Genomic DNA, 72,089 nt, shown 5'->3' on the forward strand with positions numbered 1-72,089 from the left:
TGTTTTCGTACGATATTTACATTGTAGCTTACATTTACGTCTTGAATCTGTTTATAACTGCGAACTATCTTCTGCGCTTTTACGAACGAGTTTCTTTGCAGTTTACATTTACATTTTGATTCTATTTATAACTGCAAACTGTCTTCTGCAATTTTACGAACGAGTTTCAACATTTAGACGTAAAACTGCATTTAGATGTAAATCGACTTTCCTCGCACAATCATCAGATTTCAATTTACGTTTACGTCTTGATTTCAACTGCATACTGCCTTCTGCGAGTATACAAACGAGTTTCAAAGTTCAGACGTAAATCTGCATTTAAGACGTAAATCTGCGTTTAGACGTAAATATGCTTTTTGCAGATTACTTTTTGAGCTGTACAATAGCAGCACATTATCTTTATACTTCTGCTCAAACTGCGCTTAGACACAATCTGAGTTTAGACGCAAACTGCGTTTAGGCGCAAACTGTGTTTAGACGCAAACTACGTTTTGACGTAAATTTAGTTTAGACTTAAAACTGCGTTTAGACGCAAACTGCGTTTAGACGCAAACTGCGTTTCGACACAAACTGCATTTAGACGCAAACTGAGTTTAGACGCAAACTACGTAAACTGCGCTTAATCTTAAGATCGGCTTTTACATCGAAATCGCTTTTATTGAACAAACGCAGCTTTCGTTTTTAATCGCTGAAAGATTTCCGCTGCACTAATTCACCCCCCCCCCCCCCCCCCCCCCTCTTAGTGCTCTCAATCCTAACAATTGTTATCAGAGTGGGGTATTTCTCATTTCGGATTTACACCCGAGAGAAATGGCTCTTCAAGAGGGCTTTTCGGTCTTTCGTCCACCGTTGTTTAACGGATTGGACTACACTTATTGGAAAACTTGAATGAGAGTTTTCTTGATTTCTACGAATTTAGACTTATGGAGTATCATTGAAAACGGTTTTCAACTTCCCTCCAAACCGATGAACGAATGGTCGGATCTGGAGAAGAAGTATTTTTCTTTAAACGCAAAGGCTATGAATGCCTTATTTTGCGCATTGGACAAAAATGAGTTCAATCGGATTTCTACGTGTGAAACGGCTTTTGACATTTAGCGAATTCTTGAAATCACGCACGAGGGAACTAGTAGAGTCAAAAACTCGAAAGTTAACTTTTTATTGCATGATTTTGAGTTTTTTCAAATGCAACCAAGCGAGACTATAGGCGACATGTACACCTGTTTCACGGTTGTCGTTAATAGTTTAAGAGCTCTTGGAAAATATTTTTCGAATTTTGAACTCGTAAACAAGATTTTGCGTTCTCTTTCTAAGAAGTGGGATTCAAAAGTAACTGCAATACAAGAAGCTAAAAACCTAAACAACTTACCACTTGAAGAACTAATTGGTTCATTGATGACATATGGAATGGTGCACAATGCACATGATGAACATGTCGAACACAATCACCTTCCAAAGAATAGGAAGGATTTGGAACTCTGGACAAATGAATGCCACTTGAGCGATGACTCAAGTGATGAGGACAATGATGAACAAACCAACCTTCCAAAGAACAGGAAGGATTTGGGACATAGAACATTTGAAGACCACTCGAGCATAAGCTCAAGTGATGGTGAACTTAAACTACAAATGAAACGAAAATTAAAAAGCAAAAAGAATGGAACTACTTACTTTAAACGCAAGAAGAAGAATGAAAATTGGGATGAATCGAGCTCCTCCGAAGATAACAAAAGCGAGGCGGACTATGCCTTACTAGCCTACGACGTTGAGGTAATTAAAATGCCTTTGGTTTATTTTGAAATTACTTGATGCTTTCATGATATATCTTCTTTTTTAGTTCAGAATTAATTTTCTTGAAAATTACATGTTTAAAAATAAAAATACAAAAATTATGATCATGCTGATAATTTCAAAAATGATGATATTGCATATTTTATGATAAACAAACAAAATGATTTTGATCATGGTTAAGAAGTAATAATGTGTATCATGTTTGATTAACATTGTTGAATGAAATCACGTTTGATTTAAAGTAATGCATAAAGATGTAATATTAAATGGTTATTAACAATTCTATGCATGAGACTTTAAGTTATCCATGATCATGAGCTTGTTTGATCTTCTTGATTTAATTTCAAGATCTATAACAAAAATCATGTCTGAATATATGAAAGTGTTAATTTCATTTTCGGATTCACTTAACAATTGGTATCCTAACAATCGGATTTTCTCATACACTTATGAAAAATATTTTTCTAAAATAGATTTGATGAAATGATTCCTGCTTATAAATTTCATCTTGAAATATGAATGATAGTGTTTTTGCTTGCAAAGATTTGTTTCACATTCATATCTCCTATGATTCATGTGCAGAAAAATAATTTATAAATCATAATACAATGAGATTTCTTATGCAAAAATAAAGTGCTTTTGTGATTCTTTGCTCAAGAGAATAATTATTAAAATCATGATCTTGGTAATTATAACATGAAGCTCTTTATAAATCAAGATCGTTCATTATGCTCCCTATATTTATCAAAAAGGAGTTCTTCAAATGAAATGCAATTCAATGAAGTGTCATATTGATATCTTGAAACTTGGAATATTTTAAAATGTGATCTTGATAAGAATGTTTCAAGTTGCTCTTTGTACTATATCTTTTCGAATGAATCATGAGCCTTGATATCATATATTTCATAATACAAGATTTATTTGCCTTATGTCTTGAACTTTCATGCTTATCTTAATTTGGCATATAAAGACTAAGGCATGCTTAGATGAAAAAGAATCTCTTAAAAAATGCTTTTCCCATCTAATCGAGATTAATGATTTCATGATATTTTATGAATCTCGAAATTAATTTTAATGACTTGATTATGAATTTCAAGTTAATGATTTGATTTGAATAAGTTTTATCTAAATCATAATCTTGATCTTGCAAAATTGAAGTCACAAATAATATCTTGTGGTATTCATGAATTGATACTCACAATATGAAAGCATTGATATTCATGACTTGAATTGGATTGAAACATTGTATGCTTAAATTAATCAGTCTCCTATGTTTCAAAAATTCCTTAAATGCCTTATGTGATGATTGAAAACTAACTTGCTTTATGATGAATCACGAATCATGACTTGATCTATGATGTAAATGCCTTGAAATGATTGAAATATTTAACACTTTTATGCTCTTCCCCCTACCTTCTTCTTGTTTTCAATGATAAAATGGGGAGAAGTTTTGATCATGCATGGTAGGATATAATTTGACAAAATTGATACCATCATGATATGAAACATTTATGATGTGCAATTATGCATGCAATACTTGTGCTTTCCAATTATGATGTGATGTATTGCATATAATGTAAATCATGATTTAAAATGCTATGAGTGCCGAGTTACACATTTTGAGAAGAAATTATTATATTGAAACATTAATGTAATTATGAATGGTGATATGATATCATGCATGTAATACTTCAATTTATGATAATGATGCATGCAATGATAAAATATTCATGATGAAAAATTGTCTTGACATTCATAACTTGATTATTCATCATTTGTCATGATTTTGAAATCGTTGTAAAAGGAAAAGAGAACTACAAAACTGTATTCTCTCTTTCTTTTTTACAATGACAAAGGGGGAGATAGCTAGCTTGTACAAGTCAAGAAGATGCAAAAACTTGATTGCTAGCTTGCCTATTTTAAGTAGCAAAGATTGCTAACTTGCTTATTTCAAGAAGAAAAATTGTCTTCTTGAACATCACTATCTTGAATATCTCAAGAAGCAAAACTTGCAATTTGCACATTGCAATAGGAAGCAAGAATCATGAGCTTACACAAGAAAGCTATCTTGCATTTGCTTTCGAAATTTTTGCTAGCTTATATATTGTGAAACTTGTATATCGTAAAAATTGCTAGCTTGTTGGTCTAAAGAGAAGCAAAAAGTTGCTATCTCAAAAGAAGCAAATGTGCTATCTTGCCTATCTCAAGAGGCAAAAATGCTAAATTGCGCATTTAGCAAAGTGAGCAAAATTTTCAAGAAGCAAGAGTTGCCTTCTTGAACATCTCTAATTTGCTAGCTTGCGTGATGTAGAACTTGCTATCTTGAACATTACCAAAAGTGCTATCTTATATGCTATAAAACTTGCATATCTAAAACTTGATAGCATGAATGTTCTAAGCATGATGTAACACTTGCTAAATCTTCTAGCTACAAGATTGCATGATGATAAAACTTGATATTATGATTTTCATGCAATGAGTTGAACCAATATCACACACAAACGATTAATTGTGATACTTCTCCTTTTTGTTGATGACAAAGGGGGAGAAGTATGTTGATGACATGACATGTGATGCATAAGTTTATGCATATGTTCATGTTGACGTGTTGCAAGTATTCATGATGAATATTGCAATGACTTGAATTCAGTTTGAATTCAAGGTTCTATCAATATGGCATATTGATAGGGGGAGTTTATTTAAACTCTGGGAGTTAAGTTTAACTCCATCATCAAGTGGTTGTCATCATCAAAAAGGGGGAGATTGTTGAATCTCGTATTTTGATGATGAAACTACTTGATATATGTTTATGATTTAATTTACGTTTTGAGTGACGCATGATGCTTCGATCAGGATGAGATAATTAAAGCAGGAAAATCATGTTGTGCCGAAGGAACATGTCAGAAGATTGGACGTCGGGCCGGTGGATCGGTCGACGTATCGACAGAAAGCTTCGGGCCGTGGACTCGGGCATCGGGCCAAGAAGAGTGGGTATTGTGCCAAGGATATCGGAGTTGCGGAGTCAACTGGCCGATTGGGCAATAGGCTGCAGAAGAGGACGATGCGCCGAAGAATCGGACGAAGCGTCGAGGGACCAATGACATGTCGGACAACTTGGTTAATTGCTTAGGATTAATTGTCTCGATCGAAGTTTTGTTTTGTTGTGCAGGATTAACTATGATAACAATGAAGACATAAAGCAAAACAAAGTATCGGAGTCAAGCATGAAGGATTTGTTGCGAGTTCGAGAGTTCGACGGAAGTTCGAAGGTTCGTCGGGAATGCTACCGGAACTAGCCGAGAATGAGTTGGGAGCTTGCCGAAGGGTTTTTCGGAAGCTCGCCGGAAGGTTCGTTGGAAGTTCACGGAGCTCGCCGAGAAAGATCGGAGCTCGCCGAGAAAGATCGGAGCTTGCCGACGAAGCTCGTTGAAACTCGCTAAGATCAAATCGTGAAGTCTAGGAGCTTGCCGGGAGTCCGCAGAATGGTTTCCGAGAGTTCATCGGAAGACCGCCGGAAGTTTGTCGGAAGCTCGCCAGAAGAAGTCTTGACTTGCGGACTTTGTAATAGCTTAGAAAATGTCTTTAAATTCATAGTTAGCACGTTAATTAGGGTTAGGATTAGGTGTTAATCCTATAACCCAAGTAGGGGCCAATTAGGCCCAAGTTCGGACTTGTTTGGACCAAGTTTGGAGCCAAACCAAGTGAGCTGGAATAGTGAAAGAGGTGGCACCGCCAGGGTTGGAGGTAGCACGGCCCAGGCTAAGCCTCCCAGCGAGACTGGGCGGTGCAACCGCCCCAGCCAGGAGGTGGCACCGCCTGAGCTCAGTCTTCGAGCTAGACTGGGCGGTGCAACCTCCTTGACAGAGAGGTGGCACCGCTTGAGCTCGGTCTTCGAGCTCTTGTAGAGAGGTGCAACCGCCTCAGTCAAGAGGTGGCACCGCCTGGGGCTCAGTCTCCGAGCCAGACTCAGGCGGTGCAACCGCCCCTGACAGAGAGGTGCAACCGCCTGGGCTCAGTCTTCGAGCTCTGCTAGGCGGTGCAACCTCTCCAGTCAAGATGTGCAACCGCCTGATCCCGAAATTCCGGGATTTGATCGTTTTGAGCTCCAAATTTGAATTGGGTTGGGGCCTATAAATACCCCACCCATTCAGCACTGAAGAGATACAGATCCACACCGAATTCTTGATCTTTTCAGTGATTCTAAGAGCTCAAATTTGTGTAAAGTCCAAAAGTTCTCCTCTTTTCTGTTCTTCAAGTCTTGAGTTGTAAAGAGAGGAGAGAAAGGATCTGTAAGGGTTGTCTCCTGAGCCCGTCAAAAGGAGAGAAACTATAAAAGGGCAGTTGGCCTTCGCCTATTGAAGAAAGGCCCATAGTTGACGTCGGTGACCTCGCCGATGGAGGAAGCCAAAAGTGGAGTAGGCCAAGACTGACCGAACCACTCTAAATCTCTGGTTTGCGTTTATTTTGAGCACTTTATCATTACTACAAACCTCCTACATAGTTACTGCTCTCTGCGCTTTTACGAACAAGTTTCAAAGTTCTAATCTTTCCGAATCTGCATTCAGACGTCAAAAGGTGTTTTCGTACGATCTTTACATTGCAGCTTACATTTACGTCTTGAATCTGTTTATAACTGCGAACTATCTTCTGCGCTTTTACGAACGAGTTTCTTTGCAGTTTACATTTACATTTTGATTCTATTTATAACTGCAAACTGTCTTCTGCAAGTTTACGAACGAGTTTCAACATTTAGACGTAAAACTGCATTTAGACGTAAATCGGCTTTCCTCGCACAATCATCAGATTTCAGTTTACGTTTACGTCTTGATTTCAACTGCATACTGCCTTCTGCGAGTATACAAACGAGTTTCAAAGTTCAGATGTAAATCTACGTTTAAGACGTAAATCTGCGTTTAGACGTAAATCTGCTTTTTGCAGATTACTTTTTTAGCTATACAATAGCAGCACATTATCTTTATACTTCTGCTCAAACTGCGCTTAGACGCAATCTGAGTTTAGACGCAAACTGCCTTTAGGCGCAAATTGTGTTTAGACGCAAACTGCGTTTAGACATAAACTAAGTTTAGATGTAAAACTACGTTTAGATGCAAACTACGTTTAGAAGCAAACTACGTTTCGACACAAACTGCGTTTAGACGCAAACTGAGTTTAGACGCAAACTGCGTTTATATGCAAACTGCGTAAACTGCGTAAACTGTGCTTAATCTTAAGATCGGCTTTTACATCGAAATCTCTTTTATTGAACAAACGCAGCTTTCGTTTTTAATCGCTGAAAGATTTCCGCTGCACTAATTCACCCCCCCCCCCCCTCTTAGTGCTCTCGATCCTAACACTATACACGTCATTTCATAGGTCATCAAGGACCTAATAAGTTCTTCAAGTAGTAACTTATTAAGATATTTTGCTTCTTGTATTGCCATTACTTTAGGATTCCAATTTTTTAGAAGGGATTTTAATATCTTGTTAACAAGTTTAAAATTAGAAAAGCTTTTACCAAGTGCTTTTAGACAATTGATGACATCCGTAAAATGAGTGTACATATCTCCCATAGTCTCGTTTGGTTTCATATGAAATGACTCATATCCATGAACCAAAAGATTAATTTTTGACTATTTAACCCTATTTGTGCCTTCGCGTGTAACTTCAAATGTGTGCCAAATCTCTTGTGTAGTTTCGCATATAGAAACTCGATTAAATTCGTTCTTATCAAGAGCACAAAATAAAGCGTTCATCGTTTTAGCATTCAAAGAGAGTTTTCTTTTCTAAATCATTCCATTCATTAATTGGTTTCAAAGACTTCTCAAAATCACTTTCAACAATATTCCATAAATCGAAATCCATAGAAAGTAAGAATATTTTCATTCTGTTATGTTAGTGCTTTCGTTAAAAATGTCGATTTAAAAATCTTTTGTTCGATAAAAAACTATATCGGAAAGATGTTAACTTAAAAGTGTACAGAAGCATAGTGAATAAGTAAGTAAAGCTGTTTGCAATGAAAGTAAAGAGCTTAAAGTAAATGCAAACCGAGTTTTATAGTGGTTCGGTTGTCATGACCTATATCCACTCCTGATTCTTCTTCACTCAAGGCCACCGACTTCCACTATTGGTCTTCCTTCAATGGGCAAAGACCAACTATCCTCTTACAACATTTTCTCCTTTTAACGAGTTTAGAAGATAACCCTTATAAGCTTCACACCTCTCTTAGACTAAGCCCGAAACTTAAAGAGGAGGACACTTAGCACTTTTTTAAACTCAATATAACAACCCCTTTCTGCTCAAATTCTTGCTACTCTATATAGGAATAATTGGGATATTTATAGACTCCAAATGACTTCAAAATTGGATCCAAAAAAGGTCTCATCCCAGGTTTCCCGAGTCCTAGTGGTACCACTACCTACAACATTGACACTGGGCGATACCACCACTCAATCTAGTGGTACCACCACCTAAACTAATGGTACCATCACCTAGTCTGGCAATACTACCGCAAGACAGAGTCTTGGAGATTATATCTCAGAGATTGAGCCACTAGTGGTGCCACCGCCTGGACCGACAGTACCACTGCCTGACTAAACTTTTGGGTCATTGAATGAGCCTTTCTCTTAGCCCAAAACAACCCCACTTTGGGCCTAGTTGGCCCCTAATTGAGTTGACTTAATTATATTCTAAACCAACCTAATTATGATCTAAACTAACTCGATCTAGATAAATTATTACAAAGCACGAATCATTTGTTGTCCAGCATGTCATTGGTTCTTCCGATGCTTTATACGATCCTTCGGCGCATTATCCTCTCCTTCAGCATATTGCCCAATCGGCATGTTGACACCCGTAACTTTCGATCTTTTTGGCGTAATGTTCAATCAGCCCGATGCCCGTATTCATGGCATGAAGCCTTCTACTGTCACGTAGATCAATCCTCCGGCCCGACGTCCAATCTTCTGACATATTCAACTCTGGCCCAACATCTGATTCCTCTTGCTTTAATCAATTTACCTCTCCTGATCGAAGCTAGTCCTATGTCACTCAAAACACAGATTAGATTATAACATTATTAATTAGTTTTATCATCAAAATCCGAGATTCAATAATCCCTCCTTTTTTTTTATGATGATAACCAACTGTGACGGAGTTAACCTTAACTACCTCTATTAATATGCCATATTGATAGAACATTTAAATTTAAAAAATCATGCAACGTATCAAAATATAAAAATATTGAATATCGAATTTTAATGATGAAACCAATTGATAGTGTTTATCTTATCTATGTTTTGACTGACATAGGAAGCTACGATGAAGGAGAGACAATTAAAAGCAAGAAGAATCATGTTGGGCCGGAGTGGAATATATTAGAAGATTGGACGTCGCACCGAAGGGTCGGTCGAAGTATCGATAGAAGGCTTCGAGCCATGGGTTCGGGCATCGGGCCAAGAAGAGCAAAAATTACAGTAAGGAAATTAGAGTTACGGAGGTCAATTAGCCGATTAGGCAATAGGCCACAAGAGAGGATGATACGTCGAAGAATCGGACGAAGCGTCGATAAACCAATGACATGCTAGACAACATTTGATTCAAGCTTTGTAATAATTATCTAGATCAAAGTAGGTTTTAAGTGTGTAGGATTAACTATGATAGCGATTAAGGTATTAAGCAAAATGAAGTCCCGGAGTCAAGAACCAGATTTCATTGGGAGTTCGAGAGTTCGTCGGAAGTCCAAACATTCATCAGAAGTTCTATTGGAATTGACCGAGAAGTCTAGGAGATTGCCAAAGAAGCTCGTCGGAACTCGCCAAGAAGATCATCGTGAAGTCCATGAGCTTGTTGGAAGTCCATTGGAACATTATCGAGAGATCGTCGGAAGTTCGCCGGAAGATCGTCGGAAGCTCACCAGAATAAACCTAGACTTACTGGACTTATTTAGCTTAGTGTACACTTTGAAATTCTTAGTTAGCACATAATTGGGTTGAAATTTTGGCAACTCAATTAGAGATCAATTGGGCCTAAGTTTAGGCTGTGTTGGGTCAAGTGAAAAAGCCCAAATAGTGACCCAACAGGTGAAACTATCGTGACACAGTCTCCGAGATTGTGTCAGGAAGTGATACCCCCCAAACTCAGTCTCTAAGACTGTCAAGTGGTAGTACCACTAGTCTAGACAGTGGTACCGCTAGTATGAGCGGTGGTACTGCCCAGACATAGTCTTCTAGGCGATGGTACTACCCAGTATCAGTGCTGCAGGCGATGGTACCGCTAGGATCCGGGAAACTTGGGATAAGACCTTTTTAGGCTCTAAGTTTAAATCAACTTGAGGCCTATAAATACCTCTCTCATCCCTAGTTAATATACACACAACTGAGAGCAAAAAGAAAAGAAAACGTTGTTATAATCTTGTGTGAACTCCTCAAACTGTACAGTGTTAGTTTACTTAAGAGAGGAGTGAAGGCGGGTTGTAAAGGTTTTTTCTTGAACTTATTAAAAGGAGAATCGAGTTATAAGGGTAGTTGATTTTTACCCATTGAAAGAAGATCGTTAATGGAAGCCGGTGGCCTTGACGAAAGAGGAATCGACGAAGTGGATGTAGGTCAGACCACTATAAAATCTAGTTTGCATTTATGCTTTGCTATTTACATTTATTGTAAACTGTCTTACTTGCTTAACTTTCACATTACATTCTTCCATTCGCTTTCAAGTTAAACTCACTTTGTCAAAATCGGTTTTTATCCTAACAAGATTTTCAAACGGACGTATTTTTATCCATTGCACTAATTCATCCCCCCTCTCGTTCCTAACAATATATATATATATATATATATGTATATATAACTCATAAACCCTTTAGTTGCCAATAGTTTAGAGTACATCAAAGACCTGCCGAGGACAGTTTGAGAGCTCAAGATACTGGTCAGGAAAGAAGCGGCGTAGAAGGGAGAGGGTGAAACATAACTGCTGTAGGCCGGAGACCAAGCAGCTTTGGAGATGAAGAGCTCCTTCCTAATAATTCTCATGGCGGGTGTTGACCGTCCCTCCAAGGGAACGCTACGAAACTCGTGGCTCCAAAGGAGAACCAAAGGCACATACGTGGACGTCCACATCGTGGACGATGAGCTGAACTTTGGTCAAGCTCACTCGACATAAGAGGCTGAACTACTTGTTTTTTGTCGCGAAGGCCTTCAACGAACTCCACCTTGAGCTGCTGCATTTATCAGGAGAAAACGTAGGAGACTCCCACGTCTTCATTCTTCAACATCAAGGTTGACATCACGTACTCTCAATTACTTTTCGTTCTTCCAAATATTAGTAAAACCCCCTTAGGAAGATTTGCTAGAGCTAAAAAGAGACATTTTTTTTTCATAAATTACGAAATGATTATACTATATAATTAATTCATAGTAGTTATATCTGTTCAGAATTATTATTGACAACACACAACCCACATGGCATAAATCATATTTGCATCAGAATATCTATTTTGATTCATAGTAATTATCTAGATAATTATCATGTTCTTATAAACATATTCTAAATAATGATCCATGATCTAAAAGTTATGGAATTAGTGCCTACATTAAACTTTGAGTGATATGATGAGATGTAATTATTATTAGGTCTTATAAATAGAATCATAGTTCATGAGCAAATGAGAGTATGCATTTAAGAATATCTTATAAATAATACTATATTAATTTTTTTAATTAAAAGTATTATCTTTTAATTGCATCACAATATTCTATTTTATCGTTTCCTTGCTCTCTGTCCTCAATAATATCTCCTCCAAAATATTATTGAGTTCCGGCATCGACAGCGCCTTGCAGATGTGTTGTTGGCTCTTGCAGACACCCAAATCTCCTGACAGCCTCGTGCACAACTGCAATCACCAGAGGAAGAATCAAATTGCTTGGTTTAGAACTGTGAAGCTACTTCATCAGCTACAAACCGGAGGTTTCTTTGAGCTGCAGCTTCTAAGCTTGTAATGACGAGTTCAACTTCATACCTGTCTATATAATGAAGAATCTCCATGAGATTTTCTTAGCTCCACAATATACAGAGATGGACTGAGCTCAAACACCTGATATCACCATTGTAGAGAATTGGGATCAACAGAGGATTAATAGGATACTGTGTAAGTGGAAGTGTGAGCAAGAAGATGATCAAGATTTACCTCTGCAGCAACTGAGAGTGATGAAGAGATCCTTGGGAACTTCGAACTCTTGATTTGGTGGCTAAATTTCAGCTGCCAAAGAATGGATTTAGAAACAACTAGTTGTAATTTCTGAATGCTTTTATTATTGGACTGGCCTCAGATGGAATTATCAGACGAAGTACCAAGCACTTACTTTGCCATGTCCTCTATGGATTTGAAACCCCATTTCAGTAACAATATGCTCAATCTTCTCAAACAGGTGTTTGGGTGAATGATTGGATGTGAACCTTATTTTCCTCTCTGAGACATCCTACAAAAGTCAGTCAGCAGAGGCGTTTTTGTCGGGTCTACTTTCTTATACGTTAGTCAATTCAGTAATCAGCAGACAACAAGTTACCTCTTTCTCAAAAAAACCAGAGAGATCAAGAGAGGAAGACATGCCAATGAGTTGAAATGCATTGATTTGGGTTGGAGTAGTTCCCTTTTCATCTGACTCATTATGCTTGCAAAACATAAGGGGAATTAAGTCAGTATCACAGCCCTCAAAAGTGGCATGAAGGATCAAACTAGTACTTCCATGTAGTATCAGAAAATTCATTCATTGCTTACCATTTTAGTGGAAGATGGTTCACTATATGGAACTAAATCATCATCATCATCATCATCATCATCATCATCAATGGGGATGACTGGGGTGTAGTCTTGCTTGAACCAGTCATGTGCTTTGATCCCAGCTACATCTATCCTTGTGATGGGATTTGGATCAAGCATTCTTCTCAACAGGTCTTGAGCATCAGGGGAGAGCCACCTAGGGATCTTTGTGTCCCCCCTAAAGATCTGAACAAATGGAGAAACATTGCCATTATTTTCCGTCATCTTCTCCTCACAAAACATAAATCATCCACCAATCCACTACATACCTTCTGACAAAGCACAGCAAGGTTTCTGTCATCAAATGGAAGAGACCCTGTAAGAATCACATATAGGATGACACCACAAGACCATATGTCTGATCTCGCACCATCATATCCTCTATTTTTAAGAACCTAGAAATAATTTCATAAAAAGAAATTGTCAAATGAAATGTTTATGAAGCACAAGTATCCAAAATGTTCATCCTTTAAATCAGGGTGTGTTACCTCAGGTGCAACATAGTTGGGGCTTCCACAGGTTGTATGCAGCAACCCATCATTCTGAGACAATAAGGCAGGAAGGAAGTTGAAACATGAGCTCTCGTCATTTTGGTTTTGGCCAACGCAAACAAGAACAAGAAGAACATACCCCAACATGTTGTGGTAAGGCGCTGAGGCCGAAATCTGAAACCTTTATGTTGCCCTTTTCATGCACAAGAACATTTTCTGGCTGCATCATGTGAAGAGAAAAGGTGTCATACATAAAGCACACAGAGAAGAACAAGCCGTTTAAGTGCTCAAGCAAATCTACACTGATTACCTTCAAATCTCTGTGGTAGACTCCCTTGTCATGACAGTAGCTTACAGCATCAATCAGCTGCTGGAAAAGCTTCCGACCCTCGCGTTCTGAGAGCCTTCCCTTCAGTGCCTTTGTAATCGATCATGCCAGTATAAGAATGATGAATCAACAACTGATTCACTCAAGAACTGATAGAATAATAGAGACAATATATCCAACATGAAGCAGTAAACTACCAAACAGTTAATAGGGGCCAGAATTCTTACAATTTTGTCGAACAATTCGCCACCATTTACGTATTCAAGCACCATGTAAATCTTAGTTTTGCTTGCTGACACCTGCATTAAAAAGAGGTTGTGTATAAGAAAAAACAAGTACAATAACAAAAGAACCAATTGGTGATATGTCCATCAATTAGTTAAGACAGCAAGTAAAAGTGACGAATGACATCTCATTCAAGGTCTGTAGGTACTGTCGTGGTTCAAAGAATCACATGCATGATATGATGCTTCCTTTTTCTTTTAAGAAAAATGGATGCATCAATCGTAGAAAGGCATGATGCTGAATGTGTTGCTGAGACACGCATGCAATATAGTTGCAATTCTGACACCAATGAATTATACTACGTGACCTGTGGGCCTGTCCCAAATGGGCCACACGGCGGCTAGTCCGGTTCACCGGTTCACCCACCCAGCAGGATATAATTAGAGGACGAAGACAACAGGTGGAAGTGGAATCTCCATTTCCTAAATGTTCCTAAGTGGAATCCTGATGATGGTTCTCCTGAATCATAGAGGAAAGGGAGGAAGATGGAGATCAGACCTCGTGTAACCTGACTACACTCGGATGCTTCAGCAGCTTCAACGTGCCGATCTCCCTCTTAATCTGACAGCAACGCAGAACAGTCAGCTCCTCCTCCTCTTCCTCCTCCTCAGAAAGAGGACGACAACAACACACGAGCTTACCTGATCGCTGAAGTTGAGGGACTGCACGCGGCTGCGGTCGAGGATCTTGACGGCGAAGGCCTGCCCGGTTTCGACGTGCTTAGCGTACTTCACCTTGCCGAAGTTGCCCTCGCCAAGCGTCCGCCCCAGCACGTACTTCCCCAGCACTCGCAATCCCTCCCCTCCTCCTTCCTTCACCATGTATAATATATATCTTCACGCCTTCTCTTCCTCTTCTGCTTTCCTATGCGGTGGGGGACGGAATAGAGGGAGGAGGAGCGGGAGGGCCCTTTATAGACGGCTGCTGCATCTCTCACCAATCAAAGCAACTGCTGCGTGCCACGTGATAGTATGCCGCGTCTCGTGGTGCGCTGGTGAGGGGATGTAACGTAGTTTCTTTGAATGCGGTCAACAAACGTGATGTCCGTGGACAGTCAACGTCACCTCATCTCCTTGTGGTCTCAATCCAGCGTTCATATGTATATTTAACTCGGAAGAGTACGTGTCCATATAATAAAACTTTGAACGGAACGAGTAAAAAATTTGAATATATATATATATATATATATATATATATATATATATATATATATATATATATATATATATATATATATATATGAATGATAAAAATTTATAGACGTAAGAACATTGATAATTTCTTTTGATGTGCTTTGAAAGATAGGATAATAAGAACCACTACCTCCAAAAGTTTAGGTAGATTGTAATAGATTTGGATGTTGATTCATCTATATATTGAACTGAAAGTAAAAAAGAATCAATTAATGAAAGAAATTATGGTGCTAAATCTTGGAAGATTTGTCGATTGGCGAAAGCTTAGCCTAATCAAAACGTAATATAAGTTCATTTTTACTGTAAGGCGAATTTTGACTTTGACCTTACTAGTAATAGACAAAAATCATGTTGATTTGTATGCATACCATGTCCAACCTATAATACCCCACCTTGATGCCTAAAGATGCAAAAGCAAGGAAGGTAATGTACTCATGTTGTGTTCTCTCTCTCTCTCTCTCTCTCTCTCATATTGTAACGTATCCACCCACAAGGTTCACATTCTCCTACCCCAATAAATAAATATTCACTAAAATACCTCGGTATTTTATCTAATGCGTGTGCAAAGCATGCATGTTTGCCCAAATCCGTTACATGTACAGTGAATGAATGATTTCATGAAGTGATCTTCTATTTGACCAACAACAAAAGAAAAAACATACGCGGGATGACTTTTTATTATGAATGAGTCCTTTCTCATTATCCACTTCTACTTTTGGTTGAATTGATGGTAATCTATAATTTAATATGATTTTACTAGTGATAGATGTACGAAAATAAAAAATGTATCGAGTCGTACGATCTTAAATAATGCAGATTAACTTCAGCCAAACAAGCCAAAACATCATATGTGATAATAAAAAATATTATAATATAAAATACATATAAAAGAAAAAAGGATGAATTTATGAAAAAAAATTCTTTTTGTTGAATTTTTCCCCAGAAACAATCTCCCATATTCAGAATTTTCTAACGTGATTTTATTTTTACCTAATACATGGAATACTAGTGATCTTACACTCAATCATCTCCCACTTTTTCCTCCACCTTTTCCTCCACCTTCCTACAAATCGGTTCGGTAAATCGGTCCAGCTATAGTGTTTTTACATCATGTTATAGTATTTTTAACAATACTATATATATATATATATATATATATATATATATATATATATATATATATATATATATCAAGGTCTGTCGTACCGGACCGTACCGCCCGGTACGGGCGGTACGTACCGATCCGACAGAGCAGCGGTACGTACCGATCCGACAGGGCAGCGGTACGTACCGATCCGACAGGGCAGCGGTACGCGGACCGTCCTGTACCGTACCGAGCACTGTAGCAATGTAGCAGTGCTACAGTGCTCGGTACACCTGGGTGTACCGAGCGGTATACTGTACCGTACCGGTACCGAGCCCGGGTCGAAACGCCGGTACAGTACGGTACGACAGACCTTGATATATATATAGTATTATAATATTTTCATAGTTTTACTAAAAATATTATAAATTAATATAAAAAATAAAGTAGATCAGCCCTTTGAAAAAGGGAGTTAGTGGCTCAGACTATTCTAGATATTGTGGAAATGGATCAATCTATTACACTTACAAACTAGATTACATTTCGGACATGAAATAAGCCAATTAGATAGAAGGAGATTGCATAAATATTAAATAAACATAAAATGTGTTGGGCTAGCAGCTCACATATTCAGCTCATAGTTGGCTTGGGCAGCCCATAGCTCACCTCCTCTTAACCTAACCCTAATTAACATTAGGAGGTGTGGTGGCTGCGTTTTGGAGACAGAAAAAGGCATAAATAGGGCAACAACGTGGGAGAAGGGAACAACCACGGGATTCCAAAGAAAAAGAGGAAAACAAGGCAGAAAAGGAAGAGAAAGAAAGGGAAGAAGGCAAGGACAACGCAGAGAGGTTGTTCTCAATCATCTAGTAATGTTCTCATCTTAAGTTAGATCAAATCTACAGTAGACTCTTGCTGTGATTACTTGGGGAGGTTTTAGATATTGTAAGCAGTGACGTGATCCTTGTATCCCAGTTATTCTCTTGTGATTGTTGCTAGGGTTTAGGGCAAGAGATTGAGATTTGTATATTCATTATTCTCATAGTGGATTATCTCTAGTTTATCCCGTGGTTTTTACCCTTCACATTGAAGGAGTTTTCCACGTATATCTTGGTGTTCTATTTGATTGTGGTTCAATTTAATTCCGCTGCGTATTATGTTCTTCTAGTATTTGTTCATATACAAAGGTTATTCCTGTTTATATCCCCATCAACTGGTATCAGAGCAAAGGGGTTTTGGTGATTTAAATTTTGTATTTGAACATGGAGGCCAGTAATGTTTCTTACATGATTAATTTAAATGGAAACAATTGGATGATATGGAAACCAAGAATGAAAGATCTCTTGTATTGTAAAGATTTGTATGGACCTTTGTAGGGGATAATGTAAAACTCATAACTATAACAGATGATGAGTGGAAGAGGTTAGATCAAAAAACAATTGGATTTATTCGACAATGGCTTGATGATAGTGTCTTTCACCATGTTTCTACTGAAATTTCTGTATATTCTCTTTAGAAAAAGTTGGAAAGTCTCTATGAAAGAAAAACAACTAGCAACAAAGTTTTTTTGATCAGAAAACTTGTGAACCTAAAATATAGAGAGGGTGCTTCTATTGCTGAACATTTGAATAAAATGCAAAGTATTACTAACCAGTTATCATCTATGAAAATGTCTCTTGATGATGAGTTGCATGCATTGTTACTTCTCAATTCATTACTAGAAAGCTGGGAGACACTAGTAGTTTCCCTTAGTAATTCTACGTCAGATGGTGTTGTCATTATGAGTTAAGTAACAAGCAGTTTGTTGAATGAGGAGTTGAGAAGAAAGAGTTCGACAACATCTCAGAATGATTTACAAGCACTTATCTCAGAGAACATAGGAAGGTCAAAGTCTAGAAGCAGTTCACGCATGGGTAGAAGCAAGTCAAGATCAAGAAAATATATTATTTGCTATAATTGTGGGGAGAAAGGACATTACAAGAACCAATGTAAGTAACCTTAGAAGAGCAAGAAAAAGAGAAAATAAGTGGAGTCTATAGAGTCAAAAGATAATATCACAACTACAATGCAGGGTGGTGATTATTTGATTTTATCTCCTTCTGATGATATTTTTTCTTGTGTGTGTCAGGATCTTGAGTGGGTGATTGACACAGGTGCTTCTTATCATGCTACACCACAGAGGGAGTTTTTTGCTACATACAGGTCTGAAAATTTTGGTGTTGTCAAGATGGGCAACTATGGCACAACAGACATCATAGGCATGGGTGATATCCATTTAAAGACCAACCTGTTGAATCTCGTATTTTGATGATGAAACTACTTGATATATGTTTATGATTTAATCTGCGGTTTGAGTGACGCAGGATGCTTCGATCAGGATGAGACAATTAAAGCAGGAAAATCATGTTGTGCCGAAGGAACATGTCAGAAGATTGGACGTCGGGCCGGTGGATCGGTCGACGTATCGATAGAAGGGTTCGGGCCGTGGAATCGGGCATCGAGCCAAGAAGAGCGGGTATTGTGCCAAGGATATCGGAGTTGCGGAGTCAACTGGCCGATTGGGCAATAGGCTGCAGGAGAGGACGATGCACCGAAGAATCGGATGAAGCGTCGAGGGACCAATGACATGTCGGACAACTTGGTTAATTGCTTAGGATTAATTGTCTCAATCGAAGTTTTGTTTTGTTGTGCAGGATTAACTATGATAACGATGAAGACATAAAGCGAAACAAAGTGTCGGAGTCAAGCGCGAAGGATTTGTTGCGAGTTCGAGAGTTCGACGGAAGTCCGAAGGTTCATCGGGAATGCTACCGGAACTAGCCGAGAATGAGTTGGGAGCTTGCCGAAGGGTTTTTCGGAAGCTCACTGGAAGGCTCATTGGAAGTTCGCGGAGCTCGCCGAGAAAGATCGGAGCTTGCCGAAGAAGCTCGTTCGAACTCGTTAAGATCAAATCGTGAAGTCTAAAGGCTTGCCGGGAGTCCGCAGAATGGTTTCCGAGAGTTCATCGGAAGACCGCCGGAAGTTTGCCGGAAGCTCGCCAGAAGGAGTCTTGACTTGCGGACTTTGTAATAGCTTAGAAAATGTCTTTAAATTCATAGTTAGCACGTTAATTAGGGTTAGGATTAGGTGTTAATCCTATAACCCAAGTAGGGGCCAATTTAGCCCAAGTTCAGACTAGTTTGGACCAAGTTTGGAGCCAAACCAAGTGAGCTGAAATAGTGAAAGAGGTGCAACCGCCCAGGCAGGGAGGTAGCACCGCCCAGGCTAAGTCTCCCAGCGAGACTGGGCGGTGCAATCGCCCCAGCCAAGAGGTGCAACTGCCCAGAGCTCAGTCTTCAAGCTAGACTGGGCGGTGCAACCTCCCTGACAGAGAGGTAGCACCGCCTGAGCTCGGTCTTCGAGCTCTGGCAGAGAGGTGCAACCGCCTTAGTCAAGAGGTGGCACCGCCTGGGGCTCAGTCACCGAGCCAGACTCAGGCGGTGCAACCTCCCTGACAGAGAGGTGCAACCGCCTGGGCTCAGTCTCCGAGCTCTGCCAAGCGGTGCAACCTCTCCAGTCAAGAGGTGCAACCGCCTGATCCCGAAATTCCAGGATTTGATCGTTTTGAGCTCCAAATTTGAATTGGGTTGGGGCCTATAAATACCCCACCCATTCAGCACTGAAGGGATACAGACCCATAACGAATTCTTGATCTTTTCTGTGATTCTAAGAGCTCAAATTTGTGTAAAGTCCAAAAGTTCTCCTCTTTCTGTTCTTCAAGTCTTGAGTTGTAAAGAGAGGAGAGAAAGGATCTGTAAAGGTTGTCTCCTGAGCCTGTCAAAAGGAGAGAAACTGTAAAAGGGCAGTTGGCCTTCGCCTATTGAAGGAAGGCCTCTAGTTGATGTCGGCAACCTCATCGGTGGAGGAAGCCAAAAGTGGAGTAGGTCAAGACTGACCGAACCACTCTAAATCTCTGGTTTGCATTTATTTTTGAGCACTTTATCATTACCACAAACCTCCTACATAGCTACTGCCCTCTGCGCTTTTACGAATGATTCTCTAAGTTCAGATCTTTCCGAATCTGCATTGAGACGTAAATCGGTGTTTTCGTACGATCTTTACATCGCAGTTTACGCTTACGCTTTGATTCCATTCATAACTGCGAACTGCTTTCTGCACATTCACAAAAAGATTTTCAAAGTTCAGTTTCTGCGTTTAGACGTAAAACTGCGTTTAGACGCAAAACTGTGTTTAGACGTAAAACCACGTTTAGACGCAAAACTGTGTTCAGACGCAAAACTGCGTTTAGACGTAAAACTGCGTTCAGACGTAAAACTGCGTTCAAACGCAAAACTGCGTTTAGACGTAAAACTGCGTTTAGACGTAAAACTGCGTTTAAACGTAAAACAGAGTTTAGACGTAAAACTGCGTTTAGACGCAAACTGCGTTTAGACGTAAACTGCTCTTAGACGCAATCTGCGCTTAGACGCAAACTGCGCTTAAATACAAACTGTGAATCGACTTTTGCATCATAATAGATTTTATTGAATGAACCACTCTAAATCTCTGGTTTGCATTTATTTTTGAGCACTTTATCATTACCGCAAACCTCCTACATAGCTACTGCCCTCTGCGCTTTTACGAACGATTCTCTAAGTTCAGATCTTTCCGAATCTGCATTGAGACGTAAATTGGTGTTTTTGTACGATCTTTACATCGCAGTTTACGCTTACGCTTTGATTCCATTCATAACTGCGAACTGCTTTCTGCACATTCACCAAAAGATTTTCAAAGTTCAGTTTCTGCGTTTAGACGTAAAACTGCGTTTAGACGCAAAACTGTGTTTAGACGTAAAACCACGTTTAGACGCAAAACTGCGTTCAGACGCAAAACTGCGTTTAGACGTAAAACTGCGTTCAGACGTAAAACTGCGTTCAAACGCAAAACTGCGTTTAGACGTAAAACTGCGTTTAGACGTAAAACTGCGTTTAGACGTAAAACTGCGTTTAGACGTAAAACAGAGTTTAGACGTAAAACTGCGTTTAGACGCAAACTGCGTTTAGACGTAAACTGCTCTTAGACGCAATCTGCGCTTAGACGCAAACTGCGCTTAAATACAAACTGTGAATCGGCTTTTGCATCATAATAGATTTTATTGAACGAACGCACCTTTCGGTTTTAAATTGCTGTAAGATTTCCGCTGCACTAATTCACCCCCCCCCCCCCTCTTAGTGCTCTCGATTCTAACACAACCTAGGTTGTAAGTTGGTGCTTAAGGATGTGAGGCATGTAGTTAACTTGAGGCTGAATCTAATTTCAGTTGGAAGGCTAGATGATGAAGACTATGATAGTAGATTTCACAAAGGGCAATGAAAGCTCAGTAAGGGTTCTCTTGTTATAGCTAATGGAAAGAAATGTCATACTTTGTATAGGTTGCAGGCTAAAGCTTATGGTGAGCAGTTAAATGCCACAGAAAAAGACTTCAGCATGGAGTTGTGGCATAGGCGATAGGGACACATGAGCGAGAAGGGGCTGCAAGCTCTTTCTAAGAGAGAGGTATTACTAGACCTTAGAGGTATACATCTGAACCCTTGTATTGATTGTTTGGCAAGTAAACAACATAGAGTTTCATTTGCTAGTTCTGCTTTGTCTAGAAAAATGCATGTCTTAGACCGTGTTTATACAGATGTATGTGGTCCTTTAAGGACAAAAACTCATGATGGATCTATTGATGTTCTTAGTATAAGTGGTGTACTTTATTTTGTCACTTTTATAGATGATTTTTCTAGGAAAGTTTGGGCCTATGCTTTGAAGACTAAAGATCAGGTGATTAATGTCTTCAATGAGTTTCATGCCATGGTTGAAAGGGAGACAAAAAGGAAATTGAAATGCATAAGATCAGATAATGGTGGTGAGTATACAGGATTGTTTAATGACTATTGTAGGTCAAATGAGATCCAACATGAGATGACAGTTCCTAGTACACCTTAGCATAGTGCAATTACAGAGAGGATGAACCGCACCATCATGGAAAAGATCAGATGTATGCTTTCATAGGCCAAGCTACCCAAAACGTTTTGGGATGAGGCTTTGAGGACTGTAGTTGATGTAATCAACTTATCACTATGTACAACCCTAGATGGTGATGTTGTAGAGCATGTATGGTCAGGGAAAGATGTTTCCTACAAGCATTTGAGAGTTTTTGGTTATCGTGCATTTGCACATGTTCCAAATAATGAGAGGTCCAAGCTGGATGATAAGACTAAAGAATGTATTTTCTTGGTTACTCACATGATCATTTTGGTTACAGGCTTTGGGATCTAGAAAAGCAGAAAGTGTTTAGGAGCAGAGATATAGTCTTCTTTAAGGATTAAACTTTTGAAGATTTGAAGAAGAAGGCACCAGCCAATACTTCTACAGAAGGATTAGCAGATTGTGACTCAGTTATTCCTTCAATATATCAGGGTGATGGGGGAGATGTGTAGGAAGATAGTGTAGAGCCTAATGTTGATATACCTGTAGGATATGTTGAGCAAGAAGAAGTTGGAGAGCAACTTCCCGTAGAACCTCAATTGAGAAGATCTTCTAGACAACGTCAACCTTATAGAAGATACTCTACATATGAGTATGTGATGCTTACTGATGTAGGTGAACTAGAGAGTTACCAGGAAGCAGTTGAAAGTGGGCAGAAAGAGAAGTGGTTAGTTGCTATGCAAGAAGAGATTGATGCTCTTTAGAAGAATCACACTTATGATTTGGTACTGCTACCAAATGGAATGAAGACCTTACCAAAAGAAAGGCAGGAGATATACTGACAACTAGTTGGCGTGGCTTTACATTGAGGAGTCATAGGATAACCTCCCTTATGGGTTGAAGGGGGAGGTTGTTGGGCTAGCAACCCACAGATTCAGCCTATAGTGGGCTTGGGCAGCCCACAGCTCACCCCCTCTTAACCTAACCCTAATTAACATTAGGGGAGGTGTGGTGGCTATGTTTTGGAGGTAGAAAAAGGCATAAATAGGGCAGCAACATGAGAGAAGGGAACAATCACGAGATTCCAAAGAAAAGGAGGAAAACAAGGCAGAAAAGGAATAAAAAGAAAGGGAAGAAGACAAGGACAACATAGAGAGGTTGTTCTCAATCATCTAGCAGTGTTCTCATCTCATGTTAGATTAAATCTACAGTAGACTCTTGCTGTGATTACTTGGGGAGGTTTTAGATATTGTAGGCAGTGACGTGATTCTTATATCACAATTATTCTCTTGTGATTGTTGCTAGGGTTTAGGGTAAGAGATTGAGATTTGTATATTCATTATTCTCATAGTAGATTATCTCTAGTTTGTCCCATAATTTTTATCCTTTACATTGAAGGAGTTTTCCACGTATATCTTGGTGTTATATTTGATTGTGGTTCCATTTAATTCCGTTACGTATTGTGGTCTTCTAGTATTTGTTCATATACAAAGGTTATTCCTATTTATATCCCCATCAAAATGGACTGATAAATGTTGAATCTCGTATTTTGATGATGAAACTACTTGATATATGTTTATGATTTAATCTGCGTTTTGAGTGGCGCAGGGTGCTTCGATCAGGATGAGATAATTAAAGCAGGAAAATCATGTTGTGCCGAAGGAACATGTCAGAAGATTGGACGTCGGGCCGGTGGATCGGTCGACGTATCGACAGAAGGCTTCGGGCCGTGAACTCGGGCATCGGGCCAAGAAGAGCGGGTATTGTGCCAAGGATATCGGAGTTGCGGAGTCAACTGGCCGATTGGGCAATAGGCTGCAGGAGAGGACGATGCGCCGAAGAATCGGACGAAGCGTCGAGGGACCAATGACATGTCGGACAACTTGGTTAATTGCTTAGGATTAATTGTCTCGATTGAAGTTTTGTTTTGGTGTGCAGGATTAACTACGATGAGAGTAAGACAAGCAGCAGGTGTTGCGCCGGAGTCAAGATCATGATCACGTTGGGAGTTCGAGAGTTCGACGGAAGTTCGGACGGTCGTCGGAGGTTCAGCGAGAACAGATCCGAGAAGTCCAGAAGCTTGCCAAGCGAAGCTCGTCGGAACTCGCCAAGTGGATCGTCGCAAAGTCCAGGAGTATGCCGGATGTCCGCAGAAGGATCACCGAGGGTTCATCGGATGATCGACGGAAGTTCGCCGGAAACTCGCCGGAAGAAGCGATTGACGGATCGGAGCAAAGCTGCAGAAGTTGTCTTAGAGTTAATCGTAGTTAGCACGATGATTAAGCTTGAAAATGGGAGGTGATCCCATTAGCTTAATCTTGGGGCAATTGGGCCCCTGAAAAGATTCAAATTGGGCCGAATGGAGCGAACCATTCGGACCCTGATTGCACCAGGCGGTGCAACCGCCCCAGCCAGGAGGTGCAACCGCCAGGGCTGCAAGGCTGGGCGGTGCAACCGCCCCAGCCAAGAGGTGCAACCGCCCAGAGCTCAGTCTTCGAGCTAGACTGGGCGGTGCAACCTCCTCTGTCAAGAGGTAGCACCGCCAGAGCTCAAGTTTCGAGCTCTGCCAGGCGGTGCAACCACCGAGCTCAGTCTTCGAGCTCTGGCAGAGAGGTGCATCAGCCTGAGCTCAGTCTCGAGCTCTGCCAGGTGATGCAACCACCGAGCTCAGTCTTCGAGCTCTGGCAGAGAGGTGCATCAGCCTGAGCTCAGTTTCGAGCTCTGCCAGGTGATGCAACCACCGAGCTCAGACTTCGAGCTCTGCCAGGCGGTGCAACCACCGAGCTCAGTCTTCGAGCTCTGCCAGGTGATGCAACCATCGAGCTCAGTCTTCGAGCTCTGGCAGAGAGGTGCAATCGCCTGAGCTCAGTCGTCGAGCTCTGCCAGGCGGTGCCACCTCTCCAGTCAAGAGGTGCAACCGCCTGATCCCAGAATTCTGGGATTTGATCGATTTGATCGTTTTGAGCTCCAAATTTGAACTGGGTTGGGGCCTATAAATACCCCACCCATTCAGCACTGAAAAGATATAGATCCACACCGAATTCTTGATCTTTTCAGTGATTCTAAGAGCTCAAATTTGTGTAAAATCCTAAAGGTCTCCTCCTTCTGTTCTTCAAGTCTTGAGTTGTAAAGAGAGGAGAGAAAGGATCTGTAAAGGTTGTCTCCTGAGCCTGTCAAAAGGAGAGAAACTGTAAAAGGGCAGTTAGCCTTCGCCCATTGAAGGAAGGCAGCTAGTTGACGTCGGTGACCTCGTCGGAGGAGGAAGCCAAAAGTGGAGTAGGTCAAGACTGACCGAACCACTCTAAATCTCTGGTTTGCTTTTACTTTGAGCACTTTATCATTACTGCAAACCTCCTACATTGCTACTGCCCTCTGCGCCTTTACGAACAAGTTTCTAAGCTCTGATCTTTCAGAATCTGCATTCAAACGTAAATCGTGTTTTCGTACGATCTTCACATTGCAGCTTATGCTTACATTCGGATTCCATTTGTAACTGCAAATTTCTTTCTACGTAAAACGCTTTTCAAGGTTCAAAACTGCTTTTAGACGCAAAACTACATTTAGACGTAAAATTACGTTTAGACGTAAAATTGCGTTTAAACGCAAAACTGCGTTTAGACGTAAAACTGCGTTTAGACGTAAAACTGCGTTTAGATGTAAAACTACGTTTAGACGTAAAACTGCGTTTAGACGTAAAACTGCGTTTAGACGTAAAACTGCGTTTAGACGCAAAACTGCGTTTAGACGTAAAACTGCGTTTAGATGCAAACTGCGCTTAGACGCAAACTGCGCTTAGACGCAAACTGTGTTTAGAGGCAAACTGCGCTTAGATGCAAACTGCGCTTAGACGCAAACTGCACTGTGATTCTGCTTTTATATCGAAATCGTTTTTTATCGGATGAACGCAGCTTTCATTTTTAAATTGCTGTAAGATTTCCGCTGCACTAATTCACCCCCCCCCTCTTAGTGCTCTCGATCCTAACAATAAATACGGATCGAAACTTGTCCAATAATATAATGCTAAAAATCTTGATTTGGGTGATCGACTATCCACAAGGCTAAAGTATATTAAAGTATAACGTATTGTTTAAATTATCATCAAATCATTTTAGACTAATATGAATTAATGTATCCGATTTATTATATGGAATAATATCCTATCACATCACTTGAGAAATATTTTTTATGATGGTCCAGGTTTCCATTTGATTTAATGACCATTTTGGAAGCTCTCTCCGAAGAATCCAAAAGACTCGTTCCTCCTTCCCCATCGCCCAACCGACCTTCCTGTCCTGTAATAGTCAATTAATTTGTGGGGCCACACAATCGATGGACCAATCAAGGGCCAGATGCGTCCACTCCGACGTCGTTTCGGCCATTGAATGGGGTGGGGTCCACGAATAAGCTGGTGGGGACCAATCAGATTGCACGATTCTGCAATCATAGAATTATTGTGATTACGATTTGATTTTTTTTTTTTTTTATGCTTACGAATTAGGAGGTCGTTTTCACGATTAAATAAATCTTTGAATTATGCTTTAGAAGGATTTCATTATATTTGCGTTTTCTAAAACAATTTTTTTTTCTTTCTTTCTACGTATGTTTCCTTTGCAAGATTCTCTTTAATGAGGATAAAAATGATCTATTAATTGAAATTAAAATTACAGTAATTTTCCTCAGAACAAAATTATTAGAAGCAAACATAAATGCAATCCGATTAACGTTTTTCTATGCACATGATTAGATATGTGCGAATATTTATACATTCGCCCGAGACAATGCATCATCAATCAGGTAGGTAGCAAAAAATAAGATACTGATCATATGTTTCACATGGCTGAAAACCTACAAAATGTGGTGGCTCACAAGCCTCCGAGACAAACGCATTATGCTCTCTTGGATCACCAATAGCCACATTATTTCCACGGATAAAAAGCCAAACAACTCGATTCGTGTGGGGTTTCGTGTGGAAAGACGAGTTGCTTGTTTTTTTGACATGTCCCCCCATAATTGGCTTAATGGGGTGGATATCATCCTCACAAGTTTCATTTGATTTTGCTATAAATCAAAAGATATTTTTTTGTCTTTTCTTGTGGTGCTCAAACCATAGTTTCTTAGTCTCTCTTGAGAAAAAAAGGAATATAAAAGAATGGAAGGGAACAAAATATTTCAGGCTGTGAGAGAGAGAGAGAGAGAGAGAGAGAGAGAGAGAGAGGCTTGTGTTTTCTATTTCTTTATCACAAACTTGAGGCTCTCAGTAGCGTTGGGGACATTATTGAAGGTGAAGGCAAAGATAAAACAAACGGACTGTGGGATATTACCGTGGAAACAAATGATGCACCACAGCAACTCCATCACCTCATGTCTCAAGAGTGGAGCATGGAGATCAGGATGTTGATCTTTCAGTGCAAATTTATTAGTGCTCTGCCTTGCTCGATTGTTGCTGCGTGGTCTTTCTTTAGCTCCATTTGTGATTTCTTGGGTATAAAAATACTATGGTAAAACATGAAAAAGGACATACATGAAGTTGAACACTTAATGTTAAAAGCTTGATGGTGATGGCTGATGATATCTCTATCTGCCAAATTTGATCCTCAGTTACATGTGTAGGAGTCTAGAAACGACCTAGGAGGTGACTTAAGTGCTCTCGTAAGAACCAACCTATTAGAAGATCATAATCGCACTGGGTGCCCAATTAGATCCTTATGATATTCAAATTAAGGTCGAAGTGGAGAGTGGAGTCATATGTGAATAGTAATTAATCTCAATAATAATAAATTATTAGGCATTTATTGTAGATAGGGCTAAAGAGAATTCTCTTCCTATCATTTGTCACCGCTCGCTCTTGTAATTACATCAAATATTTAAGTTATGAATTGATTTTCTTTCTTATTATAATTTAACGAAATCTTAATCTACTTTGTTGATATGAATTAAGAAAATAACTATTAAGTATTCCAAATATAATGATATCATATTTATTAGTATATTAAATGAAAATAATTTATATTAAATAAATACGAAAATTAAAATGAATTTCCCTTAATAGAGACTCACCTCCTCCTATTTAAAGAGAGGGATTTCTCTCGTTTCCCTACCTTTATTAAATTTAAAAGTTTTAGCTTTTATTTTGATTCTTTAAATATTGAAAGTTTTATAGTTTGAAAAATATGTATCAATTCTTTAAATGTCAAACTTTTTATATTAAAGTAATTAGTTAAAGTTTTCATAATATTCTTTGACCCATGATTAAGGTTTTTATTGTAGAGTTAAATATGTTAAAAATATATTTTTTTATATGATATTTCTTGTATTACAGTTTATCTTTAATCTTATTTGGATTAAAATCTTGTTAGATTAGAATATGTTATCTAAAATCCTTTTTGATATTCTTTGATCTAAAATTTAAAATATATTATTCTGAATTATTTAAAATATGACTAGAATATGTTGAAATTTTATATGTGTTGAAAACATGATTTTTATTTGAATTTAGAAGGCTATTTTCTTGTATTAAAAACTTATCTCCCAGTCCCTCTTTTAATGTCTTATGATTTCTAGTCAAATTTAGAACGTTATTTCTTTGTATTAAAGCATTTCTTCTTATTTATCTTTTAATATATTATTATATTTTTTTATTTATATTGTTAATGGGTATATGTTATGATATGAAATTGGATATTAATTGGAATGAAATTGCTCACAAGCTAGGCCCAACCCATGGGTTAGGCCTTGGTCTATAGGCCACCCTAGCCCAACCATTATGGGCGGTCACATGCGACGCACATTACTAGTCCATGGGCTAGGGCTGGGCCAGTTTTGTGTAATGCATGCTCAATCATATATAATGCACATGACCAGTAGATGGATTGGCTCAATCTAGCCCAATGTTATTGTTGAACTTGAGCCCAAATGTTGATTGAACTAAACTAGACTTAATTAGTCTAGATCAATTCAGGGTGATTCCGAATTGATTGACTTATTCAAGTTAGTTTAACCTAAATTGAACTTAATCTAGTCTAAATTATACTAGTCTAGGGTGGTTCTAGACCAGTTAAATAAGGATTAGAGATCAGTTCAGTTAAGCTCTAGTAAATCGAGTTCAATTGAATCAATTAAACTAGAGTTCAAGTCAATTGAGGGCTAATTTATATTACTTAATATTGATAATATTTGAAAGAGACATTTTAAATATGTTATTTCATCCCGTAATGGACATGACCAGTATGAGATTATATTATTTTCCTACCGAGAGCAGGTACGGCGATTCCCTTCGGGGATTAGCGGGCCGTCAAATGTGGCGGTTGGACGGTTCCTCCATCCGTTGTTGGGAGGAACGTGTCCCCACTTTGGCGAGTGTGGGACACCACTCTATCCACTATTGGGAGTGTGATATGAGTTTGCCTCCATCCGCTATTGGGAGAACACAAACTCATCCCGTAGGGTGCCTCTCCATCCGCTGTTGGGGGAGTGCTCCTTTGGGTATTTGATATACGCCAATGGGATGATTGATTGAATTTCGATCATATATACATTTTGAGTTGACTTTTTGGGGTTCCTACTCAGCGTTGCTGAATTTTCTTTGTTTTTTATTTTCAGAGCAGCCTCCCTCTAGTACTAAATCAGATTCTAGTGGAGAGCGGACCTTCTTCTACCGCTAGGTAGAGCCACTTGGATGACTCTTGAAGTTAACATCACCATGTTTATTTTTCTATTTATGATTCGATGAATAAATGGATTGTAATAAATGAATTGTAATAAATATTTATGAATAATGAATAAAGTGATGTTTATCTATTTGGCCTAAATGTGTGGAAAAAAAAAATCTAGAAATCTTTTATGGTATCAGAGCTTGGTCTAGGGCTTGTAGGTGTATTAGGTCCCTTGATTAACTTTAACCGATGATTGTCTTTAACCTATTATAGGAGTAATGGAGCTAATTCCAGAGATTAGTGGTCCTGTCACTCGGGGTGCTCATGATCGCAATGCTATTGGTTTACGCGCTCGGAGAGGTGTTCAAACAAATAATAACTTGGAAGCTCCATGCATCGTAGAGCAAACCCAGTCCTCTCGTACACCTATCACTAATTATGGGCCACCTTCTCCGACTTCACAGAATGCCCCTCATGCCCCAGCACCCGTCAATGCTCAAGATGATGTACATGGAGTCCTCAATGCTATTAGGGGATACTTTGAGCGTCAGGAGGAACGAGATGAAATTCCACGAGGTAGGAATAATACCTTAGATCACTTTAAGAGATTGGGACCACTAATTTTTTAGGGCAAGCCAGATCCAATCTTTGCTGAACGTTGGATTCGTCAAGTGGAAAAGACATTCGAAGCTATCGAATGTAGGGAAAATCAAAAAGTGCCTTTCGCTTCTTTCATTTTGGAAGGGAAGGTAGACACTTGGTGGACCTCAAAAAGGAGGATGTTAGAGGCGGGAGATAATGTGGTAACTTGGGAGCAGTTTAAAGATGTATTTTATGAGCAGTTCTTTCCTGATTCAATTCGCTTTGAGAAACAACAAGAGTTCCTTAGCACCCACCAAGGAAATAGAACTGTAATGGAATATGATCATCATTTCACTGAGTTAGCTCAGTTCTCTCCACATATTGCTTTTAATGAAAGTCAAAGAGCTCGTCACTTTGAGAGGGGACTTCGATCATCAATTAGAAAGTCCGTTGCAGTACTGATTTTACCAACATATGCTGAAGTGTTAAATCGAGCTTTAGTGGTAGAGAAATTGGATAATGAATTACAACAAGCAAAGGATCGAAAGCGACCTTTTAGTGCTACACCATTTACGTATGAGGGATCATATTCTGGACCCTCAAAGAAAGGAAAAGGCAAACAGTTTGGGCATCAACAAGCCGGAGCTCCTAGCAATCAAGTTGTTATAAGATGTTATTTCTGTGGAAAGACAGATCATGTTTCCACCTCATGCCCCATGGGACAACGCATATGTTTTTATTCTCAACAACCGGGGCACATGTCGAAGGATTGCCCATGGAAGCAACATCAACGCCGAGCTCCACCCTAAACAATTGAACAACAACAGCTATGACCCAAAGAGGAAGGACATGCAAGAGTCTACGCACTGACTCATCAAGATGCTGAAGCCTCGTGATCTATTATTAAAGGTATCATCACACTCTGTGGTATGCCAACATCTATGCTTATTGATTTTGGTTCTACACATTCTTTTATATCATCCTATTTTGCTATGAAACTGCATAAGAATCATGAGACAATGAATAATGCATTAATGGTAGTAACACTAGTTGGAAACTCTTTGATAGTTGATCAGCTATATAGAAACTGTGTTATTACTATTGAAAGCCACGATTTACTAGTAGATCTTATTCTACTAGAATTTCAAGATTTCGATGCTATCTTGGGTATGGACTGGCTTTCAGCATACCATGCAAGTGTCGATTGTTTTCGGAAGACTGTTACTTTCTCACCTCTAGATCAACCACCTTTCAAGTTTATTGGGATTCAAGAAAAGTTTCCTTCTATTATTTCAGCCTTGAGTGCTACCCAACTATTACTGAAGGGATGTCAGGGATACTTGGCCTTCATTTCTGGAGAAGAACCTAAGAAGCCAGTATTAAAGGACATCCCCATTGTACAAGATTTTCCAGATGTTTTTCCTAAAGATCTACTTGCACTGCCACCAAATAGACAGATTGAATTTACAATTGATCTTCTACCTGCACCTATTTCTAAACCTCCATATAGAATAACACCAATTGAGTTGGAGGAGTTCAAGAAACAGATCCAAGAGCTTTTGGACAAGGGTTTTATTTGACCCAATGTATCACCTTGGGGTGCCCCTATCCTATTTGTGAAGAAGAAAGATGGATCTATGCGACTATGCATCGATTATAGATAACTCAACAAAGTGACCATAAAAAATAAATATCCTCTTCTCTGAATAGATGACCTGTTTGATCAACTTTAAGGTACTCGGGTGTACTCAAAGATTGATTTGAGATCCAGGTATCATCAACTGAAGATAAGAGAAGGAGACATACAGAAAACTACCTTTAGAACAAGATATGGTCATTATGAATTCTTAGTAATGCCTTTTGGACTCACAAATGCACCGGCTGCCTTCATGGATCTTATTAATAGGGTGTTCCACCCATATCTTGATAAATTTGTAATTGTGTTCATTGATAATATCCTGATCTACTCCAAAAGCATAGCAGAGCATGAACACCATCTTAAGACAGTTCTGAAAGTCCTAAGGCAAGAGAAACTATATGGCAAGTTAAGTAAGTGCAACTTCTGGCTCAATGAAATTATGTTTCTCAATCATGTAATTTCTAGCGCTGGTATATCTATTGACCCTCACAAGATTGAAGCTGTGATAAAATGGAAGCAGCCTTCTAATGTTTCAAAGATTAGAAGCTTCTTGGGTTTGGCTGGATACTATAGAAGATTCGTAGAAGGCTTTTCAAAAATAGCAACACCATTGACCAAGTTGACACAAAAGAATATAAAATTCATGTGGGATGATAAATGTTAACAAAGTTTTCAAAAATTAAAGAAAAAATTAACCAGTACTCCTATCTTGGTGATTCCTTCAGGGGGAGAAGGTTTTGTAGTGTATAGTGATGCCTCTCTACAAGGGCTTGATTGCGTTCTAATACAAAACGAGAGGGTAGTTACTTATGCATCGAGACAATTAAAGCCTCATGAAAAGAACTATCCTACTCATGACTTAGAGCTAGCAGCTATCATTTTTGTACTGAAAATTTGGAGGCATTATCTCTATGGATAGACTTTTGAAATCTTCACAGATCATAAGAGTCTCAAATATATTTTTACACAAAAAGATTTAAATATGAGACAAAGAAGGTGGTTGGACTTTATAAAGGATTATGATTTTAATATCAACTACCATCCTGGGAAAGCTAATGTAGTTGCTGATGCCTTAAGCAGAAATACCTATAGTCTTGTAGCCTATATGAATATTCAAAAGAATTCTATGATGACGGAGTTAGCAGACTTAAAACTTAAATTTTTATCGGAGACAAATAAAGGTTTTCTTGTGCGTTTGATGACATAATCATTTTTGGTGGAAAAGGTTAAAGAAGGTCAAAAGGAAGATACATATCTTCAAATGATAGTTAAGGAAATAGCTCAAGGATCTAGACCTGAATTCCTCCAAGCCGAAGATGGTTCTATTACATTCCACAATCGACTTTGTGTTCCCGAAAGCCATCCAGTAAAGATGCAATTATTAGAGGAGGCACATAGATCAAAATTTAATATCCATCCCGGGACTACTAAGATGTATCGAGATTTACGCCAAAACTATTGGTGGCGTGGTATGAAGAGAGATATAACAGAGTTTGTTTCTAAATGTTTAATATGCCAATAGGTGAAAATAGAACATCGAGTACCTGTGGGAAAGTTGCAAAGGATTTCGATTCCTGAATGGAAGTGGGAGCAAGTCACTATGGATTTTGTGATAGGATTACCCAAGACTGTGAAAGGATATGACAGAATTTGGGTAATAGTAGACATACTTACTAAATCTGCTCACTTCCTCCCTATTCACAAGAAGTATTCATTGGAAAAACTAGCAATCTTATATATTAAGAAAATTATTCGATATCATGGGGTGCCAGTTAGCATTATCTCAGATAGAGATCCAAGATTCACCTCTAAATTTTGGAGAAATCTACAAAAATCTTTGGGCACGCAGTTAAAGTTTAGTACAGCCTTTCACCCCCAAACTGATGGTCAATCTGAAAGTACAATACAAACTCTTGAAGATCTCTTAAGAGCATGTGCTTTGGACTTTGGTGGGAGTTGGGATATGCACTTACATCTAATTGAGTTTTCTTATAATAATAGTTACCACTCTAGTATATAGATGGCTCAATTTGAAGCTCTTTATGGAAGAAAGTGCAGATCACCTGTATATTGGGATGAGGTAAGAGAACGGAAACATTTGGGGCCTCAATTAATTCAAAAAGATGCTGGTAATATTCAAATTATACGCCAAAGATTATTAACAGCTCAAAGTCGTTAGAAAAGTTATGCAGATCGAATGCGAAGAGATCTAGAGTTCGAAGTTGGTGAACACGTTTTCTTAAAAGTGTCGCCAACTAAGGGAATTATGAGGTTTGGTCAAAGGGGGAAGTTAGCCCCAAGATTTATTGGCCCATTTGAGATCTTACAAAAGGTTGGGCCTGTGGCATACAGATTGGCATTGCCCCTGACTTTGGCTGGCATCCATGATGTATTCCATGTGTCTATGCTTCGAAGATATATCAGGGATCCATCACATGTAATATCTCACCAACCTCTACAACTAAGAGATGATGCTACTTTTGGAGAACAACCAACCCAGATCTTGGAAAGGAAAGAACATGTTCTAAGGAACAAAATTATACCTTTGGTAAAGATTTGTTGGCAACACCATTCAGACCAAGAGGCAACGTGGGAAAGAGAAGAAGATATGCGAGAGCAGTATCCTCATCTATTCTATTAAGGTAAGCTAAATTTGGGGACCAAATTTCCTATAGGAGGGGAGAAATGTAATCACATCAAATATTTAAGTTATGAATTGATTTTATTTCCTTACTTGTTATTATAATTTAAGGAAAATCTTAATCTACTTCCTTGTTTGTTGATATGAAATAAGGAAATAACTATTAAGTATTCCAAATATAATGATATCATATTTGTTAGTATATTAAATGAAAATAATTTATATTAAATAAATATGAAAATTAAAATGAATTTCTCTTAATAGAGGCTCACCTCCTCATATTTAAAGGGAGGGATTTCTCTCCTTCATTCCTCACCTAGTCGAGCTTGGCAACGGGAGGAACGAGGAGCTACACCCTGTTGACAAGAGGTAGGTTTCCCTACCTTTCTTAAATTTAAAAGTTTTAGCTTTTATTTTGATTATTTAAATGTTGAAAGTTTTATAGTTTGAAAAATATGTATCAATTCTTTAAATGTTAAACTTTTTGTATTAAAATAATTAGTTAAAGTTTTCATAATATTCTTTAACCCATGATTAAGGTTTTTATTGTAGAGTTAAAAATATTAAAAATGTATTTGTTTTATATGATATTTCTTGTATTACAGTTTATGTTTAATCTTATCTGGATTAAAATCTTGTTAAATTAGAATATGTTATCTAAAATCCTTTTTGATATTCTTTGATCTGAAATTTAAAATATATTATTCTGAATGATTTAAAATATGACTAGAATATGTTGAAATTTTATATGTGTTGAAAATATGATTTTTATTTGAATTTAGAAGGCTATTTCCTTGTATTAAAAACTTATCTCCCAGTCCATCTTTTAATGTCTTATGATTTCTAGTCAAATTTAGAACGTTATTTCTTTGTATTAAAGCCTTTCTCCTTATCTATCTTTTAATGCATTATTATATTTTTTTATTTATATTGTTAATGGGTATATGCTATGATATGAAATTAGATATTAATTGAAATGAAATTGCTCACAGGCCAAGCCCAACCCACGGGTTAAGCCTTGGCCCGTAGGCTACCCAGCCCAACCATTAAGGGCGGTCACATGCGACGCACATGACTAGTCCATGGGGCAAGGCTAGGCCAGTTTTGTGTAATGCATGCTCAATCATGTATAATGCACATGACTAGTAGATGGACTAGCTCAATCTAGCCCAATGTTATTGTTGAACTTGAGCCCAAATATTGATTGAACTAAACTAGACTTGATTAGTCTACATCAATTCAGGGTGATTCCGAATTGATTGACTTATTCAAGTTAGTTTAACCTAAATTGAACTTAATCTAGTCTAAATTATACTAGTCTAGGGTGGTTCCAGACTAGTTAAATAAGGATTAGAGATCAGTTCAGTGAGGCTATAGTAAATCGAGTTCAATTGAATCGATTAAACTAGAGTTCAAGTCAATTGAGTGCTAATTTATATTACTTGATATTGATGATATTTGAAAGAGACATTTTTGTTAGGACCGGAGTGGCACTAAGAGGGGGGGGTGAATTAGTGCAATGGTAAAGTATGATAAACTTTTGATGATTTAAACACTTACGGAAACTTCGTACAATAAAAGCAATGTTTCGTTTGAAACCGTTTCGATTGCGTTTTTAACTTGAAGGCATATGTAAGAAGGAGACAAAGAAGTAGAGCATCAAAGTGAAGATGGTTTGCAGTAATATAAATGACAATAAGATAAATGCAAACCAGAGAAGACGGTAGTTTATAGTGGTTCGGTCAATCGTGACCTACATCCACTCCTCCGATTCCTCTTCCGTCGAGGCCACCGGCATCCACTAATGATCTTCCTTTACTAGGCGAAGATCAACCTCCTTCTTACACCCCTCTTACAACCTCTTACAAGTGGTTCACCCTTTTACAAAGATTTCAAAGAAAAGAAAGGAGGTGAACACTCAAGCTATTGAAAACAAGACTTTTCCTAAGGCTTTTCTCAACTTCGAACTTCTCAAAAGGTTCTATTCTCAGCTGAGAATAGAGGGGTATTTATAGGCCCCAAGAGGATTCAATTTTGGGCTCCAAAATTTGAATTCTCGTTGGGTTCCCGATGCTAGCGGTGCCACCGCCTGTCACTTGTCAAGAGCTGACAGTGCTGGGCGGTGCCACTGCCTACAGTGTTTTCAACCCACTTAGTTGGGCTTCAATCTTGGCCTAATTGGCCTCTATTTAGGTTATAGGATTAATACCTAATCCTAACCCTAATTAACATGCTAACTACGAATTTAAAGACATTTTCTAAGCTATTACAAAGTTCGTAAGTCAAGACTTCTTCCGGCGAGCTTCCGACGAACTTCCGACGATCTTCCGATAAACTCTCGGAAACCATTCTGCGGACTCCCGGCAAGCTCCTAGACTTCACGATTTGATCTTGGCGAGTTCCAACGAGCTTCTTTGGCAAGCTCCGATCTTTCTCGGCGAGCTCCGCGAACTTCCAACGAACCTTCCGGTGAGCTTCCGAAAAACCCTTCGGCAAGCTCCCTACTCATTCTCGGCTAGTTCCAGCAACATTCCCGACGAACCTTCGGACTTCCGTCGAACTCTTGAACTCCCAACGAATCCTTCGTGCTTGACTCTGCACTTTGTTTCGCTTTATTTCTTCATCGTTATCGTAGTTAATCCTGCACAGCAAGCCAAAACTCTACTCCGATCTAGACACTTATTACAACGCGAATCGACATTCCGTTGCTTGGCACATCATTGGTTGGTGTTTTGTCCGATTCTTCAGCGCATCGTCCTCTCTTGCGGCTTGTTGCCCAATCGGCAGTTGACCTCCGCAACCCCGATATCCTTGGTGCAATTCCGCTCTTGGCCCGATGCCCGACGTCCAAAGCCTTCTGCCATCCAATATCCTAACGTGATCTCCTTCGGCGCAACGTCAATTCCTCTTGCGTTAACTGTCTAATCCTGATCGAGTAGACCTGGTTCACTCAAAATGTAGTTAAACATCTAAACACAATCAATTAGTTTCATCATCAAAATCCGAGATTCAACAATCTCCCCCTTTTTTATGATGACAACTAATTGATGACTAACAGAGTTAACCTTAACTCCCCGGAGTTTAACCAAACTCCCCCTATGAATATGCCATTGATAGAACACTTGGATTATCCCAAATCCAAGTAACATTCATCATATGTTATGAAAAACATTTAAATCATCTTGCAAATATATATAAAATATTCAATTTAATGCATGAAGTCATCAATATACTTCTCCCCCTATGTCATCAACAAAAAGGAGAAGTACCTACTCTTATGTGTTTAGAAATAAAAAGTTCCATACATTGCATGAAACACACAGTATCAAATTTTATCATCATGCAATCTAGCAATTAAAGATGTGTAAGTTTAGCATGTTTGCTTTTCTTGAGATAACAACTAATTGCTTCTCTTTAGACTACAAGCTAGCAATTTTCATGATATGCAAGTTGCATATTTTTGCTTCCTTTGCAATGTTTGAGCTAGCAATTTTGCTTCCGTAACAAGTTAGCATGTTTTGTATTATACAAGCTAGCAAAAATTTCGAAAGCAAATACAAGATAGCTTTCTTGTAGAAGTGTGTAAGCTATTGATTCTTGCTTCCTTTTGTAATGTGTAGGTTGCAAGTCTTGCTTCTTGAGATAGACAAGATAGTGATGTTCAAGAAGACAACTTTTGCTTCTTGAAATAAGCAAGTTAGCAATCTTTGCTACTTAAGATAGGCAAGCTAACAATCAAGTTTTTGCATCTTCTTGACTTGTGCAAACTAGCTATCTCCCCCTTTGTCATTGTCAAAAAGAAGGGAAGACCTTTTACATTAATTATGACAAAGGTAAGTATTAATCTTATTTGTGCATCATCATATTTTCAAATTAGAATATGCATATTTTAAAAAACCTTATATTCATTCATGCACGATATTGAATAAATCAATCAACATTATGAGGATATCATACATGATACTAAATTTTTTAACTATTTATCAACATTTTGATCATGATACCAAACAATCATCATTTAGAGCATTCATGATACAAAACATCAACATTTATCATTTTAGCAACAACTCATAGCATTTTAAATCATGATTTACATCATATGCAATACATCATATCATAATTAGAAAGCACAAGTATTGTATGCATCATTGCAAATCATAAATGTTTCATATCATAATGGTATCAATTTTGTCAAATTATATCCTACCATGCATGATCAAATCTTCTCCCTATTTTATCATTGAAAATAGGGAAGAGCATAATAGTGTAAAATATTTCAATCATTTCAAGGCATTTGTATCATAGATATAAAGAAATCATATCATCAAAGATAAAACCATTTGAATACCAAAAGATATGATTCATTTTATCAAATCTCTTCCTTTTATAAATAACAAAAATTGTAGGTGTATAAAGAAGAGATTGTGATTAAAAAAGAATCTCAAGTAGTAAATCCAAGAAATCAAGATCATAATTTGAATACAAACTCATTCAAATTTAAATTGTCACATTCATCAAAATCTCAACATTACTTTCAAGAGATTCAAAATGGTATACATAGATTTATCATAATAATCAAGGGAAAATGTTAGGAGATCATGATATAGATAAAATTCATTCAATCTTATAAGAGAACAAGATATTAATTTAAGCATATAAAATTTCTCAATTCATTATGAATCATAAGAAGAATTATGGTTCCGAAAAATCATGATTCATTTAGGAAAATATTCTCTTTAGTGCACGATAGCAATGATACCAATCATAATTCATTTGGATAGTAGATGCTAAAAAGGAACGTTGAGGATACAAGATCTTGATTTTTATAGAGTAATTCTCAAGTTATAAATCTCAAAAAATCAAGATAAAGCTTATTTAAATTCAAATCATCAAATCAAAATCATTTTCAAGATATTCATAAAAAGATGATAAAATAGATTCATCAAACCAAGAATTTTCAAGAAAAATACTTTTATCTATTTAGTTGTTTCATATAAGCATGTCTTTGTCCTTTTTGTGCCAATATATATATATATATATATATATATATATATATATATATATATATATATATATATATATATATATATATATATATATATATCATCAATCATTTAGGACCGAAAAATAAATTTCTTCATAAAAACCATTAAGATCATTATGTATAACTTTTAAAATCTCATGCATAAAATGGTATCAAAACATTTAATATTTTCATTCCATCATTTGAATTGGTTTTATTGAACATAATTTTGAATGATTCTTGTAGATAACTAAAACTTCTTTAGTTTTAATTTATACGATTGACTTTATCTTAGCATGCTCAAATTTTGTTCATATGTCAAAACCATACATCATGTTTGAAAACCAAAGATAAGGTTAAAAAAATATCAAGCCTTCCATTCAAAAGCCATGCATCGTCATTGAAAATCAATATGGAAATCGTCAAAATATACATTCTTACTTCTCAAGCACATACATAAGATTAATCTTACTAGGTGTATAAGCATTAGATTTATATCTAACATTTTATTGCATTAACATAACACATGCAATTTTCAAGAAAATTAATCCTAAACTAAATTAAAAATGACTCATGAAAGTATTTTGTAATTTCGAAATAAATTAGGGGGATTTCAATTACCTCGTTGTTGAGAGTAGTTGAGGCATAGTTTGCCACCTCGCCTTTCTTGATTTTCTCCTCGGGTGCCTTCCTTTTCTTTGGCCTCTTCCTCTGTTCAAGTTCATTGTTTATTTTAGATTTTTGTTTAACGAACTTATTAAGATTTAGTGTTCCAAGTTCAAGTTCATTATGGTCCTCATCACTTAAGTCATCGCTCAAGTGGTATTCATTTGTCCGAAGTTCCAAATCCTTCCAGTTCTTTGGAAGGTGATTTTGTTCATCATGTTCATCGTGTGCATTGCGCACCATTTTATATGTCATCAATGAGCCGATAAGTTCTTCAAGTGAAAAAATATTTAAATCTTTTGTTTCTTGTATTGCCATTACTTTTGATTCCCAAGCTTTAGAAAGTGATCGTAAAACCTTACTAACAAGTTCAAAATTCGAGAAACATTTGCCAAGAGTTTGTAAACCATTGACGATATCCGTAAAACGGGTGTACATGTCAACAATGGTTTCGCTCGGCTTCATTTAAAAAAGCTCGAAATCATGCATTAAAATGTTAACTTTTGAGTCTTTGACTCTACTAGTTCCCTCGTGTGTGATTTCAAGTGTTCGCCAAATATCAAAAGCCGTTTCGCACGTAAAAATCCGATTGAACTCATTTTTGTCTAAAGCGCAAAATAAGGCATTCATAGCCTTTGCGTTTAAAGAAAACATCTTCTTCTCCAAATCATTCCAATGGTTCATTGGGAGAGAAGACATTTCATATCTATTTTCGACTATGTGCCATAAATTCAAATCCAAAGAAAGTAAGAAAACTCTCATTCAAGTTTTCCAACAAGTGTAGTCCGATCCGTTAAACAACGGTGGACGAATAACCGATAAACCCTCTTGAAAGCCATAAAGAGCCATTTCTATTTGGGTGTTAAACCAAAGTCGAAAATCGTGGCTCTGATACCAATTGTTAGGACCGGAGTGGCACTAAGAGGGGGGGGGGGGGGGGTGAATTAGTGCAATGGTAAAGTATGATAAACTTTTGACGATTTAAACACTTACGGAAACTTCGTACGATAAAAGCAATGTTTCGTTTGAAACCGTTTCGATTGCGTTTTTAACTTGAAGGCATATGTAAGAAGGAGACAAAGAAGTAGAGCATCAAAGTGAAGATGGTTTGCAGTAATATAAATGACAATAAGATAAATGCAAACCAGAGAAGACGGTAGTTTATAGTGGTTCGGTCAATCGTGACCTACATCCACTCCTCCGATTCCTCTTCCGTCGAGGCCACCAGCATCCACTAATGATCTTCCTTTACTAGGCGAAGATCAACCTCCTTCTTACACCCCTCTTACAACCTCTTACAAGTGGTTCACCCTTTTACAAAGATTTCAAAGAAAAGAAAGGAGGTGAACACTCAAGCTATTGAAAACAAGACTTTTCCTAAGGCTTTTCTCAACTTCTAACTTCTCAAAAGGTTCTATTCTCAGCTGAGAATAGAGGGGTATTTATAGGCCCCAAGAGGATTCAAATTTGGGCTCCAAAATTTGAATTCTCGTTGGGTTCCCGATGCTGGCGGTGCCACCGCCTGTCACTTGTCAAGAGCTGACAGTGCTAGGCGGTGCCACCGCCCAGCCAAGTGGTGCCACCGCCTGGCTCTCGGACACTGGGCGGTGCCACCGTCCAGCCCAGGCGGTGCCACCGCCTACAGTGTTTTCAGCCCATCTACAATGTTTTCAGCCCACTTAGTTGGGCTTCAATCTTGGCCCAAACTAATCCGAACTCGGGCCCAATTGGCTCCTACTTAGGTTATAGGATTATTACATAATCTTAACCCTAATTAACATGCTAACTACGAATTTAAAGACATTTTCTAAGCTATTACAAGTTCGTAAGTCAAGACTTCTTCCGGCGAGCTTCCGACGAACTTCCGACGATCTTCCGATAAACTCTCGGAAACCATTCTGCGGACTCCCGGCAAGCTCCTAGACTTCACGATTTGATCTTGGCAAGTTCCAACGAGCTTCTTCGGCAAGCTCCGATCTTTCTCGGCGAGCTCCGCGAACTTCCAACGAACCTTCCGGCGAGCTTCCGAAAAACCCTTCGGCAAGCTCCCTACTCATTCTCGGCTAGTTCCGGCAGCATTCCCGACAAACCTTCGGACTTCCGTCGAACTCTTGAACTCCCAAAGAATCCTTCATGCTTGACTCCACACTTTGTTTCGCTTTATGTCTTCATCGTTATCGTAGTTAATCCAGTACACCAAGCCAAAACTCTACTCCAATCTAGACAGTTATTACAACGCGAATCGACATTCCGTTGCCCGGCATGTCATTGGTTGGCGCTTCGTCCGATTCTTCAGCGCATCGTCCTCTCTTGCGGCTTGTTGCCCAATCGGCAATTGACCTCCGCAACCCCGATATCCTTGGTGCAATTCCGCTCTTGGCCCGATGCCCGACGTCCGAAGCCTTCTGCCATCCAATATCCTAACGTGATCTCCTCCGGCGCAACGTCAATTCCTCTTGCGTTAACTGTCTAATCCTGATCGAGTAGACCTAGTTCACTCAAAATGCAGTTAAACATCTAAACACAATCAATTAGTTTCATCATCAAAATCCGAGATTCAACAATTTTAAATATGTTATTTCATCCTGAAATGGACATGACCAGTATGAGATTATATTATTTTCCTAGCGAGAGTAGGTACGGTGATTCCCTTCGGGGATTAGCAGGCCGTTAGACATGGCGACTGGACGGTTCCTCCATCCGCTGTTGGGAGGAACGTGTCCTCACTTTGGCGGGTGTGGGACACCACTCCATCCGCTGTTGGGAGTGTGATATGAGTTTGCCTCCATCCGTTGTTGGGAGAACACAAACTCATCCCGTAGGGTAAAGCATCTCCATTCGCTGTTGGGGGAGTGCTCCTTCGGGTATTTGATATACGCCAATGGGATGATTGATTGAATTTTGATCATATATACATTTTGAGTTGACTTTTTGGGGTTCCTACTCAGCGTTGCTGAATTTTCTTTGTTTTTGATTTTCAGAGAAGCCTCCCTCTAGTACTAAATCAGATTCTAGTGGAGAGCGGACCTTCCTCTACCGCTAGGTAGAGCCACTTGGATGATTCTTGAAGTTAACATCACCATGTTTATTTTTCTATTTATGATTCGATGAATAAATGGATTGTAATAAATGAATTATAATAAATGTTTATGAATGATAAATAAAGTGATGTTTATCTAATTGGCCTAAATGTGTGGAAAAAAAAAAATCCAGGATGTGACACCTCCACCCCCAAAGGTGCACCTCAGGGTCTTCCAACAATAAATTAGTAGCCCTCAATGTGTTGGTAGTTCTTGTGTCTAAGGCTTCTGGTTTCCCACCTTTTATATGCATCTCAAACATATTTTCATGCTTATCCTAAAAAAGATACCTTACATATATTTTCATTAGAGGGATATCTTGTGCATATTTTCATGCTTAACTCGAGAGAGGTGTCTTGAGCACAATTTCATGTTTATCCCAAAAGGGATATCTTAGGCGCATTTTTATATATAACCCGAGAGGGATGTCTCAAATGGATTTTCTATACCTAGTTTGAGAGGAGCATCTTGGGTGCATTTTATACTTAGCCTGAGAAGGGTGTCTTTTGACTAGCCCCAAACTTGATTGTGTTAGTTATAAATGCTAGTCATAGGTGCCCAATAAGCCAATCACGTGAGTGATGACACGTGTGACTTAATATAGAATCTTTTTACTTATTATATTTTGACATATATCACTTTATAACTATTGCATAAATGCATACATATATTGTGATGTCCTTGGATTTGTGCAATGAGAATCGGATCGTGATGAGATCACGATAGTGAGATCGATTCACCTTTAAACACATATCCTAAATAATCCCGGTCATAGGTTACTCGAGAGGGATATCGTGATAACCGGATAGACTGGTGTGTTGTATACCCGTCTATATGATGGATGCAGCTGGTCTCACAACTGCTTGTGTAGGGACACTAGGGATACAGTACAGGTGCTAATTGGAGAATGAGTTCACTGATTGATCCGCTTACAGAATGCTGGATGGTTGATGATGCCTTATTGTTAGACAGCGATTCCGTAGTCCTAGTGGTGTATCTGGTCCTTAGACTTGAGACACCAAGGATGTCCTGTATGAGTGCTCCACTCTTTAATACCAGACTTATAGGTTTGGCTGTCCCAGATCTAGTACAGCTGGTCATTGGGAGTGGTAGTCGACCTTACGAGGGCTATTGAGTGTCGATAGAGGATCATCCACTCTCGGCGTCATGAGAGATATATCCCATGTGTTCTTGCTCAGACAAATCCCTGGCCAGGGTCATTCGGGTTGAGAGAGAAAGAGTTCTCCGGGAGAATCCGATTAAAGCGAGACTCGAGAAGAAACCGTATGGGTCTAACAACACCATGCTCTATATACGGTCTCTGGGATATTAGATGGATGAGGGACTATAGGTACACGGTAACTGAATCATTGACACAATAGGGAGAAAGGGCAGCAACTGTTGCTGCCTTTGTTGACCTTGCAGATGGCAGCTTGCTGCCATCTGTGTGCGTGCAACCGCCTACAGTGGCAGCCGCAAGGGCGGCGGCCGTAGGCAAGCAATAGAGCGCCGGCGCAAGTGAAGGCATAGCAATAGTTGCCGTAGCCCTGCTATATGGATCACCACTAGAGAGAGGACGCTTGACCTCCTTCATCATCTCCTATAGATCTGTAGGGATTCAGGGATATACGATCTCCCTAAGTCACTGTTAGGATCAAGTCGGCACTAAGAGGGGGGGGTGAATTAGTGTTTACGTAAAAATTACGTCAATTCAAAAATCTTCATATGATAAAACTATATTAAGAAATGTTTAATTTTAAAAACATTCATAAGAGTGTGCAGCTAATGTAATGAGGAAGTAAAGTAGTTTACAAAAAAGGTAAATAATAAAATAGAAATGTAAACCGAGTTTATAGTAGTTCGGTCGTCGTGACCTACATCCACTCTAAATTTCTCCTTCCTTTGACACCACCGGCGTCCACTATCGGTCTTCCTTTAATGGGCAAAGACCAACTACTCTCTTATAATACTTTCTCATTTTTATAGGTTTAGGAGATAACCATTACATGTTACTATTTTACAAGTAGTCCCTCACACCTCCCTTAGGACTAACTCTAAGCACTAGAAGGAGGGAACTCAAAGTTTTGGAAGAGTTTGCTCAATTTTTTCCTTAGGAATTCTTGCTCTTTTCTTGCTGCCCAAGTGGGGTATTTATAGGCCCCAAATGATTTAAAAAATGGAGCTAAAAATTTGAATTTCCAGGTTTTTTGGGTACGGGTAGTACCACCACCTACAGCCTAACACTGGGTGGTACCATCACTTGTAGCCTAACATTGGGTGGTACCACCACCTACTATGGTAGTTCCACCACCTTTTCTAGTAGTGCCACTACCTAACCCAACTTTTGGGTCATTGAATGAGCCTACCAATGAGTCCAAATTAGTCCCAATTAAGGCCCAATTGGCCCCTAATTGAGTTAACATAATTATACCAAAAGCTAACTCAATTAGCCCCTAAACTACTTTAATCTTAGACAAATGAATACAAAGCATGAATCCTTTGTCCGGCATGTCATTGGTTCATCCTTCGGCGTATCGTTCTCTCATTCGATGTATTGCCCAATCGGCTTGTTGACTCTGTTGAATCTCGGATTTTGATGATGAAATCAATTGTCATTTGTTATCTAATCTATGTGTTGAGATAAGTGTGCAGGATTAACTACGATGAGAGTAAGACAAGCAGCAGGAGTTGCGCCGGAGTCAAGATCAGGATCACGTTGGGAGTTCGAGAGTTCGACGGAAGTTCGGACGGTCGTCGGAGGTTCAGAGAGAACAGATCCGAGAAGTCCAGAAGCTTGCCAAGCGAAGCTCATCGGAACTCGCCAAGTGGATCGTCGCAAAGTCCAGGAGTATGCCGGATGTCCGCAGAAGGATCACCGAAGGTTGTCGGTTGATCGTCGGAAGTTGGCCGGAAACTCGCCGGAAGAAGCGATTGACGCATCGGAGCAAAGCTGCAGAAGTTGTCTTAGAGATATTCGTAGTTAGCACGATGATTAAGCATGAAAATGGGAGGTGATCCCATTAGCTTAATCTTGGGGCAATTGGGTCCCTGAAAAGATTCAAAGTGGGTCGAATGGAGTGAGCCATTCGGACCCTGATTGCACCAGGAGGTGCAACCGCCCCAGCCAGGAGGTGCAACCGCCTGGGCTGTGGGGTTGAGAGGTGCAACCGCCCCAGCCAGGAGGTGCAACCGCCTGGGCTGTGGGGTTGAGAGGTGCAACCGCCCCAGCCAGGAGGTGCAACCGCCAGGGTTGCAAGGCTGGGAGGTGCAACCGCCCCAGCCAGGAGGTGCAACCGCCAGGGGTGCAAGGCTGGGAGGTGCAACCGCTCCAGCCAAGAGGTTGCACCGCCAGAGCTCAAGTTCCGAGCTCTGCCAGGCGATGCAACCACCGAGCTCAGTCTTCGAGCTCTGGCAGAGTGGTGCATCAGCCTGAGCTCAGTCTCGAGCTTTGCCAGGTGATGCATTCACCAAGCTCAGTCTTCGAGCTCTGGCAGAATGGTGCATCAGCTTGAGCTCAGTTTGGAGCTCTGCCAAGTGATGCAACCACCAAGCTCAGATTTCGAGCTCTGCCAGGTGATGCAACCACCAAGCTCAGTCTTCAAGCTCTGCCAGGTGATGCAACCATCGAGCTCAGTCTTCGAGCTCTGGCAGAGAGAAGCAATCGGCAGAGCTCAGTCTTCGAGCTCTGCCAGGCGGTGCCACCTCTCCAGTCGAGAGGTGCAACCGCCTGATCCCAGAATTCTGGGATTTGATCGATTTGATCGTTTTGAGCTCGAATTTTGAATTGGGTTGGGGCCTATAAATACCCCACCCATTCAGCACTGAAAAGATATAGACCAATACCGAAATCTTGATCTTTTCTGTGATTCTAAGAGCTCAAAAGTGTTGTAAAGCCTTTAAGTCTCCTCCTTCTATTCTTCAAGTTTTCAATTGTAAAGTGAGGAGAGAAAGGTCTGTAAAGGTTGTCTCCTAAGCCTGTCAAAAGGAGAAGAAACTGTAAGAGGGAAGTTTGGCCTTCGCCCATTGAAGGAAGGCACCTAGTTGACGTCGGCAACCTCATCGGTGGAGGAAGCCAAAAGTGGAGTAGGTCAAGGCTGACCGAACCACTCTAAATCTCTGGTTTGCGTTTAATTTCGAGTACTTTATCATTACTGCAAACCTCCCTCATCACTACTGCTCTCTGTGCTTTCGCGAACAAGTTCTAAGAGCTGTTCTTCCAAATCTGCATTCAGACGTAACTTCGTATTTTCATACATTACAGTTTACGTTTACGTTTGATTCTGCAGAACTGTTTTCCGCGTTTTTACGAACGAGCTTCCTTGCAGTTTACGCTTACATTTTAATCCTATTAATAACTGCAATCTGTCCTCTACGATTTTACGAACAGGTTTCAACATTTAGACGTAAAACTGCATTCAGACGTAAATCGGCTTTCCTCGCTCAATCGTCAGATTTCAGTTCACGTTTACGTCTTGATTTCAACTGCATACTGCCTTCTGCAAGTATATAAACGAGTTTCAAAGTTTAGACGCAAATCTGCGTTTAGACGTAAAACTACGTTTAGACGTAAATCTGCGTTTAGACGTAAATCTGCGTTTAGACGTAAAACTGCGTTTAGACGCAAAACTGCGTTTAGACGTAAAACTGCGTTTAGACGTAAATCTGCGTTTAGACGTAAATCTGCGTTTAGACGTAAATCTGCATTTGGACGTAAATCTGAGTTTAGACGCATAACTGCGCTTAGACGCAAAACTGCGCTTGAACGCAATCTGCGCTTAGACGCAAACTGCACCTAGATACAAACTGCGAATTTGCTTTTGCATCACAATAGTTTTTGAACGAACGCAGCTTTTGGTTTTTAAATTATTATAAGATTTCCGCTGCACTAATTCACCCCCCCCCCTCTTAGTGCTCTCGATCCTAACAATTGGTATCAGAGCGAGGTTAACTCTCTAAAGGATTAAAACCCAAGAGAGATGGCATACGCCGGAAACCAAGAGGGGCATTCGATTACACGTCCACCCATGTTCAGTGGAACGGACTACACTTACTGGAAGACCCGAATGAGGATCTTTCTTATTTCTATGGACTTTGAACTATGGAACCTTGTTGAAAATGGATTTTCAAAATCTTCTCTTCCAATGATCGATTGGAACGATTTGGAGAAAAAGGCTTTCGCTCTTAATGCAAAGGCTATGAATGCCTTATTTTGCGCACTAGATAAAAACGAATTTAATCGTGTTTCAACTTGCGAAACTGCTTTTGATATTTGGCACACACTTGAAGTGACCCACGAGGGCACAAGTAGAGTGAAAGAGTCAAAAATCAATTTGTTGCTACATTCTTTTGAACTTTTTCGAATGAAACCGAGTGAAACCATTGGCGACATGTTTACCCGTTTCACGGATGTCGTCAACGGTTTAAAAGGTCTCGGAAAGAGTTTTTCGGATTTTGAGCTTGTTAATAAGATACTAAGATCCCTTCCTAAGAGTTGGGATCCTAAAGTCACCGCCATTCAAGAGGCAAAAGATCTGCAAAATTTCCCTCTTGAAGAACTAATCGGGTCATTAATGACCTACGAAATGACATGCAAAGCTCATGAAGAGCAAGAAGACATCCTTCCAAAGAACAGGAAGGATATGGCACTTAAAACTTCTGAATGCCACTTGAGAGGAAACTCAAGTGATGAGGACTGTGATGATGACTTGGCACTTTTGACAAGAAAGTTTAAAAAATTCTTCAAAAGAAACAAGTTTAAAAACTATGTGAAAAATAAACTTGAACCTAAGAAGGACCAAGTAATCTGCTATGAATGTAAAAAGCCGGGACATTACAAAAGTGATTGTCCCCAAGTCAAGAAAAGAACAACAAAGAAGAAGGCGCTCCAAGCAACATGGGATGATTCGAGCGCATCTGAGGAAGAAGAATCCAACACCGAGCAAGTTGCTCATTACGCATTTATGGCCATTGAAGAGGAGGTAACGGATTTATTAGATGCTGATTTATCTTTCGATGAATTATTAAATGCCTTCCATGATTTATTTGATGAATGCAAAGTTATAAATAGAAAATACAAGTTGCTAAAAAAGGTACATGATAATCTTACTTGTGAGTTTGATAAGTTAAAAGTCGAACATCATGATAATTTAAATTCATGTATCAAATGTCATGATTTAGAAACTTTACAAAAAGAAAACTTGCTACTTAAGGACACCTTGAAGAAATTCGAGGTTGGTAGCAAGTCATTAAACATGATCCTTACAAACAAGGGTCATGCTCCCAAAAGAAGTGAGATTGGATTTGTGAGGAGTCCTCACCGAAATCCAACTACCTTTGTAAGAGGCCCCATCTTACACGTTCAACACCAAACCAAGTGCAACTTTTGTTGCAAATCTGGACACAAGACACATTGTTGTCCATTCAAGAAAACAAGTCCAAACAAATTAGTTTGGGTTCCTAAAGGAACCATGATAAACTCTATGCAACATGATAGAAAATGTAGATCTATTTATGAAGCACCCAAAAGCAAATGGGTACCTAAACATCATCCTTTCTTGTAGAAAACTAAACAATCGCAAGCTAGGAGCAAGAAATGGTACCTTGATAGTGGATGCTCAAGGCATATGACCGGAGATCCATCTCAATTCTCTAAGCTCTCTAGCATAGACGAAGGATATGTCACCTTCGGAGACAACAACAAGGGTAAAATCATTGGCAAAGGAACCATAGGTAACAAATCCAACCTCTCTATTGAAGATGTTTTACTAGTTGATGGTTTAAAACATAACCTCTTGAGCATTAGTCAATTATGTGATAAAGGATATATTATAAGATTTGAATCTAATGCCTGCATCATTGAAAAACCACACAAAAATATATCTATGATTGCATTAAAACAAAACAACGTATACACTATTGACATCAATGACTTATGTGATGAAATGTGCTTTGCCGTTATGAATGAGGATGCTTGGCTATGGCATAGAAGATTAGGTCATGCTAGCATGAAACTAATCAATCAAGTATCATCTAGAGAACTTGTAAGAGGAATTCCTCGTATCAAGTTCATCAAAGATAATGTATGTGATGCTTGCCAATTAGGTAAGCAAATAAGGGGTAGCTTCAAAGCTAAGAATCAAATAAGCACCTCTAGGCCCTTACAATTGATCCATATGGACTTGTTCGGACCAATATCTACATCGAGTCTAGGAGGTAGCAAATACGCCTTTGTCATTATTGATGACTACAGCAGATATACATGGACCTACTTCTTAAAACAAAAAAATGAATGCTTTAGACATTTTACCAAGTTTTGTAAACTTGTTCAAAATGAAAAGGAATCTATGATTTCGTCAATTAGAAGTGATCACGGTGGAGAATTTCAAAACCATGACTTCCAAGAATTCTGTGAACTCAACGGATACAACCATAACTTCTCTACTCCAAGAAATCCTCAACAAAATGGGGTAGTAGAAAGAAAAAATCGAAATTTGCAAGAAATGGCAAGAACCATGTTGAATGAACATAGCCTACCCAAATATTTTTGGGCCGAAGCTGTAAACACTGCATGTTATATTTTAAATAGAGTCCTAGTAAGACCCTTACTCTCCAAAACTCCCTATGAGTTATGGAATAACAAAAAACCCAATGTCTCATATTTTAAAGTCTTTGGGTGTAAGTGTTTTATCTTGAATGAAAAGGATAACTTAGGAAAATTCGATGCTAAATCTGATGAAGGAATCTTTCTTGGTTATTCTTCGGTTTCTAAAGCTTTTCGCATCTTCAATAAAAGAACCTTAATTATTGAAGAATCCATCCATGTTGTTTTCAATGAGATTTCAGAAATTAAGAAAAATGATCTTGATGATGATGTTAATTTTGATTCCTTGAATTTAAACGAAACCCCGTCTCCAACTAGCAACTTGGTTGCATCCACTTCCAAAACATTCTTACCCAAGGATTGGAAGTATATTGATGCTCATCCTAAGGAGCTAATCCTAGGAGACACATCAAAGGGGGTTCAAACACGATCTTCTTTTAAAAACTTTTGTGCCAACGCCGCTTTTCTCTCCCAAATTGAACCCAAATGTGTTGATGAAGCCATGAAAGATGATTCATGGATCATCGCAATGCAAGATGAATTAAATCAATTTGAGAGAAATGAGGTGTGGACGCTTGTTCCTAGGCCAAATGACCATTTAGTAATTGGTACTAAATGGGTCTTTAGAAACAAGCAAGATGAAAATGGTATCGTGGTTAGAAACAAGGCTAGATTAGTGGCCAAAGGTTTCAACCAAGAAGAAGGTATCGATTACGAAGAAACCTTCGCACCTGTGGCTCGATTGGAAGCCATAAGGATGCTCCTTGCCTACGCTAGTTGCAATAATTTTAAGTTATTTCAAATGGATGTTAAAAGCGCTTTTCTAAATGGTTTCATTTCCGAAGAAGTTTATGTTGAACAACCTCCTGGATTTGAAAACAATGGCTACCCTAATCATGTGTTTAGATTAACTAAAGCTCTCTATGGTTTAAAACAAGCCCCAAGGGCTTGGTATGAGAGACTTAGCTCTTTTCTCATTGAAAATAATTTCATAAAAGGCAAGGTTGATACTACATTATTTATCAAGAATTTTGAAAATGATTTTCTCATTGTTCAGATTTATGTTGATGATATTATCTTTGGTTCTACAAATGAATCTCTTTGTGAATCCTTTTCGAAAACTATGAGTCATGAATTCGAAATGAGTCTAATGGGAGAGTTAACATTCTTCTTAGGCCTACAAATCAAACAACTAAGCAATGGCATCTTTATTAGTCAAACCAAATATGCTGTGAGTTTGCTAAAGAAGTTCAAAATGAATAATTCAAAAGCCATTGACACTCCTATGAGCACCTCCACTAAGTTAGAAATTGATGAGAATGGAGAAAACTTCGATCAAAAAACCTATAGGGGTATGATAGGAAGTTTACTTTACCTCACTGCCACCAGACCAGACATCATGTTCAGTGTAGGACTTTGTGCTAGATTTCAATCAGACCCTAAGATATCTCATCTCAAAGCAGTCAAAAGAATACTCAGATATCTTAATGGAACTACCAATCTAGGATTATGGTACCCAAAATCAGAAAATTTTGAATTAACAGCTTATGCTGATGCGGACTTCGCTGGCTGTAAACTAGACAGAAAAAGCACATCAGGATCATGTCAATTTTTAGGACATGCCCTTGTATCCTGGTCATCTAAGAAACAAAACTCGGTTGCCCTATCAACAACCGAAGCTGAATACATTGCAGCAAGTGCATGCTGTGCACAAGTTGTATGGATGAAAAACACTTTAGAAGATTACAAAGTGAATCTTAAAGATATTCCCATTAAATGTGATAACACGAGTGCAATATGCTTAACTAAAAATCCTATACAACACTCAAGAACAAAACACATTGATATTAGACATCACTTTATACGAGATCATGTCACTAATCATGATGTAACCATAGAGTTTATTGATACCAAACATCAACTGGCTGATATCTTCACAAAACCCCTATGTGAAGAACAATTTGATTACATAAGAAGAGAATTAGGAATGTTGATGTGTCCGAATACTTAAACTAGTTAAAATTATCTTTCGGATGTTATTACTATTACATGCCTTGACAACGCTTGATCAAATAACATGTTGCAAATTATGTAACAAATATTTTTAACCAAATGCATGTAAGAAGTTCATTTTTCGGGTTGTATGCTAAAAATGGGATGTTCCCGTACACTCTTATGAAAACTCTTTGGAAAATGACCTTCCTTCGTCAAGCAAAATATATGTGTCATGACTTCCTTTATATGCTTGATAAAGCTATCATGCTTTTTGTTGATGACAAAGGGGGAGAAAAATATGAATTGATAAACACTATGTCATAGCTGAACTGCCATAATCATATCTATGTCATAGTTGCAAATACTTGAGTGATGCTATAAAAAATGTTATGCCATCCTTGCATCACCAAGAGATATGTGAACATGTAGTTTGCATCATGTCTTGATTTGATATTGTAAAGAAAATGCAAACTTACTAGAATATCTCAAATGTGAGCATCATGTAAAAAGTCCTTCGTTGCTTTATATGATTACATGATGAATGGTTACAAACACAATCATACAAACTTGATGATGTATGTCATGGCTTGACATAATTCTTGAAGAGATACATCATGATAGGCATCATGATGGGAGCATTGATAAGTTTAACTGATCTAACTTATCAATACGTCACTTGAATTCTTAGGTCTTGAATTCAAGGTTGACTTATCTCAACTATGGCATATAGATAGGGGGAGTTAAGGACAACTCCTTTATCAATTGATTGTCATCATCAAAAAGGGGGAGATTGTTGAATCTCGGATTTTGATGATGAAATCAATTGTCATTTGTTATCTAATCTATGTGTTGAGATAAGTGTGCAGGATTAACTACGATGAGAGTAAGACAAGCAGCAGGAGTTGCGCCGGAGTCAAGATCAGGATCACGTTGGGAGTTCGAGAGTTCGACGGAAGTTCGGACGGTCGTCGGAGGTTCAGAGAGAACAGATCCGAGAAGTCCAGAAGCTTGCCAAGCGAAGCTCGTCGGAACTCGCCAAGTGGATCGTCGCAAAGTCCAGGAGTATGCCGGATGTCCGCAGAAGGATCACCGAAGGTTGTCGGTTGATCGTCGGAAGTTGGCCGGAAACTCGCCGGAAGAAGCGATTGACGCATCGGAGCAAAGCTGCAGAAGTTGTCTTAGAGATATTCGTAGTTAGCACGATGATTAAGCATGAAAATGGGAGGTGATCCCATTAGCTTAATCTTGGGGCAATTGGGTCCCTGAAAAGATTCAAAGTGGGTCGAATGGAGTGAGCCATTCGGACCCTGATTGCACCAGGAGGTGCAACCGCCCCAGCCAGGAGGTGCAACCGCCTGGGCTGTGGGGTTGAGAGGTGCAACCGCCCCAGCCAGGAGGTGCAACCGCCTGGGCTGTGGGGTTGAGAGGTGCAACCGCCCCAGCCAGGAGGTGCAACCGCCAGGGTTGCAAGGCTGGGAGGTGCAACCGCCCCAGCCAGGAGGTGCAACCGCCAGGGGTGCAAGGCTGGGAGGTGCAACCGCTCCAGCCAAGAGGTTGCACCGCCAGAGCTCAAGTTCCGAGCTCTGCCAGGCGATGCAACCACCGAGCTCAGTCTTCGAGCTCTGGCAGAGTGGTGCATCAGCCTGAGCTCAGTCTCGAGCTTTGCCAGGTGATGCATTCACCAAGCTCAGTCTTCGAGCTCTGGCAGAATGGTGCATCAGCTTGAGCTCAGTTTGGAGCTCTGCCAAGTGATGCAACCACCAAGCTCAGATTTCGAGCTCTGCCAGGTGATGCAACCACCAAGCTCAGTCTTCAAGCTCTGCCAGGTGATGCAACCATCGAGCTCAGTCTTCGAGCTCTGGCAGAGAGAAGCAATCGGCAGAGCTCAGTCTTCGAGCTCTGCCAGGCGGTGCCACCTCTCCAGTCGAGAGGTGCAACCGCCTGATCCCAGAATTCTGGGATTTGATCGATTTGATCGTTTTGAGCTCGAATTTTGAATTGGGTTGGGGCCTATAAATACCCCACCCATTCAGCACTGAAAAGATATAGACCAATACCGAAATCTTGATCTTTTCTGTGATTCTAAGAGCTCAAAAGTGTTGTAAAGCCTTTAAGTCTCCTCCTTCTATTCTTCAAGTTTTCAATTGTAAAGTGAGGAGAGAAAGGTCTGTAAAGGTTGTCTCCTAAGCCTGTCAAAAGGAGAAGAAACTGTAAGAGGGAAGTTTGGCCTTCGCCCATTGAAGGAAGGCACCTAGTTGACGTCGACAACCTCATCGGTGGAGGAAGCCAAAAGTGGAGTAGGTCAAGGCTGACCGAACCACTCTAAATCTCTGGTTTGCGTTTAATTTCGAGTACTTTATCATTACTGCAAACCTCCCTCATCACTAATGCTCTCTGTGCTTTCGCGAACAAGTTCTAAGAGCTGTTCTTCCAAATCTGCATTCAGACGTAACTTCGTATTTTCATACATTACAGTTTACGTTTACGTTTGATTCTGCAGAACTGTTTTCCGTGTTTTTACGAACGAGCTTCCTTGCAGTTTACGCTTACATTTTAATCCTATTAATAACTGCAATCTGTCCTCTACGATTTTACGAACGGGTTTCAACATTTAGACGTAAAACTGCATTCAGACGTAAATCGGCTTTCCTCGCTCAATCGTCAGATTTCAGTTCACGTTTACGTCTTGATTTTAACTGCATACTGCCTTCTGCAAGTATATAAACGAGTTTCAAAGTTTAGACGCAAATCTGCATTTAGACATAAAACTACGTTTAGACGTAAATCTGCGTTTAGACGTAAATCTGCGTTTAGACGTAAAACTGCGTTTAGACGCAAAACTGCGTTTAGACGTAAAACTGCGTTTAGACGTAAATCTGCGTTTAGACGTAAATCTGCGTTTAGACGTAAATCTGCATTTGGACGTAAATCTGAGTTTAGACGCATAACTGCGCTTAGACGCAAAACTGCGCTTGAACGCAATCTGCGCTTAGACGCAAACTGCACCTAGATACAAACTGCGAATTTGCTTTTGCATCACAATAGTTTTTGAACGAACGCAGCTTTTGGTTTTTAAATTATTATAAGATTTCCGCTGCACTAATTCACCCCCCCCCCTCTTAGTGCTCTCGATCCTAACAGACTCCTGCAACTTCCGATCCCCTTGGCATAATGTCCGATCCTTCGACCCGATGCTTGAATTTATGGCATGAAGCGACATGTCGACTGATCCTCTGGCTCGATGTCCAATCTTCTGACATGTCCACTCCGGCCCAAAGTCTGATTCCTCCTACTTTAATCAATTTGCCTCTCCTTGATCGAAACTAGTCCTATGTCACTCAAAACATAGATTAGATCACAAACTCATCAATTGATTTCATTATCAAAATCTGAGATTCAACAATCTCCCCCTTTTTGATGATCACAACCAATTGATGATAGAGTTTAAACTAAACTTCCCATATCAATATGTCATATTAATAGAACCTTGACATGTTATATCAAAATAATAATGTGCAGCAAGTCATTACATTCATCATGTATATTTTCAAAATCATCAGTTTAGCAACAAAAAGTTAGTAAGATAGCAAGTTTTTAGATATGCAAGCTAGTAAGATAGCAAGTTTTGAACTTGCAAGCTAGCAAGTTTTCACATAGGAAAGTTAGCAAGTTTTTAGATATGCAAGCTAGTAAGATAGCAAGTTTTGAACTTGCAAGCTAGCAAGATTTCACATAGGAAAGTTAGCAAAATTTTGTATCTTTTGAGATGTGCAAGATAGCTTGTTTTTTTATCTTCTTGAAATGTGCAAGTTAACAAACTTTGCTTCTCTTTTGAGATGAGCAAGCTAGCAATTTTAGTAAGTTTTACATCATACTAGCTAGCAAATTTTACATCATTTTAGAACATGCAAGCTACCAATTTGGCAAGTATTACTTCTCTTGAAGTATGAACGTTAGCAAGTTTTTAAAAAATAATGCAAGATAGTAAATAGCAAGCTAGCAAGACAACAATGCTCTATTTTAGAATATGCAAGCTAGCAAGTTTCGTCTTTCTTTGAAATGTGCAAGCTAACGAGTTTTAGCTTCTTCTTGAATTGTGAAAGCTAACAAATTTTATCTCCCCTTTGTCATTGTCAAAAAGAAGGGAAAAATATAATTTTATAATTCTTTTCTCTTTATATAAATTTTCATATCATGACAATGATAAATAATAAGGATAAATTTGCATCAATATTTCAATCATAAAAAATGAAAGATTAAGTCATGAATACCAAAAGACCACGTATCATTTTTGACAAATTTCTTCTTTTGTAAATAGAAGGAATGATAGGAAATGATCTTGATTTAAAAAGAAACTCAAGTCATAAAAATCAAGAAATTATCCGAAAATGTATAAGAAAAGTTAATGCATTTGGGAGATTTAACATTCAAGCTAGTACTTTTGATTCTCTTGAGATACTAGCAATTTTCTTTCTCCCATTTGTAATTGTAAGAAGGAAGAAGAGGGGAATAATACAATGGTGCAAATTTTTCTTCTTCAATCAATACTTTAAGCATCTTATAAGGTATACAACCATAAATACAAGGGAATTGTACATAATGAAAATTATATGAAGAAGGATATAATATGATCATGTGAATATAAAAAGATATTATTTATTTGGATAAGTATTCTCTTTAATAAAATGCAAGAGTCATATGAGACTAAAGAGTAGGAGATCTTGATTCATATAAAGAAAATCTCAAGTTATAATTATGAGAATTCAAGATCTATGTTATAGATAAGACTCATTCAAATTCAAATTGTCAAATCATCAAAATCATTTTCAAGAGATTCATAAAAAAAACATAAATATATTCATTAATCTCCTCTTTTTGTATCAATGATTCAATTATATCATGAGATATACAAATCATAATTACAAAGGAGTTATATAAAAATCATGACATGAATCATCAATTCGTGAATGATTCATTTTGACAAATCTCCTTTTTAGTAACTAATGAAAAGAATCATAGGAGATCAAATAAGAGATCTTGATCCATATGAAATAAATTTCAAATCATTAATATGAAGAATCAAGATTCATTTGCATAACTCTTCTCTTTGACGATAAAATCATACGAGAACAAAATGATTCATATAAAATACATCTCATGTCGTGAACACGAATAAATCAAGTGTTTGGATAAATATGAAATAAATTGACAAATCTAAAATCATTATCAAAATCAAATTTCTTTCATTTGGGAAATTAATTAAAAGCAGCATTGATTGATTCCTAAATGATTCCTAAAAGTTTGTTTAGTTCCAATTTTTATGATTAATTCCATACTCTAGTTTTCCATACAAAAGCTATGCATCATCATTTAAAATTGAAAAGCAATACGAAAATAATCAAGATACACGTTATTGCTTCTTAAAACATACATAGAATTAATCTTATTAGGTGTACAAGCATCAGATTTAAATCTAACATTTTGTTTCTTTATCATAAGGCATGTAATTTTCATGATCAATTTTTTTAATAATATATATATATATTTTTCTAAACTAATTTAAAAAGAACTCATGAAATACAACAAGTAATTTCAAAATAAGGTAAAGGAGTTTTGGTTGAGTCACTTACCTCATTGTTGAAAGCCTCTAAAGCATAGTTCGCAACCTCGTCTTTCGATGCACTTGCTTTATCCTCTATTATCGCATTGAGTGTTTTCTTCTTCTTTTATATGAGTACCTTCTTTTTTAGTTACAAACATTCTCTTTTGAAGTGCTCGGCAGATTGCATTCATAGCAAGTTGTTTTTTATTTTTTAAGTTCATTTTTATTCTTTAATTGTTGTTTCATGAACTTTTTAAAATTTATAGTGAGAAGTTCAAAGTCATCATCATAATAATTTAAGTTATCACTTAAGTGGTATTCTATTGTTCGAAGTACTAAATCTTTCATGTTCTTTGGAAGGTAGTTCTTATATTCATCATATTCAATACAAGTCATTTCATATATCATCAAAGACCCGATAAGTTCTTCGAGTAGAAAGTTATTCAAATCCTTAGCTTCTTGAATTACAGTTACTTTAGGATCCTAACTCTTTGGAAGGGATCTTAATATATTGTTAATGAGTTCAAAATTAGAAAAAAATTTACCAAGTGCTTTTAGACTATTGACGACATCTGTAAACTGGGTATACATGTCTACAATGGTCTCGCTTGGTTTCATGTAAAACAATTTATAACTATAAACCAAAAGATTGATTTTTGACTACTTAACCTTATTTGTACCTTTGTGTATGATTTCAAGAGTGTGTTAAATCTCATAAGCCGTTTCGCAAATAAAAACTCGATTGAATTCATTTTTATCTAAAGTACAAAACAAAGCCTTCATAGCTTCGGCATTCAAAGAAAAAGTTTTCTTTTCCAAATCATTTCATTCCTTCATTGGATTAAAAAACTTTTGAAAACCATTTTCAATGATATTCCATAAATTAAAATCTAAAGAAAGCAAAAAAACTCTCATTCGAGTTTTCCAATGAATGATAGAGTGACCCTCTTGAAAGCCAAAAAGAGCCATTTCTCTTGGGTGTTAAACCAAATGAGAAAAATATGATTCTAATACCAACTGTTACGATCGAGTTGGCACTAGGAGGGGGGGTGAATTAGTGCTTACGTAAAAATTATGTCGATTCAAAAATCTTCATACAATAAAATCGTATCAATGAATGTTTAACCTTGAAAACATTCATAAGAGTGTACAACTAAAGTAATGAGAAAGTATAGTAGTTTTCAATAAAGGTAAACAACAAAATAGAAATACAAACTAAGTTTATAATAGTTCAGTCATCGTGACCTACATTCACTCCCGATTCTCCTTCGTTGAGACCATTGACATCTACTATCCGTCTTCCTTCAATGGACGAAGACCAACTACCCTCTTACAACACATTATCCTTTTCATAGGTTTAGGAGATAACCATTACATGTCATTCTTTTATAAGTAGTCCTTCATACACCTCCCTTAGGACTAACTCTAAGCACTAGAGGAGGGAACTCAAAGTTTTGGCAGAGTTTACTCAGTTTTTTTCTCAAGAATTTTTACTTTTTTCTTACTACCCAAGTGGGGTATTTATATGCCCCAAATGGTTTAAAAAATGGAGCCAAAATTTTAAAATTTTGGGTCTTCCAATTGCGGGCGATACCACCGCTTGCATTAGGCGGTACCACCATATGATTGCCTAAGAGACCGAGTTTTTTTAGTTTTCCAACTCACAAGTGGTTCCATAGCCTTTTCTGGCGGTGCCACCGCCTGACCCAACTTTTAGGTCACTGAATGGTCCCAATGAGCTTAAATCAGTCCTAATTAAGGCCCAATTAGCCTCTAATTGAGTTAGCATGATTATACCGAAAGCTAACTCAATTAGTCCCTAAACTACTTTGATCTTAGATAAATGATTATAAAGCATGAATTCTTTTTCCGGCATGTCATTGGTTCATCCGGAGTTTTATTCGATCATTCAACGCATCGTCCTCTCCTTCGGCGTATTACCCAATCAACATATTGACTCCCGCAACTTTTGATCTCCTTGGTGCAATGTCCAATCCTTTGGCCTGATGCCTGAATTCATGACACGAAGCCTTCTGACAACATGTCTACCGATCCTCCGGCCCGACGTCCAATCCTCTGATATGTTCACTCCGGCCCAATGTCTGATTCCTCCTGCTTTAATCAATTTGTATCTCCTTGATCGAAACTAGTCCCGCGTCACTCAAAACGCAAATTCGATCACAAACTCATCAATTAATTTCATCGTCAAAATCTTATATTCAACAAAGACAACTATCTCACGTATGGTTTTTAGTTTTGTGGATTTTGGGCACCAATCTTCGCACGATGACGAACACATCTTTAGGAAATTTAAGGATTTTGTTTCCTATTCTTCCGCTGTGCATGTGATGTCACCTCTAGATTTTTCAAAAGTGGTATCAAAGCCAAGTTGTTCATGCGATAAATTAGTTTTGAACTTTGTGTATTATGTTTAAGAGAAGCATTTAACATCAAAATCTTTGATGCAATAGCGAGAAAGGGTAGCAATTTTTGCTGCCTTTGCTGCCATCGCAAATGGCAGCTTGCTGCCATTTACATGCGCACAACTGCTTATAGCGGCGACCACAAGCAAGTGATATAACGTTGGCGTAGGCGCAAGCGTAGCAACTATTGCTGTGCGTAGGCACTATACCTATAGTAGCAAGCTGACGGCCTCCTTGTAGCAAGCTTGCAGCCGACGGGGGCGAGCAGCCCACGGACCCTGCTTGTGGGCACAACACCAGCAATAGTCGTGCCCGCGAGCACAGCCTGTGGGCATAATGCTCGCAGGGGGGGTGCCGCACACTGGAGACCTGCTCGCAGGGGTGTGCTGCCTAAGGGCGGCCTTCCTGCAAGGGCGGTACAACATCCGCAAGAGGGGATGCCACTCGTAGGCGTGACGCTTGCGGGCACTGCACCTACGGGCACAATGCCCGTCACAATTCAAAAAATTCACTATATATCCTAAATTTAGAAATTATTAATTAATTAAAATGTTTAATTAATTATTATTATTATTATTATTATCTAGTAGTCCTATATATTGATATTTACATGTGATGTATGATGTGGACGAATGATTATGGACCGTATGATGTGTGTGTGCTTGTGATTATTATTATTGGGGCTTGCGAGCCTCCATTTTATTTCTCATTTATTGTCGGGCCTGCGTGCTTATGATTAAGTTGTAATCATACGAAGAAGCACAACAGGAGCATGGAAGCGATAGTAGATCCACGAGGCCGTGACTAACTATCGTGATGTATGTAGATGCATCAAGATACCGACGGAACCGATGAGGATAAGATGGACGATCACAAGGCATGGAGATGCACTACTGCACACATAGATCTTGATGTGAGTGATTTGGTCCACTAGCTCGGGCCTAATCAAATTAGACTGTGATCCATGATCATTTGGTGTGATTGCTCATTTGATATGTGATTGCTTATATACATACTAAATATGTATATATATTTGCTTGTAATGTAGATATATATATTAAATATGTGTGTAACATATCATATTAGGGGACCAAATCAAAATCCTCATTCTCGATAATATTAAGTCGGTAAACATGAGGTAATTAGATTGACCCACGTGGCCTTCCATCATTATAAGTAGGGATAGATTCTCGATGTAGGTTGAGTTGGTCGAGTACCTCGAGGGTAACATATATCACAATTCACTATCTTGCCTATTGCTAGTCATAGGTGCCCCACAAGCTAATTACAGAAGTGATGGCATGTGTGATATGATACGTATTCTTTTTGCTTATTATATTTTGATATTTTATCAGTTTATATTGCTTGTTACATATATGCATACATATATTGTGATGTCCATGAATCTGTGCAATATGAATCGGATCATGATGAGATCATGATAATGAGATCAATTTTCCTTTAAACACATACCCTAAATAATCCTGGTCATAGGTTACTCGCAAAGGATATCGAGATAACTAGATATACCGGTGTGTTGTATACCTATCCATATGATGGAGGCATCTGGTCTCATAACTGCTCATTTGGGGACACTAAGGATACAATGCAAGTGTTCATTGGAGAATGAGTTCATTGATCGATCCGATCACGGAATACTAGATGGTTGATGATGCCTTATTCTCAGATAGTGATTCCGTAGTCCTAGTAGTTTATCTGGTCCTTAGACTTGAGATACTAAGGATGTCATGTATGAGTATTTCACTCTTTGATACCGGACTTATAGGTTTGGAAGTTTCAAATATAGTACAATCGGTTATTGGGAGTGGCAGCTAACCTTACGATGACTATTGAGTGTCAATAGACGATCATCAACTCTCAGTATTATGAAAGGAATATCATGTGTGTTATTGCTTAAACAAATCTTTAGCCAAGGTCATTCGGATTCAGAGAGAAAAAGTTCTCCAGAGAGAAAAAGTTCTCCAAGAGAATCCGATTAGAATGAGGCTCGAAGAGAAACCATATGGGCCTGATAGCACTATGTCTGGTATATAGTCTTTGGGATATTAGATGACTAAGGGATTATAGGTATATGGTAACTAAGGACATATAGGTCTAAAGGATTGGATTCCCCTGTATCGTTTGGGGACTGTGGCATAGTGGCATAGTACATTCGTAGTCGATGAGTCGAGTGAATTATTATAGAGATAATAATTCATTGAGCTAGAAGAAGTTCTGATAGATATAACTTACAGTAAGCTCAATCTTGGGTCTAGAGGGTCACACATATATGGTAGGTATTACGATGAGTAGAGGTTTGGATATGAGATATCTGTTGGAGCCCCTATCTTATTGGATATCCAATAAGCCTCTGAATTATTGGATCACATGGATGAGATCCAATAAGAGCTAATAAGATATTATTAGGTAGAGACCTACTAATCTAATAGGCTTGGATAATTGGATGGAAATCCAGTAACTAATAGGGAATGAACCATTATGGTTAACTGGGGGCCTCTATAAATAGGAGAGAACTAAAGGCTCATAAGTTGGGGTTTCTTGGTTGCCATCTCCTATTCTCGTCTCCCCTTCTCCTCCTAAGATAGTAGGCATAGAGATTTGAGAAGCATCGTCGCAGCCCTTCTATGTGGGTCACCACTAGAGAGGAGGACGCTTGACCTCCTTCATCCTCTCCAACAAATCTATAGGGATTTAGGGATATACGATCTCCCTAGGTAACACAATTATCTCACACATGATTTTTTGTGTCGCGAGTTTTGTGCACCAATCTTTGCATGATGATGAACACCTTTTAGGAAATTTAGGATTTTTATTTTATATTCTTCCGTTGCGCATATGATGTCGCCCCTAGATTTCCCTATACCTAGGACATAGAGATGTCACATGTGACTTGAGGACATAGTATGCTTGGTCGAGTTAATTGAGAGTATATCATCGAATCAGACTCATCTTGTAACGATGGTGTTGACTTAACCGAACATCATGGTTGATCGAGTCCTTTAAGACCATAGTGGTTCGGAGGCCAAACAAGATGGGAATCACAAGGAGTTATGATCGATAAGAGTTGTCTACCTTTTGGGCTTAGTGTGATTGGTCGAGTCCCTCGAGGTTACACTAAGACATTGATTGGATCCCGATCCCCACTAGAAGTCTGCTGGAGACTTTCGTTTCACGTGCTGAGGGTGTCACATGACTCACTAGAAAAATAGTGGGAGTAGATTAAGATAGAAGTCCATATCTTATTTATTTATTTATTTATAAAATCTACTTGTTATTTATTTCTACTATATCTTTATTTTGAAAAAATGTCACTTTCAAATCCCTTACATGGCATATTTGATGTCAACTGCCTCACTAGTCCAAATTATATGGATTGGCTCCACAACTTGAGAATTATTCTCATGACGGAGAAAATCGCGTACATCCTCGATACAATGATGTTTATACCCACTTTGTGAAGTACATAGATGACTCCACTCTTGCTTATTGTTACATGTTGAGCTCCATGACTCTTGAGTTATAGAGAGCATGAAAATATGGATGTCAAATTTATTCTCCTACATGCCCACAAACTGTTTGAGGAATACGAAAAGATTTAGCAATATGAGATATCTAAGAGCCTCTTCCGTGCTAGGATGACTGAGAGGACACCGATTCAGAACCATGTCCTAAAGATGATTGAGTGAATAGAGAAACTCACAGGTCTAGGAATGGTCTTAAAGGATAACCTATGTGCGGATCTTGTGCTTCTGTCCCTACTAGATTCTTTTTTATAATTCATAATGAATTTTAATATGAACAAGCTTGAGGTAACTCTCCCTGAGCTCCATAATAAGTTGAGGGAGGTAAAGAGCACTATCAAGAAAGAGAAGTTAGTTCTCTATACTAGTGAGACCAAAAAGAAAATAAAAGCATAAAAGTTCCTTAAGAAGAGTAAGGGCAAGGGCAAACTGAGTAAAGCAAAGGTTGCTAAGAAAGACCCGGCAAAGGACAAAGGCCAATGCTTCCACTATGGCAAAGATAGGCACTGGAAGAGGAATTGCAAAGAGTACCTTGCAAAGATGGCGTAACATAAGCTTAGAGAAGCTTCAGGTACATTCATGATCAGTCTCCATTTGTCACACTCTTATGATAACACATGAGTATTGGATATCGGTAGTGCTTATCAGATTTGCAATTCATTACAAATTCTAGCAAGACCAATACGATTTTTACTCAAGTCTCACTCTAATCAGATTCTCTCGGAGAACTCTCTCTCTCAATACGAATGACCCTGGTCAGGGATTTGTTAGAGCAAGAATACATAGGACATTCCTCTCATGACACTAAAAGTGGATGATCCTTTATCGACACTCAAAGCTCTCGTAAGGTTGACTACCACTTCTAATGACCGACCGTGCTAGATCTAGGATATCCAAACATATAAGTTCGGTATCAAAGAGTGGAGCACTCATACATGATATCCTTGGTATCTCAAGTCTAAGGACCAGATACACCACTGAGACTACGAAATCGCTATCTGACAATAAGGCATAATCAACCATTCAGCATTTCGTAAGTGGATCAATCAGTGAACTCATTCTCTAATAAGTACCTATATTGTATCCCTAGTGTCCCCAAATGAGCAGCTATGAGACCAACTGCATCCATCATATGGACGGGTATATAACACACTAGTATATCTAGTTATCTCGATATCCCTCTCGAGTAACCTATGACCGGGATTATTTAGGATCTATGTTTAAAGGAGAATTAGTATCATTTAGGATCTCACTCGTAGCCATGCTGAAATCTATATGAATTTTGTTGGCTATTACAGTACACTATGATTATGAGATCTAGCAAATGGATGTGAAAATCATGTTCTTCAACAGCAATCTCGAGGAGGAGGTGTATATGATACAACTTGAGGGATTCGTATATAAGGACTACCTAAATAAGATGTGTAGGTTACTTTGGTTCATTTATGGACTGAAGCAAGCTTCCCAAAGTTGGAACATAAGATTTGATGAGACGATCAGATCTTATAACTTCGTTAAGAATGAAGATGAGCTTTGTGTGTATAGGAAGGTAAGTGGGAGCGCTATCACCTTCTTGGTCTTTTATGTGGACGATATCCTGATCATTATGAATAATATAGAAATGCTATCCATAGTAAATGCTTGGTTATCTAGACACTTCTTCATGAAGGACTTAGGGGAAGCATCCTATATCTTCGGGATTCAAATATATAGAAATAGATCAAGAGGATACTTGGCTTGTCCCAATCTAGGTGCATAGTCACCATTGTCAAAAGGTTTGACATGATAAATTTCAAGAGATGTCTTATACCGATGAGACATCGGATATCGCTTTCAAGGAATATGTCCCTAAAGACTCCTAAAAAAAGGGCAAACATAGATAGGATACCCTATGCCTTAGCAATAGGGTCTATCATGTATGTCATGCTATGTACCAGGCCTGATTTAGTGTATGCTTTGAGTGTTATGTGTGTTAGGAAAAGAGTTAGCACTAAGAGGGCAGGGGTGAATTAGTGCAGGGATAAAAATTACGTCGGTTCAAAACTTCGTTATCATTAAATATGTTTCCAATGAAAAATCATTTCGTAAAGGTATTAACTTTAAAAGCATACAAAAGAGCATAGTGGATGTAAAGCAAGTAAAGTGGTTTGTAGTAAAGTAAATTGCATAAGAGAAATGCAAACCAGATTTTTATAGTTGTTCGGTCGTCATGACCTATATCCACTTCGCCGATTCCTCTTTCGTCGAGGTCACTAGCATCCACTATCGGTCTTCTTTCATTAGATAAAGACCAATTATCCTTTTACACCCCTCTTCTCCTTTTCATAGGTTTAGGAGACAACCCTCTTTTATAAGGTATCCCTCTCACACTTCCCTTAGAACTCTCTATAAGCTTTAGGAGGAGAGAACTCAACTTTCTAAGGTCTACAAATTTAGAATCACAGAGTTTTTCTCAATATTTCTTGTTTATCCATGCAGGAATAGCTGGGGTATTTATAGGCCCCAAATGGATTCAAATTTGGAGTCCAAAATTTAAACCCTTGAATTTTAGGGTACGAGCAGTACCACCACCTATAGCCTGACACTGGGTCGTACCATCGCCCATACTGGTGGTACCACCACCTAGATAGTCTCAAAGACTGAGTCTGGGTGGTACCACTGCCTAGACTAGCTGTACCACCGTTTAACACAGTCTCGAAGACTGTTCCATGATGGTTTCACTTGTTTGGTCACTATTTGGGCCTTTCTCTTGGCCCAACACAGCCCAAACTTAGCCCAATTGTCCCCTAATTGGGTTAGCCCAATTTTAATATTAATTATATGCTAATTATGAATTTTAAGATATTTACTATGGTAAACAAAGTTCGTAAGTCTAGGTTTCTTTCGGCGATCTTCCGGCAAACTTTCGACGATCTCTCGGCAATGTTCCAGCAGACTCCCAGGAAGCTCCTAGACTTCTTGGTCAATTCCTGCAGAACTTCCGACGAACGTCTGGACTTCCGATGAACTCTCAAACTCCCAACGAAATAACATTTTTGACTCTGGGACTTTATTTTGCTTTATGCCTTGCTATCGTAGTTAATCCTGCACATATAAAATACCCTTCAATCTGGACAATTATTACTAAGCATGAATCATGTTGCCCGGCATGTCATTGGTCTATTGACGCTTCGTTCGATTCTTCGGCGCATCGTCCTCTCTTGCAGCCTATTGCCCAATCGGCCAGTTGACCTCTGCAACTCTGATTTCCTTGGCGCAATATTCATTCTTCTTGGCCTAATGCCCGAATCCATGGACTGAAGCCTTCTGTCAATACGTCGACTGATCCTTTGGCTCGACGTCTAATTTTCTGACATATTTTTCACTAGCCCAACATGATTCTTCCTGCTTTAATTGTCTCATCCTATTCAAAGTATCCTACATCACTCAAAACACATATCAAGTCATAAACACTTATCATTTGGTTTCATCATCAAAATCCGAGATTCAACAATATCTCCCTTTTTAATGATGACAATCAATTGATGATGGAGTTAACCTTTAACTCCCGGAGTTTATACAAACTCACCTTACCAATATGCCATATTGATAGAACTTTTGGATTCAAAAATCAAAGCCACATGTTATTATAAAACTTATGCATAATATCAGACTTCTCCCCCTTTGTCATCAACAAAAAGGAGAAGTGCAACTTTTAAGATGTTTGAGATATAAGTTCAAATCATTGCATAATAAACATAATTTTCAGTTTTATCATCATAAAAGCTAGCAAAAATTTGTATCATTTCAGGTTTGTAAATTTTGCTATATGTGCAAGTTTAGTATGCTTTGCTTCTTGAGATAGGCAAGATAACACTATTGCTTCTCTTGAGATTGCAAGCTAGCAAGTCTTAGTGATGTTCAAGATAGCAAGTTCTACATCATGTTAGAATATGTAGGCTAGCAAATTTATATCATTTTATAGTATGCAAGCTATCAAATTTTACACATATAAAAGTTAGCAAAATTTTAAATTTGTTGAGATATTCAAGATAGACTATTTTTCCTCTTCTTGAAATGTGTAACTTAGAAAACATTGCTTCTTTTGAGATTAGCAAGCTAGCAAGTTTGCCTCTTTTCATGATGTACATGCTAGAAATTCTTTCTCCCCCTTTGTCATTGGCAAAATGTGGGGAATAACAAAATAATGGTGCAATTCATCAATTTTCAAATTATGACAAAAATAGAGTATCATTCTTATTTCAATATGTCATAATTGAGATAAACCTTGAATTTAAATTGAATTCAAGTCAATGCAATTATAATCATGATTCACATCATATGCAATACATCATATACATCATTTTAATAAATTCATAAGTATTGCATGTATCATTTCATATCATGATGGTATCAATTTTGTCAAATTACATCCTACCATGAATGATCAAAACATCTCCCCATTTTATCATTGTAAACAAGAAAGAATAAGGGAAGAACATAATGGTATAAAATATTTCAAAAATTTCAAGGCATACAAGCCATAAATACAAAGAAATCATGTCATGAAAGATAAGACCATATATCATTTTTGACAAATTTCTTCTTTTATAAATAGAAAGCATGATAGGAAAAGAAGACTCAAGTTATAATTCTAAGAATTCACAAAAAAAATCATGTTTCATTTGACAAAAGGATTGTCGGTTCATGCATTTGAATAAATATTTTTAAATCATCACTTCAACTCATTCAATTTGTCAAATCAACAAAGTCCCTTTCAAGAGATTCAAAATGAAACGAAGAGATTTATCGATCTCATGAAATGCTAGTGATTTTCTTTCTCCCCTTTGTCATTGTAAATAAGAAAGAAGAAGAGGGGAATAGCATAAAGGTGTAAATATTCAAGTCATCACATGGAAGATATCAAGAAAAATTTGGTGATAAGATATGCTTCATGAATACAAGAAATTTTACATAAGAAAACTCAAGTCATAAACATCAATAAATGATTCTATTGGATATATCATCTTATTATTAAAACGAATCATACGAAAAGAAATCCAAAATCATCATGTAAAATCATCAAAATATTTTTCATAGTCCAAGAGATTCATAGGTTCATTATGATAATTTTCTTCTTATAAAATCATATGAGAAAAAAAAAAAGATTCATATAAAATACATCTCATGTCATAAACACGAATAAATTAAGTGTTTGGTTAAATATGAAAACAAATTGTCAAATCCAAAATGATCATCAAAATCACATTTTAGATAATTTAATGAAAGCAACATAGATAGATTAAAAATAGCTCAAGTTCATTTAGTTCCAAATTTTGTGATTGATTTCATGTTCAAGTTTTTCATACAAAGGCTATGCTTTATTATTTATAATAAAAAATAATATGAAAATAATAGAAATCATCAAATTCAATAAACCCAAAAATCATCATTATTTCAAATCACCGTGCATAATTATAAAATTGTAAAATCAAAATCATTCTCAAGAGATTCACAAAAGTGATACAAATAAATTCATTAATCTCCTTTTTGGAAAACTCGATAAAGTAGGGAAAAAGAAATCTTTCAAGGAGAAACATATCCTCTTTTTAGTTGTTTCAATTCATGTGATTTATTTCATTTATGCAAAGTAAATACATGCATCAACGTTTAAATCCGAAAGTGCAAGATTTATTACATCAAAGATCAATAAGGCATAAATCACAAAATATCATCATGCATCATTTCTAAATCTCATGCATAGTATAAAATCACCCAGCATGGTATCAAAACTTTTAATATTTTTATTACATAATTACATTATGCATCATCGAAATTGATTTCATCAAACATAAAGCATTTTCCATCAAGATCATTTTGTTTGTTGTAGTCATATATTTTTCGTTTTAGGTGAATCTAACTTTTCATACTTAGTTTCTATATAAAAGCCATGCATCATCATTTATAATCGTAAGGCAATATGAAAATCATTAAGATATATATTATTACTTCTTAAACATATACATAAGATTAATCATATTTGGTGTGCAAGCATTAGATTAATATTTTATTATATTTTCCTAAAGCATACAATTTTCATGATTATTTTCAAAAAATTACTAAAAGGATAAGCATGATTCCTAATTTTTTGCATTTTCATTACATTATTAAACATATAATTTTCAAAAAAATATTTTTTTCTAAACTAAATTAAAAATAACTTATGAAAAGCATTATGTTATTTTAAAGTAAACTAAGGGCAATTTGATTACCTTATCGTCAAAAGCCGTTAAGGCGTAGTTTACCACCTCGTCTTTGTTGATTTTTTTCTCATCTTTGGATGAGCTTGATTTATCCCAATATGCTTCCCTCTCCTTACATTTATAGCAAGTAGGTGTATTCTTTTTGTTCTTTAATTTTTATTTCATGAACTTTTTAAATTTCTTAGTGAGGAGTTCAAGTTCACCATCACTTGAGCTTATACTTGAGTGGTCTTCTTTTGTTCGAAGTGTTAAATCCTTTATGTTATTTGGAAGGAGGTTAGCATGTTTGTCAAGTGCCACATTAGTCATTTCATAGGTCATCAAAGACCCAATAAGTTCTTCGAGAGGAAAATAGTTCAAGTTTTTTAATTCTTGAATAGCCATTACTTTTGAATCCCAAGTTTTAGAAAGTGATCTTAAGATATTGTTAACGAGTTCAAAATTTGAAAAACTTTTACCAAGTGCTTTTAAACCATTGATGACATCCGTAAAACGGGTGTACATATCTCCAATGGTTTCGCTTGGTTTCATATGAAACAATTCAAAATCATACATTAAAATATTAATCTTAGAGTCTTTTACTCTACTAGTGCTTTCGTGTATGGTTTCAAGAATGTGTCAAATATCGAAAGTCATTTCGCAAGTAGAAACCCAATTGAACTCAGTTTTGTCTAAGGTACAAAATAGAGTATTCATCGCTCTAGCATTTAAAGAAAAAGTCTTCTTCTCCAAATCATTCCAATGGTTCATTGGAAGAGAAGACCTTCGAAAACTGTTTTAAATAATATTCCATAAATCAAGGTTTAAGGAAAGCAAGAAAACTCTCATATGAGTTTTCCAATAAGTGTAGTCCTTCCCAATGAACAAGGGAGGACGGATGAGAGAGTGACCCTCTTGAAAGCCGAAAAGAGCCATTTCTCTTGGGTGTTAAACCAAATGAGAAATACGAGGCTCTGATACCAATTGTTAGGAAAAGAGTCGGCACTAAGAGGGGGGGGGGGGTGAATTAGTATAGCGGTAAAAATTACGTCGGTTCAAAAGTTTGATGTGATTAAATCTATTTCCGATGAAAAACCATTTCATAAAGGTATTAACTTTGAAAGCATACAGAAGAACATAGTCGATGTAAAGTAAGTAAAGTGATTTGCAGTAAAGTAAATTGCACAAGAGAAACGCAAACTAGATTTTTATAGTGGTTCGATCGTCGTGACCTACATCCACTTCGTCGATTCCTCTTCCGTCGAGGCCACCGGCATCTACTATTAGTCTTTTTTTAATAGGAGAAGACTAACTACCCTTTTACACCCCTCTTTTCCTTTTTATATGTTCAGGAGATTGTTGGGAAATCCTGGGGGCGATATCATATGCGCAGCGGAAGAACAAAAAAAAAAAATCCTTAATTTCCCAAAAAGATGTTCGTCATCGTCCGAAGATTGGTGCTAAAAAATTCATAAAACAAACTACG

At 38.2% G+C, this 72,089-nt stretch overlaps 1 protein-coding gene across 1 annotated transcript; it reads right to left on the reverse strand.

Moving 5' to 3' along the window:
• Positions 1-11,462: 11,462 nt before the first annotated feature.
• On the reverse strand, positions 11,463-14,598 carry LOC135643791 (CBL-interacting protein kinase 1-like). Its single transcript, XM_065161147.1, has 13 exons — positions 14,350-14,598; positions 14,207-14,269; positions 13,651-13,722; positions 13,406-13,513; positions 13,235-13,315; positions 13,093-13,146; positions 12,874-12,999; positions 12,563-12,790; positions 12,351-12,455; positions 12,147-12,263; positions 11,972-12,043; positions 11,804-11,878; positions 11,463-11,677 (listed from the first exon to the last, which is right to left on the reverse strand). The coding sequence occupies exons 1-13, from the start codon at positions 14,527-14,529 to the stop codon at positions 11,540-11,542; spliced, it is 1,419 nt and encodes a 472-aa protein (XP_065017219.1). The 5' UTR covers positions 14,530-14,598; the 3' UTR covers positions 11,463-11,539.
• Between the last annotated feature and the right edge of the window lie 57,491 nt (positions 14,599-72,089).

Source organism: Musa acuminata, chromosome BXJ3-7 (assembly GCF_036884655.1).
Source record: "Musa acuminata AAA Group cultivar baxijiao chromosome BXJ3-7, Cavendish_Baxijiao_AAA, whole genome shotgun sequence".
In the NCBI taxonomy this organism is placed as follows: Eukaryota; Viridiplantae; Streptophyta; class Magnoliopsida; order Zingiberales; family Musaceae; genus Musa; species Musa acuminata.

Bases quoted from the DNA above. Each gene is read 5' to 3' on its own strand.
- LOC135643791 (XM_065161147.1), bottom strand. From the start codon at position 14,529: ATGGTGAAGGAAGGAGGAGGGGAGGGATTGCGAGTGCTGGGGAAGTAC. The intron at 13,316-13,405 runs GTAATCAGTGTA...CACATGATGCAG, and splicing joins TCTACCACAGAGATTTGAAG to CCAGAAAATGTTCTTGTGCA. The intron at 11,678-11,803 runs GTATGAAGTTGA...TGGTGATTGCAG, and splicing joins ATTCTTCATTATATAGACAG to TTGTGCACGAGGCTGTCAGG.